The sequence below is a fragment of the Carettochelys insculpta genome, chromosome 32, assembly GCF_033958435.1.
Source record: "Carettochelys insculpta isolate YL-2023 chromosome 32, ASM3395843v1, whole genome shotgun sequence".
In the NCBI taxonomy this organism is placed as follows: domain Eukaryota; kingdom Metazoa; phylum Chordata; order Testudines; family Carettochelyidae; genus Carettochelys; species Carettochelys insculpta.
The window spans coordinates 897,636-969,043 of record NC_134168.1 but is presented as its reverse complement, the minus strand read 5'-3'; the positions used below and the strand labels follow the sequence as shown (position 1 = coordinate 969,043).

General features: G+C 48.3%; 3 protein-coding genes across 4 annotated transcripts; 1 reads left to right on the top strand and 2 right to left on the bottom strand.

Annotated features, from left to right (window-relative positions):
* Positions 1-23,147: 23,147 nt before the first annotated feature.
* LOC142004764 (olfactory receptor 5AP2-like) lies at positions 23,148-25,219 on the top strand. The gene is made up of 2 exons (XM_074982447.1): positions 23,148-24,060; positions 25,194-25,219. Exons 1-2 carry the CDS (start codon positions 23,148-23,150, stop codon positions 25,217-25,219), a joined length of 939 nt encoding a protein of 312 aa, XP_074838548.1.
* A 16,787-nt stretch (positions 25,220-42,006) lies between these two features.
* LOC142004694 (histo-blood group ABO system transferase 2-like) lies at positions 42,007-62,541 on the bottom strand. 2 transcript variants are annotated; one of them, XM_074982350.1, is made up of 5 exons: positions 62,484-62,541; positions 62,123-62,298; positions 61,560-61,634; positions 46,481-46,615; positions 42,007-42,933 (listed from the first exon to the last, which is right to left on the bottom strand). In XM_074982350.1, the coding sequence occupies exons 2-5, from the start codon at positions 62,140-62,142 to the stop codon at positions 42,249-42,251; spliced, it is 915 nt and encodes a 304-aa protein (XP_074838451.1). In that variant the 5' UTR covers positions 62,143-62,298; positions 62,484-62,541; the 3' UTR covers positions 42,007-42,248. The 2 variants fall into 2 exon arrangements, with proteins under 2 accessions (XP_074838451.1, XP_074838452.1); XM_074982351.1 differs by lacking the exons at positions 61,560-61,634; positions 62,123-62,298; positions 62,484-62,541 and adding exons at positions 47,395-47,430; positions 49,231-49,269; positions 52,751-52,786.
* On the bottom strand, positions 56,975-60,967 carry LOC142005077 (uncharacterized). Its single transcript, XM_074982751.1, has 3 exons — positions 60,954-60,967; positions 58,644-58,942; positions 56,975-57,793 (listed from the first exon to the last, which is right to left on the bottom strand). Exons 1-3 carry the CDS (start codon positions 60,965-60,967, stop codon positions 57,351-57,353), a joined length of 756 nt encoding a protein of 251 aa, XP_074838852.1. The 3' UTR covers positions 56,975-57,350.
* Positions 62,542-71,408: the final 8,867 nt, after the last annotated feature.

Below are 71,408 nucleotides of genomic sequence, written 5' to 3'. Positions count from 1 at the left end.
ATGTTGCGGGACGCGGATCATCTACACATGCCCTACTTCGACGTTCAGCTTCGAAGTAGGGCGCTATTCCCATCCCCTCATGGGGTTAGCGGCTTCGACGTCTCGCCGCCTAACGTCGATGTTAACATCGAAATAGCACCCAACACGTGTAGCCGTGACAGTTGAACATCGACGTTGCCAGCCCTGGAGGACGTGTAGACGTTATTCATCGAAATAGCCTATTTCAATGTTGCTACATCGAAATAAGCTATTTCGATGTAGGCTTCATGTGTAGATGTAGCCGCTGAGACAGTGACCACTACCCATTGGGCCTGTCCATCAAGCCATTTTTTATCCATCTTACAGTCCATGTATCCAATCAGTACTTCCTTAACTTATGGTCAAAAATGTTATGGAAAACTGTATCAACAGCTTTGCTAAAGTCAAGGTATATCACATCCATTGACTATCCCATGTCCACAGAGCCTCATCATAGAAACTCATCAGGCTGGTCAGGCACTACTTGCCCTTGCTGAATCTATGTTGACTACTCTTGATCACTTTCCCCTCTTTCAAGTGCTCCAAAATGGATTCCTTGAGGATTATTACCTCCATGATTTTTCCAGCGACTGAGGTGTGGCTGACCAGTCTATAGTTCCCTGGATTGTCCTTTTTTCTTTTTTTAAATACTGGTTCAGATGCATGCCTGGAGTAACCACCATGTAGACACAGGAGATACATCAGGGAACTCTTTTGACTATGGTACTGAAAACTCATTGCAACTTATCAGTAATATTTCAGGTGATACGACACAGTCAGTGCTCCTGTTAATTAAAACCAAAAGTACCGAATTGCAAGCCCCCTTTCCCAGGGCAATATATTAGTAAAGACACAGTTCAGAGTTCTCTGAGGAATTCTTTTGTTGTGTTCAAAAATTGGTCATTTAAATCCCTGTATTCTCCAGAGTCACAAAGAGGATAGTTCAAGAAGCTTGCAACAATCACCTGTGCTGTTCATTGATATAACTCCTGGGTTTTTGGTACTGTTTACGTGCTGGTAAATGGTGATGAAAATTTGGTCACTTTTGCTCACATCATTGTGAACACATCTCAAAACCCTGGTGACACCCCTAGTACGAGAATTTGCGTGACACCTAAGGGTGAAACTTTGAAGGCTTCTAATAGAGTTTGACCTGTTTATCATCATTAGTTGTTTATAATTCTGTACCTTAGATTGAGTAGGAGTGAATCGGCATACAATGGTTATGAAAATGTAAATTTATAGAATGACTAACCAGATAATTAACACCACCAAAATGGTGCCAGTTAAACTATAAACCATTTTATTGAGAATATACTCTTAAACTGATAATTTTTTTAATGGCTGAGATTTTCAAAGAACCAAAAGGCAATGAGTTGCTCATTTGCTATTGAAGTTCACTCATATCATGGCTTTACCCCCCATCAATCCCTTTAAAATACAAGAGTATTCTGATGGGTAAACATGTTGTCTGTTTCATGGAGTATGTCCAGATACCAAAGGTAATATTTTGCAAGACCTTCTAGTGTTATTTTGGTCTGGGTAGCATTATTTATCATTTGACAGCACACACAGTTACACTAAAAACTCCACAAAAATTGCTATTTCCTGCCAAATGAGTTTATTGTCCTGGTGAAGAGACCTCAGAACTTCAGTAATCATCTCACACACATAAGTGATAGAACCAGGCCTTACTCTAAGTAGAAGAGGTTTACACTGCCCTGAATCTACGTGATTCAATTGAATGATTTTTGTTTTGAATTACTCTATGGCAGAGAGGAGTTTGGACTACTGACTTGAGTGAACTTTTCATAGAATCAAACATTTGGATGGCCGGTAAGACCCTGAAGGTTATCTCATCTGTAGAATCTCAGCTGATGGTTCCAGACCATAAGCCAAGCAAGTTCAGCCAAACAGGAGGACACTTTGCAGAGATTTTCCAGCCATAATTCATATTTTCCAATAGCAGCAGGACCCATCCAGGTCATCTGGTTAACTCTCATGCAGACCACAGAGAAGAAAACTTCCCCATCCCCCCAAAAAATTCCTTTTGGACTACAGCAAACCTTGAAAAAACCAAAAACCAAAAACAATCTTGTTTTAATACCAGCCTCTGACGGAGAAACCACCACAATCCATAAGAAGTTGTTTCCATCGTTAATTATACATTTACAACTATGCCTTGTATCCAAGGTATGATTGTTATTGTTTATCCTTGACTTCAGTAAGAAGATAAACATAAGAATGGCCATACTGGGTCAGACCCAGTGGCCAATGTCAGGTTCCCCAGAAGGAGTGTACTGAACAGGTAATAATCTCTGTCCTTCCTTCCATCTCCAGCTTCTGACAAACAGAGGTTAAGGACACCATTCCTTAACCATCCTGGCTAGCAATCATTAATGGGCCTAACCTCCCTGAATTGATCTGTCTCTTTTTTAAACCCTGTTATAGTCCTAGCCTTCTTTAATCTCTCTTCATAGGGGACCCTGTTCATTTTAGTTGCCCTTTTCTGAACTTTTCTTGTGCCAACTATCCTTTTTGAGATGACATGACCACTTCTGTATGCCGTATTCAAGTTGTGGGCATACCATGGTTGTACATAAAGTGAATAAGTTATTCTCTGTCTTATTCTACATCCCTTTTTTAAGGATTCCTAACATCCTGTTGGCTTTTTTGACTGCTGCTGCACATTGTGTGATTGTTCTCAGAGAACTATCCACAATGACTCCAAGATCTCTTTCCTGAATAGTTGTAGTTAAATTAGCTCCCATCATATTGTATGGATAGTTGGAGGGTTTTTGTTTTTGTTTTTTTGTTTTTGTTTTGTTTTGTTTTGTTTTGTTTTGTTTTGTGTTTTTCAGTGTACATTATATTAATCCATATTAAATTTCTGGAGGATCATCTTCCAGAAGATCACATCTACACATTAAATGTCACAGGGTTAGGGTTAGGGTCAGGGTTAGGGTTTAGGGTTAGGCACAAGCTAGCAGGGTTGCCCTGACCTACAGGCTGGCTGTCCTCCTGGCCACCCTCCTTAGCCTCCTGTGGCTGTGGAGACCCAGGTCCATGGAACCCACCCCAACACCACCCCTGCTGCCCCTGCCCAGGCTGTGCAGCATGTCTGGACCCACACCACCAGCAGTGACTGGTGGGGCAGGGTAGTCATGGGTAAATGGGTCAACGAGTGCTGGCTACAGAATCTCCAAATGAAGAAAGATACCTTTATGGAGATCTGCAGTTGGCTTGCCCCCGTTCTCCAACATCAGGACACCTCGCTGAGGCGGCCGTCTCAGTGGAGAACTGTGTGACCATCACCATATGGAAACTGTCCACCCTGGACAGCTACTGGTCTATTGGGCAGCAATTTGGGGTGGGAACATCCACTGTAAAGGCCATTGCACGAGAGGTAAGCCCTGCACAATGCTCCATCCTGGCCAGAGGGAAAGGGAGGGGACTGGTGGGAATGGGGGACCTTCAGGGGCTGGGGAGGCCTTGACTGGGTCAGGTAGGCATTGCCCGAGGGACCAAGACATACCGGCTGCCAGAGGGGTGCCCCAGAGATGGGGGAGGGCAGAACCCTGTAGGCAGGGAGGAGACTCTGGGGAAGGGGGCAGGGGCACTTCTGTGCATTTCCACAAGTGTGCCCACTCTCATGACCCTGCAGGTTGTAGGAGCCATCAAGGACATGCTGTTGCAGTGGCTGGTGCGAATGGGGAACCTGGACATGCTTGTCAAGGGCTTCTCAAGGCTAGGGTTTCCCTAGTGCTATGGGGCAATTGACAGAATGCATATACATATCATGGTCCCAGACCAGAGCAGTGGCCACTATGTGAACCGCAAGAGGTACCACTCCATTGTGCTCCAGGCAGTGATGGACTCACGGGGGAGGTTCATGGACATTTACATTGGCCGGCCAGGCAGGGCGCATGATGTGTGCATCCCTTGGACCTCCATCCTGTTCCGCTGGATAGAAGCCGAAATATTCGTCCCCTGGCAGGAGCACGCCATTGATGAGGTCTCCATACCCCCATGCCTTGTGGGAGACCTGGACTACCCCGTGCAGCTCTGGTTGATGCATCCAAACATGCATCACCTCACACCCTCCCAGGAGCTGTTCAGCACTCGGTTCACATGGGCCCAGTAACCATTCAAGTGCGCTTTTGGATGCCTGAAGGTGAGGTTCAGATGTCTCCTCACACACCTCAATGCGGGGGTGGAGAATGTTCCGCAGGTTTAGCTGCCTGCTGCGCCCTCCACAACCTCATCAAGGCACACGAGGGGACCCTCCCCAAGGGCTGGATGGCAAAGCTGGCCCCCAGATACCAGCAGAGTTCTGCAGCCCCTGACAGGCAGCTCAACCATGATGGGGTCTGCATCCAGTAGACACTGAGGGAGGTGCTCTCCTGAGGGGAGTACTAACCCCCCCACTGTCCTACACAGATACCCCACCTTCCCCCACACTGTACCCCCCAAACCCCTACCCTTACCCACAATAGCCAGGGACATGAGGGGGGTGCAAACTGTAAAACCTGTATACAACCAACAACTTACACTGTAAAAAAAACTGTATATAACCTACACCATAGAACCATAGCAAAACATTGCACATAGTAATCATAGTTAGGAACCAACAAACATACAACATTGCAAAGCAGAATGTGTAACTACATACATGGGAGTCAGGGAATGGGGGAATGTCAACTTGGATGGAGCCTGGGACAGGGATGGAAGGGGACCCTAACGGAGGGACAGGGTGGAGGGCCATAAGCCCCAGAGCCCACAGGTGCCCCTCTTGCCCCAGGTGTGTGGTCCCCTGCAGGGCGCTGTTGGGGCCAGGAGTGCCAGGAGGTAAGGGCAGTCTGTCGCAGGCCTGGACTCAGCAGGGGACAATGTGGGGAAAGTGTTGTGGCTCAGAGAACGCTCCACAGGGCCTACTGTGGCCATGAGCCAGGCCATGAGGCTCCTGAGCGCACTCACTGGCAGGCCTGGAGGCAGTAGGGTGACCAGGGCCTTGGGGTCAAGGGCTGGGGGGACCAGAGCAACAGGAGGTGCTACAGCATCAGGGAGCACCAGAGGGCAGGGGAAGCAGGGGGTTGAGCCTCAGGGGAGACAAGGTGTTCAGCAGAGGGGCAGTGTCAGGAGCGGCAGGGGGGTGGGAGCAGTTAGGGGCTGGTCAGCCAGGGCTGGGCACAGTGTGTGGAGCATCCCCCCCGCACCTTCCTCCATGTGTCCCTCCACCAATTTAGTTCAAACTCATCCAGGGTCAGTTGCCTCTCTGCCAGGGCATTCTGAAGATGGAGGGCAGCTGTGCAGGACGTGGCCTTGTCCTCATGGCCCCAGTATGGAGGCTCTAGACCTGTGCCCACCATGCCATGGGAGCTGCGGCTGGTCTGGGCCTGGCTGCTGGGTTGCTGGGTCCTCTGGCTTGGATGGGGCTGGCGGGCCCTGGGCTCCGTGTCCGGCTCTCCAATGCCCTTAGATGGCACTGCTGTAAGACACAGGGTGGGGAGTGGAGGAGGTTCAGTGCCACACCCAGACCCTGTGTGCCATGACCCCGGCACCCCTGGGTGGCTACCCCCTCCCTGGACCCATTGGATGGCTACGTCCAAGGGGATGCCACAGTGTGAACTCCTGTGTGCCTGGCACACTGGCCCCTGGGGCACAATACCAGGGCGGTGTCGCTGTCCATGGATGCCCCCTATCCTAGGAATGGGCTGGTGGTCCATGTGGAGCTCAGACATGGGGGGGGTCCCTGCCTGGGGAGGGGATGGGCTGGGCATAGTCGGGCTGCCCAAGGAGCCCCCAGTGCACTCGTGGGGCTCTCCATGGAGAAGGGCACCAGACATCACCCACAGAACGTGGGCCCCATTCTGGAACAGGCCATCTGGGGTGGCGGCATTGTATTGGGGCCTGCGTGTGTTCCACCCCTGGGAATGTGCCATGGTATGCTCTTACCTGAGGTGGCCTCAAACATGTTAGGTGATGCCCTAGTGGTGGTGGCCTGGCTGCTGGTGGTGGAGGGCAGCTCTATGACCAAGGAGCCATTATAGAATCATAGAATCATAGAAGAGTAGGACTGGAAGGGACCTCGAGAGGCCATCGAGTCCAGCCCCCTGACCTCATGGCAGGACCAAGCACTTTCTAGACCATCCCTGAAAGCCATCTATCTAACCTGTTCTTAAATATCTCCAGTGATGGAGATTCTACCACCTCCCTTGGCAATTCGTTCGTGTTTGATCACCCTGACAGTTAGGAACTTTTTCCTAATGTCCAACCTGAACCTCCCCTGCTGCAGTTTAAGTCCATTGCCTCTTGTTCTATCCTCAGAGGCAAGGAAGAACAAGTTCCCTCCCTCTGCCTTATGACACCCTTTTAGATACCTGAAAACTGCTATCATGTCCCCCCTCAATCTTCTCCTTTCCAAACTAAACAAGCCCAATTCTTTCAGCCTTTCTTCACAGGTCATGTTCTCTACACCTTTGATCATTCTCGTTGCTCTCCTCTGGATCCTCTCCAATTTCTCCACATCCTTCCTGAGCTGTGGTGCCCAGAACTGGACACAATACTCCAGCTGAGGCCTAACCAGCGCAGAGGAGCGTGGGAGAATGACTTCTCGTGTCTTGTTCACAGCACACCTGTTAATGCATCCTAGAATCATGTTTGTTTTTTTTGCAACAGCACCACACTGTTGACTCATATTTAGCTTGTGGTCCACTATAACCCCTAGATCCCTTTCTGCTGGACTCATTCCTAGGCAGTCCTTTCCCATTCTGTATGTGTGACACTGATTGTTCCTTCCTAAGTGGAGCACTTTGCATTTGTCCTTATTAAACTTCATCCTGTTTACCTCAGCCCATTTCTCCAGTTTATCCAGATCCTTTTGAATTATGACTCTATCCGCCAAAGAAGTTGCAACCCCTCCCAGCTTGGTATCATCTGCAAACTTAATAAGTGTACTTTCTATGTCAATATCTAAATCATTAATGAAGATATTGAACAGAACCGGTCCTAAAACAAATGACTGCGGATCCCCACTAGTTATACTTTTCCAGCAGTATTGAAATGATTGGATGATTCCCCGCCAAACAGCATGGCCCTCCTCCCTCTCTGGTGTGGCAGAGAGCTCTGATCTGGCCATCTCAAAGGTGACCCGGGGTGGTGAGGCATCATTCCTTGCCAGGAGGTCCCGTAGCTCCCTGAAGAAGGAACAGGTGGCTGGGGCCTGGCTGGACCTGTGGGCGCAGTCCCATCCCCACATGTATCCCTGGCGCAGCTCCATGACTTTACATCAGACTCTTTTGGAAGAAGGGGTGGCTCTTTTGAGGTCCTATTTGATGTGTAGATGCACTCTTCCGGAAGAAGATCTTCCAGATGATCTTCTTCCGGAAAAAGTGCCATGTGTAGAAACAGCCTGTGACTTCTCTATTCCTCTCCACTCTTGGTTTCCAATCTATATAATACGAACCAGCAAATGCATCTGTCATGGCTCATGTGTGTAAGTCAAGTAGGGTTTTTCTTTTTTCAAAAACATGTATGGTTCATGGCAACGCTTATATTTTTGGGAAATGAGGGAGAAAAGAAGTTGCAGCAATCTATTGAGTTTCTCTGTATTATTCATCCTTGTTTGGTTGAAATGTTAGCATGGGGTTTGGTGTATGCGGCTGTGTGACCACCCACCCACTGCTAAAACCTCTGCTGTTACATCTCCATTCCCATCTCCTGCCCTGACTCCCCACCGACACACATCCACAACCAAACCCACAACTGTTATGTATTATACTTAAGGTTAAGCCTGCAAGATGACTTGAATTGAAAGGGTAACAGTGGGGTAAAAACAAAGCTACATGGATACCTTAAGAAACATCAAGTGATAGTTCCATGATGATGTGGATAAGGATGAAATGTCTGGCCTACAGGGGGCAGGTGCCTGACCTCGGGGGAGCAAGAATTGTAATTCCCACACCTGTATCTTAACCCTAAGACACTCAACCTTTGCTGAAAAACGTATGGAGGGTGTAATTCCATCTTGTCAGCCACTTGGTGGCACAAGATCGTACAGTCATAGAAACCTAGAGCAGGAAGATCAGAATCAGACCTGTATCTGTGCAGTTGTAAGGATCAGAGAGGGAGCCCAGTTAGTCTGTATCCTTGAGAACAACAAGAAGTCCTGTGGCACCTTATAGACTAACAGATATTTTGGAACAGAAGCTTTCGTAGGCAAAGACCCGCTTCATCAGATGATCCAAAATAACTGTTTGTCTATAAGGTGCCACAGGACTTCTTGTTGTTCATGCAGTTAGAGATGTTTTAATGTTGTCTTTATTCTGCACAGGTGTATGAAAAGACAGGCAATGTCACATGGAAGCATAGTTAAGACTACATACCCTCCACTGACAGCCACTTTTTGTTTACCCAGTTGCTTGTAATCTATTTTTCAGAGGCACAATTGAAATCAAAAGGTACTCATCAGTGGAAAATACAAGTAGCTGGACTCAGTGAGAGGACAAAAGAATGAGAACCACTCAGAAGACATAACATGTCTTGCAGAATTTGGCCATGAGGGTTCATTTGTGAATAAATGAAAAGGAGCACTTTACTGAAATGTGTATCTCAGCAAAAAAACCGCTTTTCAGAAAGTATGTCTCATAGGCTATGTGTACACTGCAGACCTCTTCTGGGATATTCGAGGTCTCCAGGAAAAGCTCCGCTGCATCCAAGGAATTTCATACACTGGGTGCATTCTTTCACCATCTCTGTAAAGCACATTCTTCATGGAAGAACGGATGGCTCAGAGGAGGAAGTTTCTGAAATTTGGCAAGGTGTTGATGCAACAAATTTTGAGAAAGCCTCTTTCAAAAGCACAGTGGAAAACAGTATGCAATTTTTTTCCCAACAGTTCTTTGAAGCCTAGACATACTCTTAGGCTGTGGCCACACTTGGCCAAAACTTCAAAGTGGCCATTCTAATGGCCAAATCGAAGAATACTAATGAGGCGCTGAACTGAATATTCAGCACCTTATTAGCATTAGCACACTTTTGGACGCGACGCTTCGAAAGTGCTGCTTTTGAACATCCATGGCTCAGCGCAGCCACATGGGGGTCCCTTTTGAAAGGACCTTGCAAATTTCAAAATCCCCTTATTTCCCCTTATTTTGAAATATGCAGGGTCCTTTCAAAAAGGATCCTCTTGTATCTGCATTGAAGTGCCATGGCTGGAAGCATGCTAATGCAGGTGCCTCATTGGTATTCTTCGATATGGCCATTAGCATGGCCATTTCAAAGTTCTGGCCAAGTGTGGCCACAGCCTTGCAGTATGTGGTTTTGTAAAAAGAAGGAAAGAAACCAATCAACCAACCACTTTAGTTATATAAGGGGTAACCTAGTTCTCAAAGATTCTGATGGACCATGCCTATGGGACTAGGTGCTAATGTTTGGTCTTTTCAGAATCCATGTCAGTTTCTCAAAGCAACCAGTTTGAACATCAAGTTTGTTAAGGAATCAATGACCTCCTTATTTCTCAGGCACTAGATGACAGGGTTGAGCAAGGAAGTCAGGACTGTGTAGCTGAGAGGGAAAATTTTGTGTAGGATCTTGGGAGTGTTGGAACCATGTAAAGGTGTAAGTCACGCACATGTACATAACTGCAAGTAAACTCAACTGAGAGGAGCAGGAGGAAAAGGCCTTTTTTCCTGCTGGTGATGGAAGGGATTCTCAGGATAGAGATGGTGATACAGACGTCAGATATCGGAAAAATCGTAAAAGACACAAGTCCCCCTGTGACAGAAATGATAGCAGTCAAGAGTTCCAGAAATCGAGTGTCAGTACAGGACAGTGGTATCATGGATGAAAAGTTACACAAGTAACGGTCAATTTCCTTGGAATCACGGAACATTAATTGCCACAAGAAACCATTTACTATGGTGCAGAGTACAAAACTGCCAATCCAGCACACAGCCACTAGCTGGCAGCAAACTCCGCCATTCATCCTGGAGAAGTCAGACTGTGAACAGGAGGCAGCCAGACAACTCTCCAACACCGCATTTTACAGACCTCTCTCTGCTGATCCCACTTTGGAATTCCAAAAGAAATTACAACGACTACTGAAGGAACTCCCTGCTGCTACTCGGGACCTCATTAACTCACACACACCATCTGAGCCGCAGCCTGGATTATTCTATTTACTTCCCAAAATCCACAAACCTGGAAACCCTGGATGCCCTATCATTTCAAGTATTGGCACCCTTACCACTGGACTATCCAGTTACGTGGACTCCCTCCTCAAACCCTATGCCACCAACGCTCCCAGCTATACCCGAGATACCATCAACTTCCTGAGGAAATTACAAAACATCGGAAAAGTTCCTGATAACACCATCATTTCCACAATGATGTAGAGGCTCTGTACACTAATATTCCACATAAAGACGGATTACAAGCAATCAGGAACACCATCCCTGATGTCACCACAGCCAATCTGGTGTCTGACCTCTGTAACTTTGTTCTCACACACTGTTATTTCTGATTTGGGGACAATTTATACCACAGCCAATCTGGTGTCTGACTTCTGTAACTTTGTTCTCTCACACAATTATTTCCGATATGGGGAAAATTTATACCTCCAGATTAGTGGAACTGCTATGGGCACCTGCATGGCCCCACAATATGCTAATATATTTATGGCTGACCTGGAACAACGATTCCTCAGCTCTCGTCCCCTATTACCCCTCCTCTACTTACGATACATTGATGACATCTTTATGATTTGGACCCAGGGTACAGAGGCTCTAGAAGAATTCCACAGAGACTTTAACAATCTGCACCCCACCGTCAATTTATGCCTCGATTACAACACGCAAGAGATGCATTTCCTGGACACTGCAGTACTAATCAAGGATGGCCTGATCAGTACCACACTGTACCGAAAACCTACTGATCGCTGTACTTATCTGCACCCTTCTAGTTTCCATCCTGCACACGTGACTAGATCCATTGTTTACAGTCAAGCTCTTCGATACAATTGCATTTGCTCTGATCCAACTGACAGAGACCAAAAACTACAAAAACTTTACCAAATATTCATAAACCTGAATTACCCACCAGGAGAAGTAAAAAAACAAATCAACAGGGCCAGACGCATACCCAGAGACCAGCTACTCCAAGATCAGCCCAAAAAAGCCAAGAACAGAACACCACTGGTCATCACCTACAGCCCCCAACTCAGACCACTGCAACGAATTATTAAAGACCTACAACCTATCCTTAATCAGGATGCCACACTCCAGAAGGCCCTGGATGACAGGCCTGTTCTCTCCTACAGACAAACTCCCAGCCTTATGAGGATCCTCACAAACAGCCACAGTCTATACCCCAGGAATACCAGTCCTGGAACCTTTCCTTGCAACAAAGCCCGCTGCCAGCTTTGTCCACATATCTTCTCTGCAAATACCATCACTGGACCTAACCAGGTTACTCACAGAATCATGGGCACTTTCTCATGTTCCTCAACTAACATCACATATGCCATCATGTGCCAACAATGCCCAGATGTTTTGTACATTGGACAGACTTCTAACAGCCTTAGACAAAGGGTTAATAGGCACAAAACAGACATCAAAACACTCCAGATCCACAAACCACTTTGTCAACCTTTTAATGGAATCGGGCATTCTATTAATGACCTAAAGGTATGTGTGTTCCTTTCAAAAGAGGAATGCGAGTGTAGACACACCCCGGGTGCTTTGACATAGTGTGCTAGTGTAGATGTAGCCCCTGAGTGTTTGATTTCTTTCTTCTGCTTTCTCCATCGTATGTCTTGAGAAAAAAAGAAACACATTCAGTACTGATGGAGTACATGCTGTAAGGCTGTGCAGCGCAGAATCCTAGCACTGAAAGGGTCCTCTGGCAGTCATCAAGTCCAGCCCTCTGCCTAAAGCAGGATCAACCCCAACTAAATCATCCCAACCAGGATTTTGTCAAGTCAGGGCTTAAAAACCTCTCGGAATGGAGATTGCTTCACCTCTCTAGGGCTATGTCTACAATAGCCCCAAACGTCGAAATGGCCATTTCAAAGTTTACTAATGAAGCGCTGAAATACGTATTCAGTGCCTCATTAGCATGAGGGTGGCCGCGGCACTTCGAAATTGACGCGGCTCGCTGAAGCATGGCTCGTCCTGACGGGGCTCCTTTTCGAAAGGACCCCGGTTACTTTGAAGTCCCCTTATTCCCATCTGCTCATAGGAATAAGGGGACTTCGAAGTAGGCGGGGTCCTTTCGAAAAGGAGCCCCGTCAGGACGAGCCGTGCGGCGGTGAGCCGTGTCAATTTCGAAGTGCCGTGGCTGCCCGCATACTAATGAGGCGCTGAATATGTATTTCAGCGCTTCATTAGTAACTTTGAAATGGCCATTTACATGGCCATTTCGAAGTTTGGGGCTAGCGTAGCACGGCCTAGGTAACGCATTCCAGTGCTTCACCACCCTCCTGGTGAAATAGTTTTTCTTAATATCCTACCTCCACTGCAACTTAAGACCATTGCTCCTTGTTCTGCCATCTGTCACTCCTGAGAACAGCCTCTCTCCATCCTCTTTAGAGACCCTCTTTAGGAAATTGAACACTGCTCTCAAATCATCCCTCACTTTTCTCTTTTACAAATGAAATAAGCCCAAGTCCCTCAGCCTCTTCTCATACGTCATGAGCTCCAGCCCCCTAATCATTTTTGTTGCTCTCTTCTGAATCAGCTCCAATGTATCTACCACCTTCCTATGCTGGGAGCCCAGAACTGGACACAATACTCCAGATGTGGCCTCACAAGTGACAAACAGAGGAAAATAACTTCTCCAGATCTGCTGGAATTACTGCTGCTAATGCACCCCAATATGCTGTTAGCCTTCTTGTCTGCAAGGGCACACTTTTGACTCATACGCAGCCTCTCATCCACTCTAATCCCTAGGTCCTTTTCTGCTGCACTGCTACTTAGCCAGTTGGTCCCCAGCCTGTAACAATGCTTGGGATTCATCCGGCCCAAGTGCAGGAGTATGCACTTCTCCTTGTTGAACTTCATCAAACTTACTTTGGCCCAATCCTCCCATTTAGCCAGGTGACTCTGAGACCTATCCCTCCCCTCCAATGTGTCTACTTCTCCCTCTAGGTTAGTGCCATCTGCAAATTTGTTGAGGGTGCAATTCATCCCCTCTTCCAGGTCATTAAGAAAGATATTGCACAATACCCATCCTAGAACTGATCCTTGGGGCTGTCCACTTGAAATTTACCACCAACCAGACATAGAGCCATTGATCGCTCCTGTCCATCAATCCACCTTTCTATCCATCTTACAATCCATGTATCCCAGCCATACTTCCTTCAATTATAGACAAAAATTTGGTGGGAAACTGTATCAAATGCTTTTCTATACTCAAGGTATATCACATGCATAGACTTCTCCATGTCCACAAGGCCAGTTACCTCATCATAGAAGCTAATTAGATTGATCATACATGACTTGCCCTTGGTGGATCCATGTTGACTACCCTTGATCACTTTCCCCTGTTCCAAGTGCTTCAAAATGGATTCCTTGAGGATTCCGCCCCCCCCCCCAGCATGATTTTTCCAGGGTCCGAGGGAAGGCTGAGGGGTCTATAATTCCATGGATTTTCCTTCTGTCTTTTTCCACTCATCTGGGACCTCTCCTGAGCTTCATAAGTTTTCAAAGATAACATCCAAAGGCTCTGCAATGACATCTGCCAAACCCCTCAGTTCACTTGGATGCATTAAATCTGGACCCATGGATTTTTGTGCATCTCGCTTTTCTAACTGCCTTTAACCTGTTCTTTCCCCACCGAGGGCTGCCCAGCTCCTTCTCATACTGTATCACCTAGTGATGTAATCTGGGAGCTGACCTTGTCAATTGAGACTAGCAAAAAAAACATCGAGTACTTCAGCCTTTCTGACATCATCTGTCACCAGGTTACCTTTCTCATCCAGTAACACCCTCCTTGATAACCCTCTTATTGCTAATATGCCTTTAGGAACCCTTCTTCTTGCCCTTCTCCTTCCTTGCTAGCTGCAGAAACTTGGTGTAGGTAACCTCAAATGGCCTCATCTTTCCACTGGAAAAAATGAAGTCCTCAATATATAAAGACTCATATTATTAAGAGGTTGAGGTTCCAAGATAGGTGAATCAAAAGCACTAAAACCTACTGAGACATAGATACATCCCTTCTAGCCCCCTTATGCCATCCTGCTCTTTAAGCAGATAACTCTTTTGGGCCATGGATATACATTTTCTTTAGTATATGTACTTGCCCTAATAATAATTCTAGAAGACATAAGAAAAATCATTGGATTAGAAATGAGAAATATTTTTAGTTTAACCGCAGAAGCATCTACCTAGAACCTGGGGGGTGTAGTTTCCAGCCTGGGTAGACCTATGTGCGATTGTCTTGATTGAGCAGGGCAAAATTTGCGGTGAGGTCATGCCAGCAGAGGCAGTGGTTTGGGACACAGATAGTCACATACCTTGGAATAGCCTCCTATGTACATACCTAAGAGCTCAGATGGGATTGTGTTTGGGACACTTGTCCATGTTGCCAAGGCAACACTCTTATTTGAACACAGTAGCTCAACCCAAGCCTCTGTGTGGTGGTCCCGTCTTCTGTTTATAGTCTTCAGTTACCTGAATCATAGTCTATTCCGGGAACAAAGTAGAGCCCAGATACACTATTTTAGCTACTCCTTTAGCATAGCTAGAATCAATGTATCAGGATCAACTTTGTTCTCTGATATAGATCAGGGCTTTTCAGGCTCGCACGGATGTTCCTTACTCCCCACAATAGCATGGAGTATCAGGGTCAACAGCGAAGCCCAGGGAGATCGATTTTGCCGCATTTTCAGACGTGCCAAAATCGACCTCCGTAAGATCAGTCGCTGCAACCTGTAAATTTATACATAACCTGAGCATCTTAAGGTGAGTATTCCTCCCTGAACAGTTGGATCCTACATCACTCCCTGCTGTATCTTGTTGTTATTCCCCAGCACAGAAATGTATATCTTTCCTGACTGGTGATTTCTCCTTTTTTTCCTTTCTCCTTCTGGGTTCCAACTTCAGGCTTGCCTTTTGATGTTGGTGGTTGGTTTTCTGAGGTATATCCAATCCATCCACCAATGGCCTATTCTGAAAGATGTAGGAGTGGAAGATGCTTCCCAGAGTCAAGGATAGCATCCAGGCCCCGAGCTCAGAGGAAGCTCATTCCAGCACCCAGCTGGGGCCACTTGGAGTAAGGCATGCAAAGTGAGGAGGAGGTGGATGGTCGCCTTTACCATCTGTGCCCAGAGGAGGCTCCATGCACAGCTCATTGCTACAGCAGCTGCCACCACCACAACACGACCACTCCTGAGAGGTCCACGCTCTTGGCACAGGCGCAGACTGCGAGAAGGATCCTGGGGGATGGGAATGGGGGACCTCATAGCAGGGAGCCAGCTGGGAGCAGAAAGCCTCACTGACAGCCCTGCAGCTGTGGAGACCCTGGGGGGGAGCCCCACAGACCCACAGTGGGAGCTGGTTGAACTCCCACCTTGTGCCACTGGAAAGATGGGGGTTGCCGACACTGATCTGAGGTGTTAGAGCAGTAGACCTACTTTGCTAGTAAAATAGGAATAAGAAGCAATGTCCATTCCATATCACAGGAGGAGAACTAAATGCTTCCAAGTTGGAAAAAAAAAACATGGGTAAAACTCCCACATCATTGTCGTTTCTGGACTTGGATCTTCAAATCCAGGCCCTAAGCTGCCACATGAACACAGTTGCAAAAACACTTCTTGAACTTGGCTGGCAATCATAAAAGAACCCAAGGGAATGAGGCACACAACCTTTCTATGCTCATGTTAATATCTGTCCTTTGAGACCCAATGGCCTGACTTACAACCATCCTTCCAAGCTTTGCTGGAAGAGCATGGGTCTCCTTCACCAACTGGGTGGGGAAATATGCTGGGCAGGGAGAGGTGTAGCTTGGATATTAGGAAAAAGAATTTCCCCAGGAGGGTGGTGAAGCACTGGAATGTGTTACCTAAAGAGGAGGTGGAATCTCCATCACTAGAGGTTTTTAAGTCCTGGCTTGACATAGTCCTGGCTGGGATGATTTAGTTGGAGTTTAACTGCTTTAAGCAGGGGGCAGGACTAGATGGCCTCCTGAGATGATTCTATGATCCTATGAAAGGTGGCGGCAGATTGCTGCATTGTAAAACGTGGCTGTGTTCTGCAAGTGCTTGTTGAGAGGGTGGGCTGGAAAGACAGGGATCCCAGCTTCTATCAGAGACAGAGAAATAACTCTTGCCTTCGCCCTGTGTGGGTCCTGAGATAAAAACCCTTGTCGTGAGTGACTGAGAGTTTTCCCCGTATCCCCCAATGCCTTTGGAGCTGATCCATGATTATCAGTTTTTGAGGGCTCATTTCTTATTCCTGGGCATTCAAACTGGACTTGTCAGCTTTAAAAATGTTGGCCAAAACTCTTAAAGTTCCATCTTATATATCTCTCCCTATGTCTACATTGCTATCACTATTAATAAAGATGCAGATGTTTTAATCAGCATTGCCATTTCTACTCAGGCCACTTTCTCCGAAAGTGGCATGCTAATAAATGGCCCAATATAGGCTAATGAGGCTCGGATGCAAATTCCCCATGCCTCATTAGCATAAGGTCACATGATTTGGAGTCCAGAAGACATGGAGAAGTGTGACCCCCGGCAGGGTCTTCCAGAAGAAGGGCTTTTTTGAAAAGTAGGAGAAAAAATTGTGGGAAGAAGGGGCCTCTGGAAGGAGGACTTCCTCCAGGAAGACCCCCCCAAGGGCCTATACATTTCTATACATTCTATCTCTATGTATATACGTTTCTATACATTGTTTTGGAGTCCAGAAGAGTGTCTTCCGGACTCCAAATCATATGACCTTATGCTAATGAGGTGTGGGAAATTTGCATCCAAGACTCATTAGCATATTTCTGGCCATTTATTAGCATGCCACTTTCAGAGAAAGTGACGTGTAGAAATGGCCTATATGAACAGTCAGAAAACTTAGACACATGGACTACTAGGGGCTGGAAGAGACCTCAGGAGGTCATTGAGTCCAGCCCCCTGCTCAAAGCAGGACCAGCCCCAACTAAATCTTCCCAGCCATGACCATGTCAAGCCCAGACTTAAAAAACCTCTAGGGATGAAGATTCCACCACCTCCCCGGGTAACACTTTCCAGTGCTTCACCACTATCCTGTTGAGTAGATTTTCCTATTATCAAACACCTCTCCCTCTGTGACTTCAGACCATTGCTCCTTTTCCTGCCATCCATCACCCTGAGAACAGCCTCTCTCCGTCCTCTTTAGAATTCTCTTTCATAAAACAAAACAGCAGTAATGCGGCACTGTAAAAACTACCAATGATTTATCAGATGATGAGCTTTTGTGGGACAGGCCCACTTCTCTCTGTTGGTGTTCACTTTCATAAAGTTGAAGTTTGCTATCAGATCGCCCCTTATTCTTCTCTTCTGCAAACTAAATAAGCCCAGATCCCTCAGCCTCTCCTCATAGGACATGTGCTCCAGCCCCTCAACATTTTGGTTACTCTCTGCTGGGTGCTGCATAATGTATTTGTCCCTATATCTATATCTATATCTATATCTATATCTATATCTATAGATAGATAGATAGATAGATATGGTGAATGGGGATAGATAGATAGATAGATAGATAGATTTGTCCCTATATCTATATTTATATAACTGTTGATAAAAACTTGGATATTTTAACATTGCCTTTACCCAATAAAGATATATGAACAAGCAGGAGGCTTCTAATGGCAGGACACAGTGAATCCAAAACCTCCACAGACATCTTTCAAAGATAATAACCAAAAACTCTGCAATGATATCTGCCTCAGTATCCTTGGAAGCTTTAAATCTGGACCCATGGATTTGTGTGTGTCTAGCTTTTTAAAATAGCTCTTAACCTGTTCTTTCCCAGTGAGGGCTGCCCATATCCTTCCCATACTGCACTGCCTAGTGCCATAGTCTGGGACCTGACTTTGATTATGAAAACTGAGGTGAAAAAAGCATTGAGTACTTCAGCCTTTCCCACATCATCTGTTACTAGGTTACCTGCCTCATCCAGAAATGGTCCCACACTCTCCCTGATAACCCTCTTATTGTTAACATGCCTGTAGAAACCCTTCTTGTTTCCTTTCACATTATTTGCTAGCTGCTGTTCCACCGTGTGTTTGCACAAAAATCTCTGGGTCCAGATTTAATGCATCCAAGGGTACTGAGGGAACCCATTGGGTAGCCAATCTGCTTAGCTTCTGTGATGAGGCAACTGGTTCTGTGGACATGGGGAAGTCAGTGGATGTGATTTACTTTGACTTTTGATACAGTCGCCTGCAACGTTTATGCCCATAATTTAAACAAGTATGTGGACTGTAAGATGGATAGAAAGCTGGGTTCATGGCCTGGCCCAATGCATAGTGATTAAACATAAAGAAATGGCCAAGCACAGACTCTCTGGACAACTGAAAATGTTATTCCAAAGATGAGAATTTATGCACATGGAGATTGAAAGCCTGAAAGAGATATCAGTGATGTAGAACTGCATGGAAAAATTTTGGTGGGAGCAGGGACACAGGATAACGAGAAGCTCAAAATGGAAGGAATATTGAGGCCCATAGAATCATAGCCTCATAGAACAATAGAGCTGGAAGAGACCTAAAAAAAGCCCCCTGCCCAAGGCAGGACCAAACCCATCAGATCTGCCCAGCCAGGGCTTTGTCGAGGCGAGACTTAAACACCTCTAGGGATGGAGACTCCATTACTTCCCTGGAGAGACCATTCCAATGCTTCACCACCCTCCTAGTGAAAAAGCTTTTCCTAGTGTTCAACCTGGACCTTCCCAACCGCAACTTGAGACCATTGTTCTGTGTTTTGCCATCCATGACCACTGTGAACAGCCTCTCTCCAGCCTCTTTGCAACCTCCCTTCAGTAAGTTGAAGGCTGTTATCAAGTCCCCCCCTCAGTCTTCTCTTCTACAGACTAAACAGTCCCAATTCCCTCAACGTTTCCTCATAGGTCATATGCTCCAGTCCCCTAATTATTTTGATCGTCCTCCGCTGGACGCTCTCCAGTATGTCCACATCCTTCCTATAATTGGGGGCCCAGAACTGGACACAGTACTCCAGCTGTGGCCTCACCAAAGCCAAATAAAGAGGAATAATCACTTCTCTGGATCTACTGGCAACGCTCCTCTTGATGCACCCTAATATGCCATTAGCCTTCTTGGCTACAACGACACACTGTTGACTCATGTCCATCTTCTCGTCCACTACAACTCCCAGACCCAACATGAGTAAAACAGCACCTGAAGAAAGTACAAGAAATATAAGTAATGTGTTGGCTGAGACCATGCATAGTGCAGGAGACACTAAGGATGAACTGGTGCTACTAAGCATGAAATATATAGACCAGCGAAGACTGGATGATATAATGTAAGCACATAATAAGTTGTTCAAGGCTTAAGCTTTCGAGGGTAGATGCCCACTTCATCAAACGCATAGAGTGGAAATTACAGAGGCGGGCATAAATATCCTAGCCCATGATAAGAAGGGAGAAGTGGCAGCTCAGTGGTTTAACATCTGAACATGTAAACCACTGAAAATCTCCATATATTCAATAACCTCCTTGGAAATGAAAGTTAAAGCAGAAGAGTAAGCTTTTACATTGAGAACAACAAGAAGACTTGTGGCACCTTATAGACAAACAGATATTTTGGGGCATAAGCTTTCGTGGGCAGAGACCCGCTTCATCAGATGCATGAGTTGGAGGGGGGTGGTTTCAGAGCGGTATTTAAAGAGTGGGGTCCCAGTAAAAGGGAGGGCCAGAGCTGACAAGGTTTATTCAGCAAGGTAGAAATGGCCCAGTATCAACAGCACATATCAAAAGAGGTTGTTGATACTGGATAAATAGGGAACTGGGGAATAGAACCTTGCAGTTTGTTTGGGCTCGGCTCTTGTTTTGATTTCAGATTGGCTTTAACTTTCCCTGATCAAGGTTGCAGGTGTCAGAGTCAAATTGAGGCCCCTGGGACTGACCTGAGACAATGTTTACCAATTGTCAACAAGGATTCTCTTGGGAGATGGCTCGGCCATAACTTCAGAGACCAGGGTCTGCCCAGATAGGCTTTTCCTCGCTGCTGGGCAGAGAGCTGAGGTTGGAGGTGTGGGGGACACAGAGGCGGGGAGATACTTGCTTCCCAAAGCTGTCATCAGGACAGGACAGCCACAGAGTTCCTAACAGAGAGAGGAAAGTGGGCAAGCTGATGAAGGTAATTTCTTCGACGAATGGGCTGAGCAACTGCGGTTTGAATCTCCTTCCACAGGACCACACTGGCTGGACAGGATCCTGTTAGCCGGTGGCCAGGTAATGCGCTGTGAGGTACTCCCCTGGGTCCTAAGCAACCCAGTTTTTTTACTGTTAGAGCAGGCAGCTCCTAGCACTCTCACCCACGGCCAGGCTGTAGTAACCAAACGGTTAAAGTTCTTTTTGTCGTGCCGGCTGTGTTGCAGTGACAAAAGGGTTAACAGCAGGGTCAGGCTCAGAGCTTAACTAGTTACAAGTTTATTAAGCTACAGTTATAAGCGTGTGGTTACAAAAGGCTATTGTTTACTTCTTATATGCTAGCAAAGTACAGGTGTTAACAAGTTACGTTACAATCCAATACAAAGATATCTGTTACCATCTAACACAATGATATCTTGACACAACGACGTCTAGTTACAGAGCTCTAATTCTTTAGCTGTGCACAAAAAAGTCGGAGACCTAGCATGGGTGTATCTTACCCTCTCTGCGTCTCTCGATACCAGCGCAGCCAAGCCGGATCGGTCACTCAATTCCGCGGAAAGACGAATACAAGGTTGGGTGTCCCCAGTTGTGGACCTCGGGAGGCAATCACCTGACCCGACCAGCAGGTAGTTGGTGGAGATGCACTCAAAGTTAGAGTTCTGCTGGACCCACCTTATATACCCCTTTGGGTTACGTATTCTCTTTCTTATCTATGGTGGCAGATCATACTGGTCTGTCTTTGTGACGCAAGTTTGTTACAAGGGCATTTCTTACTTAATTTGCACTTGTAAGACAGGAGATAAGCAATTTAGGAATACAGGACATTCTTTTTGTGTGGGCGGGGGACTTCCCCTTCTGGGGTGGTTGTGTGTGTGCATCATATCGATCAATGCCAGCTGGGGTGATTTCTTGAGGATCCCCCCCCTCTCGTGTTGATAGTTTGGCCTGTTAGCCTGCTATCTGTACTTTCTGCTTCTCAGGGTCACGATAAGCTAGAATATCTGGGCCTCAATGAGGGCATCAAAGACTGTGCTGTCAGCAGCCGTTTCCGTGCCCTGTGTGCTCCTCAGTGGGGGGGGGGGCAGCGAGCAAGCTGGCTTGTAAGGGGGAGACTTTGTCTGGCTACAGATCCTCAATCCATCTAGACTGGTATTCCTAGTTCTCTACTACTCTGGATCAAACCCTTGTCTATCTAGCCTGCTTTCTGCTCCCCTGTCTCTTCTACCCTACAACTGCCTCATTGGCCCATCCAGCTCACTTATCCCAGCTGGTCCTGTAGCCCCCCTAATATCTGCTGCACCAAAACAGACCCACAACCCATAAATCACAGCCGTTTTGCATGTCTGGGTCCCTGCTGGAGAGACAATTTACTCAGGTCCTGAGGCTGTCAGACAAAAGCAGTTCAACCTGTACTGAAAAGGAAGAAAAAAGACTGAAAAATGCAGAGAGAGAGAGAGAGTTATGCATGATTTGAAAGCTTGTCTCATTCTCAGCAACTGAAGTTGGCCCAAATAAAAAGTGTCATTTCATCCACCATGTCTTGTCAATGTCCTAGGACCCACACAGTACAGGAGAAAAAGTTAAAGCGTTTGGAAAGAAAACTATTAAACAGCTCTTTAATTGCAACTACCTCTCTTGTTTTTGGAGAGAGTTTCAGATGCAACACTGTCCTTGTCTGGCTGCCTCTTATATGGTATGAATGATGATAATAATTGTCCTGTAGGGGAAAAGTGAAATTTTTCCATTGCCAGCATCTAATCAATTTCGTTCCACCTCAGGTAGTAGATTGTATTCAACTCCAGCTGTTAGAGATGGGGTTGTTACCTTGCATCTCTCTCTCTGTCATGGTCACAGCTGCCCTGAATCAGAATGACAGAGGCGTGAGACCTACCAAGATGCTTTGAGTGGTGGCCAGGTTGAGTGAACCTCACTCCAGCAGACCCTGTCTGTTCTTCCTCATTTTTGCTTGAGCACATCTATTCTTTAAGGTTAAGTCTACACTAGAGGGTGTTGTCAACAGAACCCATGGAGCATCCAGATTCCCAAGGCATTCTTTTGACGTAAATTGACGGAATGTAGCACTTTTGTTGACAGCCTTATCCTGCTCCCTACAATGACTAGTGCCTCTGTTGACAGAGATCTCTCAACAGAAAGGCAGTCTGGACATTCTGGGAGGCCCTCTCTTCTCAGACAGGGCTTCTGGGACACCGGGCAGCCCTGTCTTCTGTGCTTCTGGTTGGCCATTTTGTTGAGAGAGCAGTCGAGGTCGGCTGCTCTCTGTTGACACACTGGATCACTCTTGCGATCTGCTTTACAGTTTGGCCACAATCTGTTGACAAGTTTGTCAGAAACCATCTTCCGACAAAAACTTCTGTTGATAAATCCCTGCAATCTAGGCATAGCCTAAAAGAGCCAGAAAGGAACCAATGGTGGGAATAGCCCATTTCCTCATAATTTGGTCCACCCACTTTCTAACACGTCATCCATTTCCAACCCAATGCTTTTCTTGTTTAACTGGGATAATCTTAACATGGTCCTTGAGGTCCACCAGGAGACATTCTATGCTGGACTAACTCAGTCTCTGCCTCTTGTTCATACCTTTTCCCATCAGCATTTGCGATTGTAGGTCATTGCAGTATCTTTTTTAGCTTTCACATACTTTTTTACAGATAAGCTCCTAATAAGCATAAATGGCTCACTCCAATTCTCACAGCATGTCCCTTCCTCTGCCTTCAGGGAATGGACCTCCTGGAGCCCACAGGGATGGAGAATGGCACCTCAGTGACCAAATTCATCCTCCTAGGCCTCTCCAGCCATCCAGCAGAGCAGCTGATCCTCTTTGGTGTCTTTACATCCATCTACCTGGTGGCCCTGGTGGGTAACATGCTCATCATTGTGCTGGCCAGCCTGGATTCCAGGCTCCACACGCCAATGTATTTCTTCCTGGGCAATCTCTCCATGGTGGACATCGGCTACACCAGCTCCACCGTGCCCAAGATGCTGGCGAATTACCTGTCCCAGGACATGTCCATCTCGTGGGCCGGCTGCCTCTGCCAGATGTTCTTCTTCATCGCCTTCGGGGGCGTCGAGTGCCTGCTGCTGGGGGTGATGGCCTACGACCGCTACGCGGCCATCTGCCACCCACTGCACTACGGCCTGCTCATGAGCCAGCGGGCATGCGCCCTGCTGGCAGCCACTGCCTGGGCCATGGGCTTGGCCAACTCAGCCGTGCACGCCTCCCTGATGTCCATCCTGTCCTTCTGCCAGGATAACGTCCTCCACCACTTCTTCTGTGATGTCCCACCACTCTTCCAGCTCTCCTGCTCTGACACCCAGGTCAACCAGGTTGTCACCTTTATCTTGGGTGGTGGCCTTGTCATGGGCTCTTTGCTAGGCACTCTGGTGTCCTACGTATACATTGTGCTGGCCATTCTTAGGATCCGCACCAGGGCCGGGCGCCACAAGGCCTTCTCCACCTGCGCTTCCCACCTGACTGTGGTCAGCCTGTACTTCGGCACCATCCTTTTCAACTACCTCCGCCCCAAGTCCTCCTACTCACAGGAGCAGGACCGGGCCCTGCCTGTGCTCTATGGTATTGTCATCCCCATGCTCAACCCCATCATCTACAGCCTGAGGAACAAAGACGTGAAAGGAGCACTCCAAAAAGCTATGGGCAGAAATTAAGCTGTTGAAGGGGAGGCGTTACCTTCAATTGTATAGAACACTGATTTAGGATCCAGTGCTCTTTGTGTGTGTCTGGGAGAGGCGTAAGGTCTAGTGGGTAGAGTAAAGGAGTGGGGGTCACAACTCCTGGTTTCTACATGCTTTTCAGGGAATAAGAGTGCGTGTGTGTGTGTGTGTGTGTGTGTGTGTGTGTGTGTGTGTGTGCGCGCGCGCAAGACCTTGTTATTCCAGTTGCCAAAGATTTCTCTGTTTTGGTCAGTTCATTGTTCCATCGTCTTTCAGCAATGCTGGGTTTAACATTTTCAAGCCTTCAAAACTTGGTTTTTTCTTTGCTGAAAAGCTTTAAAATGATTAAGATGTCCATTTTCAGTTTCTCGGCAAAGCATCAGCAATTTTCAAGAGTTAATTTCCCCCATGGGAAATGTAAATGGGTAGCACATACTCTCTTGTTCTTGCCTTGGTTGTTGGAATTCATGGGCTGAACACCTCTCCCAACGTGTTTCTCAGTGTCCCCCTTGTGATACATTAATATCTTATTTGTATCATATGCTGTTGTCACTGGTTTTTCTCACTGCAAAGACCTCACAGCTAGGTGAAAAAGGTCCTTTATTTTCACAGAAAATACATAAAACCCATAAATAAAAGTTTTCTTTCTTAGTTTAATTTTGCACAAACAAATTCCCAAAATCCTTTTTTCAAAAGATGTCTTTTTCTCTAAGCGTTGACATCCAGCGTATCCTTAAAAATATTCACTTCCGAAAAACATTTTGGGTAGAATGTGTCAGATTCTGATAAAATGTCCAGTATTCAGAAAGAAAGAAAGAAAGAAAAGCGTCAAAGGAATCAAAAATACATACCAGCTGCGAAGTACTTGGCACAGGTTTGCAGCAGAGATGGAACGATGTACTGTCTTGGTCTATTTCTGGAGTACAGTGATTTGTCGACAGACGTTTTTGTTGGAAGATATCTTCCGACAAAACTTTTGTCTACAGATCACAGCCACTCTATCGGCAAAACGGCAAACTAAGCACAGCAGACAAGGTAGCCCAGTGTCCCAGAAGCCCTGCCTGTTGACGGAAGACCTCCCCCAGGGTGCCCAGACTGGCTTTCTGTCAAGAAGTCTCTGTCGAAAGAGACATTATGCCTCGTAAGGAGCAGGATATGGCTGTTGACAAAAGAGCCGTGTTTTGTTGATTGACTATGGACAGAACACCTGGGAATCTGGATGCTCCACAGGTTTTTGTAGGCAAAAGCCTCTAATGTAGACACAGTCTCATAGAAAATCTCTGGAAAACATCCCCTGGTAGGATGGGTCTGCAGGTCTCTCAGGCTTCAGTTCACAGTAAAGATGATTAGGAGGTGAGGAGCTGGATTGAAAACAAATGTAAGAGCCCCTCTCCCAGGCTTGTTTTTGTTCCCACATGAAGGGACTCCCGTTGTTCCTTTTGGCCACATCTACACAAGAAGCATCTGTTGACAGAAGTCACTGCCAGAAGAGATGTCCCACCAGGTCCTCTGTTGAGCAATTGTGTATGCACATAAAGGTGGATGGAAAGAGAAAGCTGCTCTGCCAGAGACCCCCTAGAGTGCCCGGCCCTTTTGTGACAGAACAGCCAACCAGAAGCTCTGCAAACAGGACAGCCTGGGATCCAGATGCCCTGTCTGTTGTCGAAAGGGGACCCAGTTGTTTTCTCAACAGAACATTCTCAATAGAAACGTTATACCTGAACTGGAAGAGATGTAACACTGCCGGCAGATACAGTGGGTGTTGTCAACAAACTGTTGACAAAGAACATTTTGTGTGCAGACACTCTGTGGGTTTTTCTGACAAAAGCCCAGTTGCGCTGGAAAAAGCCTCTTGTGTCGACATGGCCGCTATGTAAAAGTATGCCCCAAGATGGAGTCTGTCAAATTAGAAAGTCCCCAATCCATGAGTGACTCGGTCCTTCTTACGCAGCAGGTAGTGTTCCCACGGTGGTGTGAAGATTCACAAGCAAGCTCATCAGATGTGCATTGCCATCCCCTGAGATACATTCTCAACCAAGTGTTTCTATGTACTTGACGAACAATTTTCTCGCTGAAGGCTGGCCACGCCTCTTGTTGAGCTCCCCCAGTGGCAAACATTTGAAATACAAGTTTGTAGCTAATTCTCCTCACTTCAGAGACCGATGTATACACATATAGACCAGTACAAACTGAAAAAGGAAATCATCAGCTCTTCACAGACACACTTACATTCATAAGAACATAAGAACGGCCATACTGGGTCAGACCAAAGGTCCATCTAGCCCAGTATCCTGTCTGCTGACAGTAGCCAATACCAGGTGCCCCAGAGGAGGTGAACCGAAGACAACAATCAAGTGATTTGTCTCCTGACATCCGTCTCCCGCCTTCGACAAAAGGCTAGGCACCATACCTTACCCCTTGCTAACAGCCATCTATGGACCAAACCTCCAAACATTTATCGAGCTCTTTTTTACTGTGTACAAGATTCTGTGTAAACGTTGTCGTGGAATACAACACGCTCTAATTTGAGGGTTCAGGTCGGATAGAAGCAGTCTTTATTCCCACAGCTATGGAGCGGGGGACACAGAGCGACAGATAGTCTGCCCTTGACAATACGAGCCCAGCCTCCCTGGCTCAAATGTCAGGGCTTATATACCTTTACAGAGGCAGTGTCTTGACACAGAATTTTGCGAGGAAGAAGAGGAAACAAAGCATTTGGCCCTTTTAAGTTATCTGGTAGTTCCTATTCTCTCAGAATTGCAAGCATTGAAAATTCTTGCTCACCTCGGTCAGGAGACTCGCTTCTCACACAGCACATAGCACGCATGGGCTTCGGCCTTGGCTTAGTTTCTGAGCCGGGGAAGGCCTACCTCTACGACACAGTGCTCCAGTGGTGATTTAAAGAGCCTCAGGTTGGAGACCTGACAATTGTTCCCCTTGCTGTTCTTTTCATGGGCAGACCAGCTTGTGGCATTTACTCCACATTATGTGAAACATTTTTGGCTTGGCTTCATTACTCCACAGGAACCTGAGTAGCATGTTCTGTCCGTTCGCTGTCCTCACTTGAAATATTCCTTACTTCACGTTTACATTTCCTGACCTTTATTTCAGTTAGTAGTAAAAGGTTCTCAGGGTATTCTCCTACTTACCTCAACTGGCTCAGACAGTTGACCTTGTTAGCCTATTGACCTAGTTATTTATTAAGAAAAGCATTCTCTTTTCAACCTAACGGTCTCTTTACATCCCTAATTCTAGATCTATACATGGTACCCTAGAATCATAGGGTTGAAAGAGACCTCAGGAGGCCATTGAGTCCAAACTCCATCAAAAGCAAAACAAGCCCCATCTAAATCATCCCATGCAGGGCTCTGTCAAGCCAGCACTTAAAGACCTCTTGGGAAGAAGAGTCTACCGCCTCCCTAGCTGACCCATTCCAGAGCTTCAACCCCCCTCCTAGTCTACTTTTACATAGCACCCTAAATTTAAAGGTTGTGCCTGTACGATCACTGTGGTTTTGAAAGAGTCAAGCAAATGAGGAAATTGAAAATGCAAATTAGGTGCAGATTTACATATCCGGAGCCTCATTTTCGTATTCTCCTTTTGAAAGAGTTGATCTTGAAAGAAACAGCAGTGGAGATGCGGATCTTCAGAAGGTAAACCCTGTTTTCAAAACAGACGCACCTACACTGCTTTTTTTTCTTTCGAACGAAGCTGGTTTGGAAGGAGAATTTGCAAATGAGGTGTCGGATATGTAAATCTGCACCTCATTTGCATTTTCAGTTTCCTCATTTGCATGCCTCTTTCGAAAGTGCAGTGCTTGTGTTGACACAGCCAAAATCAGATACACAATTTGCACAATGCACTTGGTGTATCCTTTTTCGAGTCCCTTTCAAAATAGGCTGTTTCACGATTTGGTGCCCTCTACACGGTGCCAAATGTCAAAATACTGCACTATTTTGAGGCCTCTCTTGCTCCTCCTGCAACGAGATGTAGAGGGATGCCGAAGTCCTGCTCTGGTTATTTCAAAACGATATTTCAAAACAATGGGAGCAGTTCAAAGATGCGGAGTAGCTATTGTGGGATATCACAGTCTCCCAAAATGGCTCTACAGCATAGACATTACCCTAGTGAAGCAGTTTTCGCTAGTTATATTTGACAGAGTTTGTGCATCTATCTGCTGTAAGTCTGTCTGTCTGCACATGCATTTGGCCAAGAACTCCACCTAAATGGTAAGTGGCAGGGAGAACAAATTTGTCCTGCGTCTCCTCTTACCCTAACTTAAAGCAAGGTCAGGGTTCGGTTGTGGCTGGAGAACAGGAAGTGCCTGGAATGGGAATGTTTTCCAGATCATGGTTAGGCAGTGGAGAGAGAGGAGGGATGCTATACTGCACAGTGGCCACTGGGGGGGAAGACACACCACCAGAACAGTGGCCAGCTGGGGACAGAGCTTCACATGGCCACTGGCCAACAAACTTGGTAAGCCACCCCCTATCCATTCTAGCTGCTGTCTGAGGGGCAGGGGGTGGCACCAGATTGTGGGGGAAGCAGGAATCAGGGAAGGGGGTTGGGAGGTGTGGTGGGGCTCAGGGCAGCAGTGCGGGTACAGGAGGGTTAGCTCAGTGTTTTGAGTACTGACCTGCTAAACCCAGGGTTGTGAGTTCCATCCTTGAGGAGGCCATTTAGGAGTCTGGGGCAAAATAGATGAAAGAAAAATCAGTCAGGGATGGTGCTTGGTCCTGCCAAGAGGGCAGGGGACAGGACTTGATGGCCTCCAAAGGTCCCTTCCAGTTCTATGGGATGTGTTTTTGTTTTTGTTTTCACAAAACACAGCCAACCTGTGGAATTCATTGCTGGGGATATTGTGAAAGCCCTCAGGAAAAATGGATTGCGAAAAAGAATTAGACCCATTTGACAGGTTGGATCACAGAGGTCCCCTTGAGGTTATCACCTGACATGTGAATCATACCCACTGGGCCAGAGACTCTGGTTTCCTCAGCCAAGGCAAAGAGTTGGAGTAAATCAGTGGGAAAGTTTTACACAGAGAAACCTCAGAGGTGTAGCTGTGCTAGTCTGTATCTTCACAAAACAAAGCAGCAGTCCTGTTGTACTAGAGAAAATGATTTATTAGATGATGAGCTTTCATGGGACAGACCCACTTCTTCAGAGCTGGAAAATTCTGTCCCACGAAAGCTCATCAGCTAATAAATCTTGTTAAAGTGCCATAAGGCTTCATTTTTGTTTTTTTACAGAGAAAGCTGTTTGCTGCATTTGTCAATAAAAAAGAGATATGCACAGCTGTGCCCCTCTCCCAGTAACAATTATTTATACTGGGTTTGTTCAGAAAGAAAAGTCTTTTATAAAGTATAAAAAGTGGGACTGAAGTGACTGCAAGTGAAAGATGGATCAGAACAATTTACCAAGTAAAAATGGGCAAAACATGCCAGTTAAGCCAAACATATCTACACTAGGAGATCTTTTGAAAGAGCCTCTTTTGAAAGAGTAACAGCAATGAGGGGTCCTGTGGCACCTTATACACTAACAGAAAAGTTTTGAGCATGAGCTTTCGTGAGCAGACTCACTTTATCAGATGCTGGTCTTGGAAATCTGCAGGGCCAGGTATGAATAAGCCAGAGCAAGGGGGGGATAACAAGGTTATCTCAATCAGCAAGGGTGAGGCTTACTACCAGCAGCTGATCTGGAGGTGTGAACACCAAGGGAGGGGAAGCTGCCTTTGTATTTAGCCAGCCATTCACAGTCTTTGTTTAAGCCTGAGCTGAGGGCATCGTATTTGCAGATGAATTGTAGCCCAGCAATTTCTCTTTGGAGTCTTGTCCTGAAATATTTTTGCTGTAGGATAGCTACTTTTAAGTCTGCTCCTGTGTGTGCAGCTTCCCCTCCCTTGGTGTTCACACCTCCAGATCAACTGCTGGTAGTAAGCCTCACCTGTGCTGACTGAGCTAACCTTGTTGTCCCCACCCTTGCTCTGGCTTATTAATACCTGGCCCTGCAGATTTCCAAGACCAGCATCTGATGAAGTGAGTCTATGCTCACGAAAGCTCATGCTCAAAACTTTTCTGTTAGTCTATAAGGTGCCCCAGGACTCTTTGTTGCTGTTACAGATCCAGACTAACATGGCTACCCCTCTGATACTTTTCGAAAGAGTGTGTCCACGCACCCAAAAGTGGATCAAAAGAGTGAGCCGCTCTTTTGAAAGAGAGCGCCCACACAGCTCCCAGTCTTTTGAAGGAACGGGCCAGGGATTGACAAATTCTGTGCCATGAGGAATACTCTTTCGAAAGAAGGGCCGGTGGAGCATCTACACACGTTTTCTTTCGAAAGAAGCTTTTGACAGAAGGCGCTCTTCCAGAAACGGGTGTGAGAAGGGCACTTTCAAAAGGAGCGCCGTGTTCTTTCAATTCTATTTCAAAAGATTGCTTTTTGCGGGTTGATGCTTCACAGGATCTTTCGAAAGCGCCCCCTTCTTTTGAGAATGCTTTCAAAAGAACTTGCTAGCATGGACGCAGCCTAAGGGTGTGTCTCCACAGTGAACTTATTTCGGAATAATGGCCATTATTCCAAAAGAACTCTGCATCTACTCAGCAAACTGCCCTTTGAAATCATTTTGGAAATAGTGGATGGCTTCCCAAATAACGTTGGTGTGTAAACATAGTATTTCAGACTGCAGTCATAATCCACAATAGGCTTTATTATGTGTGAACACTCTATTTTGGAATACGTTTTGCTTATTTTGTGGCTTTTCTGTAGTGTGGACATGTTATTCCAGAGTACCTTATTTTGGAATAACAACTCTGGGGTAAGTTCACAGAATCACAGAATCATAGGGCTGGAAGGGACCTCAGGAGGCCATCTAGTCCAGCCCCCTGCTTCAAGCAGGATCAACCCCTACTAAGTCATCCCAGCCAGGACCTTGTCAAGCCGGGACTTAAAAACCTGAAGGGATGGAGAATCCACCTCCTCTCTTGGCATTGCATTCCAATGCTTCACCGCCCATCTGGTGAAGTAGTTTTTCCTAATATCTAACCTACACCTCTCCCTCTTCAACTTCAGACCATTACTTCTTGTTCTGCCGTCTGACACCACTGAGAACAGTTTCCCACCCTCCTTTTTAGAGCTCCCCTTCAGGAAGTTGAAGGCTGCTATTAAATCACCTCTAAGTTTTCTCTTCTGTAAACTAAACAAGCCCAAATCCCTCAGCCTCTCCTCATAGGTCTTGTGCTCCAGACCCTTCATCATTTTTGTTGCCCTTCGCTGAACCTGCTCCAGCAAATCCACATGCTTTTTATACTGGGGGGCCCAAAACTGGACACAATATTCCAGATGTGGCCCCACCAGTGCCAAATAAAGAGGTATAACTACTTCCCTAGATCTGCTCGAAATGCTCCTCCTAATGCACCCAAGTATGCCATTAGCTTTCTTGGCTACAAGGGCACAGTGTTTACTCATATCCAGCCTTTCATCCACCATAACCTTTAGGTCACTTTACATCGTACTGCTGCTGAGCCAGTCGGTCCCCAGCCTGTAACAATGTTTGGGATTCTTCCTCCCCAGGTGCAGGACTCTACACTTCTTCTTGTTGAACTGCATCAGATTTCTTTTGGCCCAGTCCTCCAATTTATCCAGGTCCCTCTGGATTCTCTCTCTACCCTCCAACCTATCTACCTCTCCCCCTAGTTTTGTGTCATCCACAAAAAAGTTGTTCTGGAATAACTCTGTAGTGTAGACAGACCTGTTACAAATATATTGCTCACCCTTCTGCTTGTTCCAGATAAATTCCTTCAAGTCAGAACTGATCTTTTTCTGCGGCTGGGAGCTTCTTGAGTAGTCACTTAGGTTAGGTGGGTGGTTTTCAAAGCCACTGAAAATGACCTTGATTGCTTCCCATTTCTTAAATAGGATTTCCCCATGGTGGGAAGCCTGTGTTTATCACTCCCTGACAGATTTTTTTTTTTAAATCTATTTGCCCCAGATCCCTAAATGGCCCCCTCAAGGTTTGAACTCACAACCCTGCATTTAGCAGGGAAAATATCAGAATCCAGATGGATTCCAGCACCACCTGGCATGGTCATATTTCCTTATTGGACCAACTACAGTTTGGGCTTATAGGACAAAACAAAGTCATTGTCTGGATCATGGGGCCATTAAGCCCCTGAGTACCAGTAATGGCTCTCTACAAATTTTGGATTGATGAGCAGGTTTATGCTTCATATTGGGGTGCATTAGGAGGAGCATTTCAAGCAGATCTAGAGGAGTAGTTATTCCTCTTCATTCAGCACTGGTGAGGCCACATCTGGAATATTGTGTCCAGTTTTGGGCCCCCCAGTATAAAAAGCATGTGGATTTGCTGGAGCAGGTTCAGCGAAGGGCAACAAAAATGACTAAGGGTCTGGAGCACAAGACCTATGAGGAGAGGCTGAGGGATTTGGGCTTGTTTAGTTTACAGAAGAGAAGACTGAGGGGTGATTTAATAGCAGCCTTCAACTTCCTGAAGGGGAGCTCTAAAAAGGAGGGTGAGAAACTGTTCTCAGTGGTGTCAGATGGCAGAACAAGAAGTAATGGTCTGAAGTTGAAGAGGGAGAGGTGTAGGTTAGATATTAGGAAAAACTACTTCACCAGGAGGGTGGTGAAGCACTGGAATGCGTTGCTAGAGAGGTGGTGGATTCTCCATCCCTTGATGTTTTTAAGTCCTGGCTGGACAAGGTCCTGGCTGGTATGACTTAGTGGGGGGTTGATCCTGCTTGAAGCAGGGGACTGGCCTAGATGACCTCCTGAGGTCCCTTCCAGCCCTGTGATTCTCTGATTCTGTGGTATTTCTGACCTCAGGTACAAGAATGATTCATGCACACAAATAGAATGTACACGTTTAGGGGCTCAGCAGCTCTGGCGAGATAAGTTTTGTGGCCTGAGCTGCAAAAAGTATATTTGAGTTATGCATAGTCATATTCAAAATATACCTTCCTATCAAATGCAGAGGCAAAGAGGAATACACAAAAATGAGTTCATGGCGCACAGGGTCATCAATATCCATTATACAAGCTAGTCAGGGATTCAGTCCCATGGTCTGCCCTCTCGTTGTGGGCAGGTCCTCTAAACTATCTGACACTGGTCCCCCTGGGAAGACAGGTTGCTGGTCTTGGTGGGCCATTGGTTTGTCTCAGTATGGCCATTCTTATGTTCTTGTGTAAGCAGTAGGGTGACCATCTCTCCCCCGCTCAAATATGGGAGAAGGGGAATGATGTCGTCAAGGCCAAAATGGGACAGACCTGGGAGTGAGGAGGTGATGGCTGTCACCCCAGATTCCACCAGCTGGGGCACTGCCACTCTGGCTCCCAGCTCCCCCAGCTGGGGGAAACTGGGGAGCAGCTACGCCATGGTGGGGGAACTGGAGGAAGCTGGGGAACAGGCACGCTACTGCTCCCCAAGCTGGGGAGAAGTTGGGGGGCAGCCGCACCACCGTGGGGCAGCCAGGGGAAGCTGGGGTGCAGCCACCTGAAAATATGGAGCAATTAGCCCACTTGACAAAATAAATTGAGACGCCATCCTGGCAAACCAAATGCAGGACGGCCCCACAAAAACCGGTTTGTTTAAGTCTGTGGGAACTGCTTTTAGCTCAGTAGCAATAGGGCAGAAGGAATCTAACTGGTAATATAAAAGAACAGCTTGTTTACTGTGTGGACTTTAAGGGTTTTAAATTTTTTCCTGGATTTCCAGCAGTTGTCTCTGAGGCTGCAGACTGAAACCTTATGTGGCCAGAATGTGGTTTTGCTGAGGCTCCTTTTGGCTGCAACTTGTTCTTTCAAAGTGGATGTTAGCAAATTCCCTACCTATACAGTAAACTCTTTCAGAGGCCCAGTCTGCACTAGGAGATGAATTGAAAAATCTATCATGCGTTTTGGAAACTGACATGTGTTACTTGCACCTCCAGCTGCAGCAAATTTCCCAGTCAAAGCAGATGGGAACTGGAGCTGATAAGAGGCTTTTGGCAGGGCCAGAGTGCTTTGCTAAGGACAGCTGTGGCAGGAGGACAGATTTTAACAACAGTCCATCATGTGAATGATGCTTGACTCTGCAGACAGCTCTGGTTCCCTGTGTCTGATCACAGAGGAGAAGGGACACCTGCCCAGTACAAAAGGACGCTGGTCAATTGCATGTCTGTCCCTTTTAGGATAAAAATAACTTTTAAAATCCTGGCTGTGTTAGGTGTTCATTAAAACCATCCCTGTTAGCAACAGAGCTGCTAAAAAGAGACCTCTCCAATTAGCCGCAGATGTTATAACTTCACCTCTCTTAATCAGCACTCTGAGACGTGCTGCACTGATTTGAGACCCGGGCGTGCCTGGAGATTACTCAAACATTTCCAGCAATTAAGGGCTGGCGGCAGAAATAAAGTTTCTTATCTTTTTAATGGGGCCCGTGGGAGGCGGTTAGAAAGGGAACACAGTTGGGAAAGGCAGCTTGCAGGGAGCAGTCTCAGAGGACTGATTAGAAAGAAAAGTCAAAGCCATTGTTGGCAGTCAGACAACAGAAAGGGAGGGATTTTTGCTTTATGGTTTGGCAGGCAGCCCCTGATGTGGGGCGTGACGGTGGTCAGGCCAGTTCAGGCAGCTCCAGTGAAAGGTGACCCCATTTGCAAATTCCACCCGGGTCCCACCCAGTGAGGGAATGCCAGGGGAGGAGAAAGGGAGGTGAAAACCAGAGGTCCCTCAGCCCAGGCAGCAGCTGAGGGGCGTGAAGGAGAATGCCAGGAGTACAGGCCTCACTGACAGAGATCAGCCAGGGTACCTGAATTCTGACAACCTGCACCGTCCTGCCTGTGACCCCCAGTGCGGCACTAAGTCCTGCCCCACAGCCGCTACCCACAATGCACTTCCATCTCACCTCCTCAGTTCTGGCAGTGTCCCTCAGTCCTGACCCACAACCCCCCACAATGCACTTTTATTTCACCCCTCCAGCTCTGCCAGTGTCCCGCAGTCCTGACCCACAGGCCCTACCCAAAATACACTTCCATCTCACCCCCGCACTTCTGTCAGTGTCCCTCAGTCCTGACCCACAGCCCCTACCCACAATGCACTTCTATCTCAGCCCCTCAGTTCTGACAGTGTCCCTCAGTCCTGACCCACAGGCCCTACCCAAAATACACTTCTATCTCAGCCCCTCAGTTCTGACAGTGTCCCTCAGTCCTGACCCACAGCCCCTACCCACAATTCACTTCCATCTCACCCCTCCAGCTCTGCCAGTGTCCCGCAGTCCTGACCCACAGGCCCTACCCAAAATACACTTCTATCTCAGCCCCTCAGTTCTGACAGTGTCCCTCAGTCCTGACCCACAGCCCCTACCCACAATTCACTTCCATCTCACCCCTCCAGCTCTGCCAGTGTCCCGCAGTCCTGACCCACAGGCCCTACCCACAATGCACTTCTATCTCAGCCCCTCAGTTCTGACAGTGTCCCTCAGTCCTGACCCACAGCCCCTACCAACAACAAAAATCTATCGCACCCCATCAGATCTGTCAATGTCCCTCAGTCCTGACCCACAGCCCCCAACAATGCACTTTTATCTCACCCCTCCAGCTCTGCCAGTATCCCGCAGTCCTGACCCACAGGCCCTACCCAAAATACACTTTCATCTCACCCCCGCACTTCTGTCAGTGTCCCTCAGTCCTGACCCACAGCCCCTACCCACAATTCACTTCCATCTCACCCCCTCCAGTTATGCCAGTGTCATTAAGTCCTGACCCACAGCCCCAACCCACAGTGAACTTCCATCTCACCCCCACAGTTCAGCCAGTGTCCCTCAGTGCTACCCACAGCCCCAACCCACTGTACACTTCCATCTCACCCCCTCAGTTCTGCCAGTGTCCGTCACTCCTGACCCACAGTCCCTACTACAATGCACTTCCATCTCACCCCTCCAGCTCTGCCAGTGTCCATCAGTCCTGACCCACAGCTCGTACCCACAATGCACTTATATCTCACCCCCTCAGATCTGTCAGTGTCCCTCAGTCCTGACCCACAACCCACCACAATGAACTTCTATCTCACACCTCCAGCTCTGCCAGTGTCCTTAAGTCCTGACCCACAGCCCTTACCCACAATGCACTTCTATCTCACCCCTCCAGCTCTGCAAGTCTCCCTTAGCCCTGACCCACAGCCCATACCCACAATGCAGTTCCATCTCACCCCCTTAGTTCTGCCAGTGTCCCTCAGTGCTGACCCACAGCATCTACCCATAATACACTTCTATCTCACCCCCTTAGTTTTGCCAGTGTCTCTCAGACCTTACCCACAGCCCCTACCCAAAATTCACTTCTATCTCATGCCCTCACTTCTGTCAGTGTCCCTCAGTCCTGACCCACAGCCCCTCCCCACAATGCACTTCTATCTCACCCCTCCAACTCTGCAAGCGTCCCACAGTCCTGACACACAGGCCCAACCCACAATGCACTTCTGTCTCACCCCTCCAGCTCTGCCAGTGTCCCGCAGTCCTGACCCACAACCCCTACCCACAATGCACTTCTACCTCATCCCTCATTTCTGCCACTATCCTTCAGTCATGGCCCATCCCCCCCCCCACAATACACTTTATGTGAACCCCTCAGTTCTGCCAGTGTTCCTCAGTCGTGACCCACAATCTCTACCCACAATGCACTTCTGTCTCACCCCCTCAGTTCTACCAGTGTCCCTCAGTCCTGACCCACAGCCCCCCAACAATGCACTTCTATCTCAGCCCTCCAGTTCTGCTAGTGTCCCTCAGTCCTGATCCACAGTCCCAAAACACAATGCACTTCTACCTCACCCCCTCAGTTCTGCCAGTGTCCCTCAGTCCTGACCCACAATCCCTACCCACAATGCACTTCCATCTCACCCCTCCAGCTCTGCCAGTGTCCCTCAGTCCTGACCCACAGCCCCTATCCACAATACACTTCCTCGTCTGCCCCCCGCAAGATTTCTGCTAGTTCTCCTCAGTCCTCACTCACAATCGCTACCCACAATGCACTTCCATTTCACACACACACACACACACACACACACACACACACACACACACTTCAGCCCTTTCCCTAGACTCCCTGGCCTCATGGCCCTGCACTGCCTTATCCCACAGCGTTTCCTGCGCCCGCTCACCCCCACACACTGGCCTTCTGTAATCCCAGCTCTGTGATCCTCCTTCCCTGCAGACACTGCCAGTGTCCAATACTCCTTACGTTCAACCCCTGCTCTGCTGCTACATGTCCATCCCCTCCCAGAGACACCTGCTGTCCCATCCCGACCCCCATCCCGTGCCCTCCAACTCAGCCTGTGCCTGGCACTGAGCTGGGCAGTCAATGCCTTGGCCATGCTTTGCTTCCCTACAAAATAGATTCAAGAGACCAACTGAGCAACGCATTAGCTTGATTCCTACAGACCCATGTGATTAAGGTACCATGTGACACCACTGTCAGGGAAGCCATCTTGGGCGGGGCTGTTCCATTCACCCTCCCCACAAGCTGCGTTCTCTGAGGTGCACCCCCTAAACCGTCTTGCCATACCCAACCTGGCTGGAAGCACACAGTACCATGTCCGGCTTCTGAAACGGGATGTAAACCATTTTCTACCTTCGTCTCCTCACTGCTCAGTGTAGCCCAGCCTCTCTGTCCTGCCGACATGTATTTCGGGTACAAAGCTACCTCCTGGATGGGTGTTAGGCCTAAAATTATTGTTTGTGTTGCCTTCTTTCCAGGGTTTTTTTCAGGCCAGGCCTGTGAGAGTGACTGGCGCTCTGTGGCTCTCACAAAACCCTTCTGTGTGTTGATTTTAACAGCTGTCCCATTTCCTCACGTCAAAATGCAAAGGCCGTAGAACCGTGGCAATACTGGGGCTCAATGCTCTCTGAGCCTAATGTGCTAATAGAGGCATGATGCGACTAACGCAGGGTATAGCTCTTGTGTGTTTACGTCAGCTGCTGTGTACTAACCTATCGCCCTCACTGTGGTCCCCTTCCAATCTCCAATACAGCTCTCACGCCTGGGGCTCTGTTTCTTAGACAGCCTGATATGAAGCCGTGATAGGTCATCCTTGTGCCATCCCGCCAACACACCTCTGTCAGTACCCCCTAATCCTGCCCCCTGCTCCTGTGTTATCCCATCCCTGGGCTCCCCATCCCATGGCTCTGCTGGTGCCCCAGTAATCCTGTCCTCTTTGCCCATGTTTTACTCTAGTCCCTGGCTCCCAACTCCATAGAGCCACCAGTCCCCACTAGCTGCCCCGCTGTCCCCATGTTACCCAAACCCTGCGCCCCTGTAGCACTGCCAGTGCCCATTAACACATCCCCAGCACCCCTGTTTATCCCTGCCCTGGGATCCCGGCCCCAAAATCTATCAGCTCCTATTAATCTACCCCACAGCCTTCTGCGCTTCCACCTCTGGTCTCTCACAGAGATCTCTGCTGAGATACCTCCATCCCAACCTCTCTAACCCCCCTGTTTCAACCCCACACCCACCAGCACCTCCCAGTTCCATCAATGCCTGTTAACCCTGAGCTGCACACCTCTGCTATGGGATCTCGTTCTCAGATAGCTCTGCCCAGGGCCAAGAATTCCAGCCTGCCTCTGCCCACTGTTCCCACCCTGAGTCCTTCACAGGTCTGCTGATGTACATCAGACAAGGGAGCACTGTCAACAGGTCTGGCTGGTGATTATGCTCGTTTTTTCCTTACAGGAGAGGCCACATCTGGAACATGGTGTAGGTGGAGTTACTCTTCATCTGTGCTGCAACAGGAGAGGTGCCTCTGACTTTCTATGATGCCTGTAACATATGCACTTACATGGGCTGAAATCCAAGTCCAAACCCCTGCTCAAAGCAGGACCAAGCCCAACTAAATAACCCCAGCAGGGGCTTTGGCAAGCCGGGACTTAAAAACCTCTAGGCATGGAAATTCCACCACCTATGTCAGTAACACACTCCAGTGGTTCACCGCCCTCATTTCCATTTCTAGGAAAGCTGACTTGCTTTCAACCTCAGGTCTCTTCACCCAGCCTTTCCCAGTTTCCCCCTTAGTAGTGCATTATTATTTAATCCACATCTTTAAAATCCACATGTTGAACATGTCAAGGACGTGGCATATACTTTCATTACTATCACTCACTTTTATTTCAACTCTGTTATTTCCCTGTTATTCCCATTATTTTGAAGTTCATTTTTAACATATCACAAAGAATTAAAATCTCTCTCCTTTAATTCTATTCAGGCCTGCCAAAAAGGAGGTGAAGGGGAATTTGCCCCATATTCCAGCATTTCATAGACTCCTAGGGCTGGAAGAGACCTTAGGAGGTCATCTAGTCCAGCCCCCTGCTTCAAATAGGATCATTCCCAATTAAATGATCCCAGCCAGAACCTTGTCAAGCCGGGACATAAAAACCTCTTGGGATGGAGAATCCACCACCTCTCTAGGCAACGCATTCCAATGCTTCACCACTCACCTGGTGAAATAGTTTTTTCCTAATATCTAACCTACACCTCTCCCTCTTTAACTGCAGGCCATTACTCCTTGTTCTGCCACCTAACACCACTGAGACAGTTTCTCACCCTCCTTTTTAGAGCTCCTCTTCAGGAAGTTGAAGGCTGCTATTAGATCACCCCTCACTCTTCTCTTCCGCAAACTAAATAAGCCCAAATCCCTTAGACTATGCTCATAGATCACGTGCTCCAGCCCACTAATCATTTTTGTTGCCCTCCGCTGAACCTGCTCCAGCAAATCCACATCCTTTTTATACTGGGGAGCTCAAAACTGGACACAATATTCCAGATGTGGCCTCACCAGTGCCGAATAGAGGGAAATAACCACTTCTCTAGACCTGCTCAAAATGCTTCTCCTAATGTACCCCGATATGCCATTAGCCTTCTTGGCTACAAGGGCACACTGTATACTCATATCCAGCCTTTCATCCGCCATAACCCCTAGGTCCCTTTCTGCTGTTCTGCTTCTTAGCCAGTTGGTTCCCAGCCTATAACAATGCTTGAGATTCTTCCATCCCAAGTGAGGGACTCTACACTTCTCTTTGTTGAACCACATAAGATTTCTTTTGACCCAGTTCTCCAATTTATCCAGGTCACTCTGGATCCTATCTCTACCATCCAAAGTATCTACCTCTCCCCCTAGTTTTGTGTCATCCACAAACTTCCTGAGGGTGCAATCCAGTCCCTCATCCAGGTCACTAATAAAGGTGTTGAAAAACACTAGCCCCAGAACTGAGCCTTGGGGCACTCTATTTAAAACCAACCACCAACCACACATTGAGCCACAGACCACTACCCATTGGGCCTGATGACCAAGCCAGCTTTCTGTCGATCTTATAGTCCAATTATGGCCTAGAATTTTGTGGGAGACTTTATAAAAAGCTTTGCTGAAGTCAAGGTATATCACATCCACTGACTTCCTAGGCCCACATATTTGACCAATGCAACTCACACATCACTAGTACAGCTCCCACCCTGCATTTTTTTCTACCTCTTTCCTCCCCTTCCCCTTTCTCCCTAGACTGAGGAAGGATCACCCATTAAGAGAACAAGACCACTGCCTGTCCTCTTCCATGGAGGGCCAGGTTTCCCCTCATCTACTTCCCAGAGTCATCCCCACCTCTCCCACCCTAGAGAATCCAGGCCAGAGATACCATTTTCCTCTCTCTTCTGGTGGCCTTGGGCTACTTGACAACACTAAGAAGGTCAAGACCTAGAGAGGGACTAAGCTTCCCCCCAGAGAGTAACCCTATATTCACTCACCCCCAGACCCAAAGAAGTCAATAATATAGGGCATGCTGTGGGGCACACAGCTACCCCAACCACATGATTTCAAAGGGGCCCAGAACTCCACCCACCTCCAGGGCGACCTCAGCTGCATCAGTGGCTGGAACTGCTGACCCCTTTGAAGGGCTGCTCTGGATGGGTCTGAGTGAGGGGAGGGGAGGTCCAGTACTGCCTGGGTCCTTCCCCTTCTGCCCTTGACCCCACCCCTTCTGGGGTCATGGAGCTGGGCCCTGCTCCCACCTTGCGCTGGGCTTGCAGTGATGGCCGGCACCACTTATTCTCTGAACTTTCTTACTGATAATGCTTTGGGGAAGATACATAGATCCTCCGGTGGTGTAAAGCAGCATAGCTCCCCCTACACACATGCAACCATTAAGATTCACAAAAATTCAGGGACGGGCCTTCTGTTGGCTTCTCTATATGGAGCGAAACCAATGCATTTAGGATGCTGCTATGGTGATGGAGGCAATGATTTAAATTGGTCTGTGGTACTTAGGGAAGAATATCATTTTTAGGTCACCAGAGGCCATGATCCTCCTATGATTTCAACATTCTTACCTCTGCAATTATTGTGAGCTATAGTTCTTTTCCTTCCTCAAATGGCCTTAAATATGTTGGCCTCAGCAGCACTATGCAGATGGTTTCAGCATGAGGAGTTCCAACAATTGGGAAACCAGTCTGAATTGTTCAAATCGTAGCCCCAAGTTTGGCAAGTATCATCTTCAACTCCAGTGCCTCTGTCTTTGTTACCCTGACAGATGACCTATTTTGAGATCCTGGCATGAACCAGACCCTCTCCGATGTGATCATGTGGGTGGGGTTTTTGTACTTTAGCAAGCTGTAACCCCCCTTTTTTTTTTTGGTCTTTCTGATCACCTACTTGGTCACCTGGATAGACAACCTGCTCATTATCCTCCTGATAAAGCTGAACCCCTCTCTCCACCCTCCCCTGTATCTCTTCTGATATTGGCCTCATGTAATAGATAACCCAGGTCACAAAAGCTCATACATGTCGTAGGGGATCTTAGCTGCACGAGGCTATGCAGGGGAAGGTGGGAGGGTGCCAGATTTTGTGGAAAAGCCATCAGTGAAGGAATGTACATAATGATATGTAATTTAAAGAAACAACTTGCAGAATAACATGTAAAATGAAGAAAACAAAACCGAAAAGGAAACATATTCAGTTGCAGAGGAGTGAGAATTCTAACATGTGGGGAAGGCAGCTGTATAATTATGTAGTCAACATCTATCCATCCACTGCTGAAAGTTACAAGAGTATTGCATTTAACCCAAAATACTCCAAAAACTTGAAGATTGCCTTATTGTCACAGCATCTATCCAGCTGTCAATCCATCCATCTCTTTCTCTCCTTTCCTTCAAAACCTGACTTCTTTCAGATTTTTGTGCACTGAGGACAATCTCTTAACCCTGACAATGGGAGGTTGCTCTAGTTCCTCGTCCCAGTAATACTCTGGGGACAGCAGGCGTGTGGGCTTATGGTACAGAAGGTATTTATTCAGGTGGCTTTCCTCATGCCACTTGGCTTCAATACCATTGGCTCTGTCCTCTGTGACCCCTTTGAAGCAAGCTGTGGTCAGCTTGTAGACCTCAGACACACTCCCTCCGTAGAAGCTGGCTGCATAGTAGAAATCCCCTTCCCCACTGGGGATGGCAGCTTGAGACTCCGGACGCGTCTCATAGGAGTTGTTCCCACGGGGTTTGGTGTATTGCCAGGAACTGATGGTCCCAACAAGAGTGTCAATGATCTCCACCCCAATGTGCTCAAACATCTCCATGTCAATATCCATGGAGTAAAGATAGTCTACTTCATAGCGCCAGTGGCTGCGGATGTGGCTGCTGATGATGTCCATGCGGTTCATGCTAATGTCTTGCCACCGGGAGTAGTTCTGGACAGGGATGATGAAGAGACGCTTTTCGGGGACCAGCTTCATAGATGGGACCTGCTCCGGGTGGTCCGTGAAAAGGTAGAAGTTGACCCTGTGACCAGACAGGAAGAATTTGTTGGCAGAGCGAAGAAACCCTTGTATGAACCGGACGTATCTGAAAGGCAAATGAGCACAATAGTGAACAAGGTGACATAGCGCAGATTTAGATGTCAATATCTTTGTAAACAGGGTTATTGACAGTGGCTTTTGTTCACCCCTACTTCAATGTCCTGGAAATCTAATTTGCACAATCTGGAGCTCTTTGTTTCTGATACAGGTTGAGCATCTCTTGGCAGCACCTTCAGGACCTGACTGGTGCCAGACAAGAGAATTTGCTACACTATGGAGGGTCAATATTTTCTAGACACATTACCGACACTTCCACAGCTTTCTGGGCTTTTAGAATACATTTAGGGGTACATTAGAGGTAAATAGCAGCACAGAACACTGAGAGCCAGGACTGGTGGCTATAAACAAACTTATGGGATCATGGGAAAGTTGGCCACACCCATCATGATAAGTGGTCATATGGCTAACTAAAATCATACCAGATTACGGATGTTGCCAATTGAGAGAGTTCCAGTTTAGAGAGGTTTCAATCTCTCTAAGAGAGGAGACAAATTGGAGATGGTCTAGAGAAGAGCCACAAGAATGATTAAAGGTCTAGAGAACATGAGCTAAGACAGATGACTGAAAGAACTGGGCTAGTTTAGTTTTGAAAAGAGAAGAGTTAGAGGAGACGATAGCAGTTTTCAACTGTCTAAAAGAGGGTTACAAGGAGGAGAGAGAAAAATTGTTCTGCTTGGCCTCTGAAGATAGAACAAGAAGCAATGGGCTTAAACAGCAGCAAGGGAGGTTTAGGTTGGACATTAGGAAAAACTTCCCTCATGTCCAGGTGGATAAACACTGGAATAAATTTCCTGGGGGGCTGTGGAATTTCCATACCTGGAGCTATTTCAGAGCAGGTTAGATAGACATCTATCAGGAATGGTCTAGACCTGCAGAGTCCAACACATATTGTCGTAAATGCAGCTTGGTGGACTGGTGCAGCATCTTGGGGGCTCACACAGCGGGTCTGTGTGCACCGTGTGCTGGTGGCAGCTCAGGGACTCAGGCGCTGTGAGGCTCTCGGTGCTGTGTGGCTTGGGGCAGGGCGGCTCCGGTGCCATGGCTCTCGGTCTGTGTTGCTCCAGTGAATGCTCCAGTGAATCACTTGAGGTAGCAGGATAGGGTGCTTGGTTGCGGGAAAAGGGGGTAAGGGCAGGTGCCGGGTGGCGGGGGGGCAGCACCTGGCAGGGGGTGCATGTGGTGATTGGGTGTCTTGCTTTTGGACATCACTGGACTAGATAGTGCTTAATCCTGCTGTGGAGGCAGGGGACTGGACTCAATGACCCCTCGAGGTTCCTTCCAGTTCTAGTGTTCTACGATTCTATGTTCCGTGATTCTATGATTTTATGAACCTGAACTGCCAAACCAAGGTCCTTGTAAGAACTTCCTTCTTTCCTCTGAAACATAGGTGAGCTCAGTTTTAAAGCTCAGGCCCCCAGACCGAACTGGTCAAAACTTTTCAGCTCCTGGATTCTTCTGGAGTCAGGAATAAGACACACAGGGCTCCTTGACAATGGGCCTTTGGCGTTAGGTGAGTCTCTGGAGCAGTGGGACTCGGTTTTGTGTTTCCCTCTTCTCAGGTGAGTCCTTTAATTTGATGGATACACAAAAATAAACCAGCAATGATTATGGTCCTTTCTTGTGACCCCCTCTTCTTCTGCTGCCCGGCAAAGGAGGCACCAACAACCTGTGGCAGCATCCTCCGCTCAGCACCCCATCCCTAATCCTGACCCAAAGGAGGCCAAGGTAGGGCAGGGATGGTTTGAACACTGAACTTGAGTAGGCCCAACTCCCTGCTATGGCTGTTGCAACATGGCACATGAGGTGGCAAAGACACTCAGGTTTGGCTTGGATGCCTTGCTGTCACATGGGGTTAATGTAGGTAGGATCTGTCGCTAACCTTTCTCCCTCTCCTCTGGGGCCTCCATTCACATCCAGCTCAGAAAAGAATGGCTTAGGGAGCCATTAATTAGGGCCTGGTGATATCCCATCCTGGCCCATTTAGGAATTATGACTCTAGCCAACATTATATAGACTCATTCTTGTGCTTGGTCTCTCTCTCTCTCCCCCTAATTAACTCACAGTGGAACAGCCTCAACAAGGCACATTAAGGCACCTTCACATCAATACAGACTGAGGCCTAGTGGTTTGGGCATGTGCCAGAAAGGTGACAAATTTCTGTTGAAATCCTTTCTCCTCCTAATGACAAGAGGAAATTTGATTCATTGGGTCTCCCACAGTGTTGGTGCAGCTGGTTCCAGATCAGGAAGGGGGCTCCCATGATATTAATTGCCTTCTAATTTGATCTGACTGTGTTTTAATTCCCTTTGGTCCAGATTATCCAAGTTATTTAGGCCCCTAACTCCCACTGAAACTACTTGGGACTAGGTGCCTAAATACCTGGAAAAATCTGGCCCTTAAAACCTTGCAAAAGCCCTTGGCTAATATTCACAGGTTTATATATACACCTCTAGTTGTGAAGGCCAAGATTAGCCAAAGGCTATTAGCCAGGATAGATAGGAATTGTGTTCCTAACCTCTGTCAAGAGGCTGGAAATGGATGACGGAGGGCAGATCACTTGATGATTACCTGTTCTGTTTACTCCTGCTGGGGCATCGGGTCCTGGCCACAGTTGAAAGACAGGATCCTGGGTTAGATGGACCTTTGGTCTGACCCAGTATGACCATTCTTCCATTCTTATGTTTATGGGTATAACAGGGCTCAAACCAGAGATAACGAAATTCATGGAGGTTAGGCCCATCAAGGACTACTAGCTAGAATGAGCAGGGATATTGCGCCTAGCCTCTGTTTGCCAGAAGCTGGTCATGGGAGAAAGGGAATGGGTCACTCGGTAATTGCATGGTGTGTTTATTCCCTGTGAAGCACTTGGCATTGGCCACTATCAGCAGCCATGATTGTAGGTGGCATGTACCAGTGGCCTCACCCTGTATGGATGTTCTTTTGTTCCTTTCATCAATGGAATTTGAGCCGAATTATTTAAATGTGAATATGGGACCCTCGCCTCCCTTTTATCTTGGGCCTTTAGATGTTCCACACATCTCAGTTTGTGGCCTAAGCTTTGTTGAGATAAGTCAGTGAGGCTGGTGCTATGCGATAGCGGGTAGCTGAATCCCAGTTCCCGAATCTCAGCATCGCTACACTTTAGTCTCCGCTCACTCCAGACTCAGACCAGGTCTACACTAGACGTTCACGTTGATTGTAGATACTCAATTCTACCAACAGGAATTGTGTAGGGGAAGGTCAAAAGGAGAAATTCTTCCTTACTTCTTGTGATATTGAGGAGAACAGTGGTCAACGACCAATCCCAGATAGTTTGATTTCACACGTCCCTACTAGGTGCACAAAATCAAAACCTGGAAGATCGACCCTGACTGTGTCAATCTTCTGCGTCATGTAGACATACCCTCAGCATGTGGCAGAGCAGAGCTAGTGACATTACAGGCCTTTGCAAGGCTGGCTGTCATGTTCCATTGCACAGCAGACCTAGGCACAGGATTACGGGGCTTGCATTGTGGAAGGAAAGTCATTCATACCTTTTAACTGCAAATGTGGCCACCCCGACGACAAGATTTTTCTGTCTGTACTGGGCATTCAGGATGTCTCTGTTGAATGTTCCTTCCCACACAATGGGAGCCAGCCAGGGGGAGAGCAGCAACACATCCGTTCTCCTGGAGGGAATGAGGGAGAAAACTCAGTAGAGGCCAGACCATCAGGACCAATATCCCCTCCGGGTCAGTAACCCACGTTAGATGCTTCCAAAGGATGTGCCAGTGATCCTCTTATGGGGAATTATGGAGCAACTTATCCATAAGTGACAACAGTATTTACTGCAGAGAATCCACAGGCTGGAAATGACCTAAGGTCATGGAGTCCAGCCCCCTCCCCAAAGCAAGACCAACCCTCCCAGACAACCAATCCTTCTACATTTTCTCCTTTAGAGCTGAGCTCACAAGATAATATTGAGCCAATAGTCAGAAATTTCCTGACCTTTCGCATAAAGGTGTTCACAGTTTCACTCCAATATATTTTGTCACTCAGAAACCATGTTTAATTTGCACAATGGTGGAATTTTCAAAGGAAAAGAGGGAAGTGAAACTTCTGAATCGTATTAAAGCATGGTGGTTAGACCGCATAGTGTCTCTTGAAAATCCAAACAAAATGACTTTTTCTGTGCATTGAAACAAGTGGAAACATTCTGGCTGTTTCTACACATGCCACTTTTTCTCCAAAAGTGGCATGATAATAAATAGACCCCAATATGCTAATGAGGAACATATGTAAATTCCTGCTGCCTCATTAGCATAAGGTCATGTGATTTGGAGTCAAGAATACGCTCTTCCAGACTTCAAAACAGCATGTAGCAGTGTGGCCCCCGGGGAAGTCTTCCGGAAGGAAGTCCTCCTTCCGGAGGCCCCTTCTTCCTGAAATGTCTGAAGGAGAGACTTACTGAGGCTTGTCCACAAATGGCTGGGGATATGACATTCTGTGGAAAGAAGATACAAATTACTGGCATATAGCCTTATATATTTAGTATCTGTAATATCCCATAATAGCTGATAAGAATGAACGAGAAATACTCTAGAAAAATTAATATAGCAGAGTTGTATTCTATGAAGACTGATTATGTGAGTAATTTCCTTTCAAAGTTATGATTAAAGACACGTGAGCCACCATAAGCCACCATCAACATGAAGGCACCAGTAGGGAAGTATCTCAGGGAAGAATCACCTTTGATTTTATCAAGACAGTGTCCAGGTTGGTTTTCCATTTTGTTATCACTAGTGTAGCTGACAAAGATAGATTTTGCATTTATTTTATTTAGGACCAATGCAAGGAACCTAGAGGTATCTTGTGAGACATTGGCCGTGTCTACACTAGCCCCAAACTTCAAAATGGCCATGCAAATGGCCATTTCGAAGTTTGCTAATGAAGCGCTGAAATGCATATTCAGCGCTTCATTAGCATGCGGGCAGCCGCAGCACTTCGAAATTGACGCGCCTCGCCGCCGCGCAGCTCATCCCAACGGGGCTCCTTTTCGAAAGGACCCTGACTACTTCGAAGTCCCCTTATTCCCATGAGCTGATGGGGCTAGCGTAGACATAGCCATTGATACCTTTACCTTATTTGTATCCCGGCAAGTGGGCAGGACAGAGAGATGTAGCCCATTACTGGTACTGGGATGATGGTTACTGGTGGGTGATGGTGGTCAGGAAGAAAATGGCAAACATTTCCAATGGTTCTGAAAGGGACTGTGTGCGGATGTGGTGGTAGATGACAGAACAAGGAGCAATGGGGAAGGTCTTGGTTGGGTACTAGGAAAGAAAACTACTTCACAAGCAGGTTGGTGAACCAGTGGAATAGGTTGCCTAAGGAGCTGATGGAATCTCCATCCTTAGACATTTTAGATCACAGTTTGACAAAGCCCTGACTGGGATGATTTAGTTGGGATTGGACCTGCTTTGAGCAGAGGGTTGAACTAGCTGATCTTCTGTGGTCTCTTGTAACACTAACCTTCTATGATTCTATGTTCAGCTAGGCCTTGGCTGTGTCTACACGTGCCCCAAACTTCGAAATGGCCATGCAAATGGCCATTTCGAAGTTTACTAATGAAGCGCTGAAATGCATATTCAGCGCTTCATTAGCATGCGGGCGGCAGCGGCGCTTCAAAATTGACGCGCCTCCTTTTCGAAAGCACGCCACCTAGTTCGAAGTCCCCTTATTCCCGTGAGCTCATGGGAATAAGGGGACTTCGAAGAAGGTGGCGTCCTTTCGAAAAGGAGCCCCGTCTGGACGCGCCGCGCGGCGGCAAGGCTCGTCAATTTCGAAGCGCCGCTGCCGCCCGCATGCTAATGAAGCGCTGAATATGCATTTCAGCGCTTCATTAGTAAACTTCGAAATGGCCATTTGCATGGCCATTTCGAAGTTTGGGGCACGTGTAGACGTAGCCCTTGTGTGTTATCTGTAGCTACCTTGAGGTGTTAGAGTGCTGGTGAGGTTGCTAAATACCGTAATAAATAATTCAAAATACAGAAGGGTTCCTAAAGTGGGCCTGTTGCAACTGTGAACATCAGGGTTCCCAACTGACAAATTTCAGTTCAATCACAGGCCTGATTTTCATACCAGAACCTTTTCAACCTGCGAATAATAACAGCTATTTTTAAAAGAATCGACATAATAAATACACAATTCATAAATGTTCATCATTCTTCTTCATTTTGCCATAATCACAATCTCAGCTGTTTATTTTGCTATATATTAATGAATGAAGGACACCCAACCTTACCGTGGAAGCACCGAGAAGGTTTCTTCCAGGTCAGCTTGTCTAGGAATAAGAAAGAAACCCGAGATGTTTCATTTACTGAAGGCACAGGAACAAACCATCCCACTGCATAGTAAGAAATGCAGACATGGTAGGTAACCAGCTTAACTTAACAGTGAAATCCTTAGTCATCTTAAACTCAAGAAGGATGGGTACAAGAAATGGAAAAGTGGACAGTTGACAAAGAAGGAGTATAAACAAACAGCTGGAGAATGCCGGGGAGTAATCAGGAAAGTGAAAGCACAATTGGAACTGCAGCTGGCAAAAGATGTGAAGAGTAACAAGAAGGGTTTCTACAGGCATGTTAACAATAAATGGGTTTTCAGAGAAGGTGTGGGGCCGTTACTGCATGAGGGAGGTAACCTACTGACAGATGATGTAGGAAAAAGTGAATTCAATGTTTTTTTTGCCTCAGTCTTCACAAAGTCAACTCCCACACAATAGTCCTAGATAATGCAGTATGGGAAGGTGGAGGGCAGCCATCTGTGGGGAAGGAATAAGTTCTGAGCTATCTAGAAAAACTATATGTACACAAATCCATGGGTCTAGATTTAATGAACCCAAGGGTACTGATGGAAGTGGCAGACCTCACTCCTGAACCTTTGGACATTATCTTTCAAGACTCTTGGAGATCGGGAGACATCCTGGATGACTGGAAAAAGGCAAACATAGTGCCCATATTTAAAAAAGGAAGGAAGGACAAGCCAGGGAACTATAGACCCGTCAGCCTTACCTCAATCTCTGGGAAAACAATGGAGGGGATCCTCAAGGAATCCATTTTGGAGTACTTGGAAGAGGGGAAAGTAATCAAAAGTAGCCAACATGGATTCACCAGGGGCAAGTCCTGCCTGACCAATCTGATTAGCTTATATGAAGAGGTAACAGGCTCTGTGGACATGGGGAAGTCGGTGGATGTGATGTACCTTGACTTCAGCAAAGCTTTTGATATGGTCTCCCACAACATTCTTGCCCATAAATTAAGGAAATATGGATTGGATCCTTGGATTATAAGATGAATATAAAGCTGGCTTGACAGTCAGGCCCAAAGGGTAGTGATCAATGGATCAATATCTGGATGGGGGTCAGTTTCAAGTGGAGTGCCGCAAGGCTCGGTTCTGGGGCTGGAGTTGTTCAACATCTTTATGAATGATCTGGATGAGGGACTGGATTGCACCGTCAGCAAGTTTGCAGATGACACAAAACTAGGGGGAGACGAAGATACGTTGAAGGGTAGAGAGACAATCCAGAGGGACCTGGATAAATTGGACGACTGGGCCAAAAGAAATCTGATGCGGTTCAACAAGGAGAAGTGTAGAGTCCTGCACTTGGGACGGGGGAATCCCAAGCATTGTTATAGGATGGGGACTGACTGGCTCAGCAGCAGTACAATGGAAAGGGATCTGGGTTTATGGTGGATGAAAGGCTGGACATGAGTAGACAGTGTGCCCTTGTAGCCAAGAAGGCTAGGGGCATACCATGGTGCATTAGGAGGAATATTTCAAGCAGATATAGAGAAGTGGTTGTTCCCCTCTATTTGGCACTGGTGAGGCCACATCTGGAATATTGTGTCCAGTTTTGCGCCCCCCCCCAGTATAAAAAGCATGTGGATGTAGTGGAGCAGGTTCAGTGGAGGGCAACAAAAATGATTAAGGGTCTGGAGCACAAGACCTATGAGGATAGGCTGAGGGATTTGGGCTTGTTTAGTTTACAGAAGAGAAGACTGAGGGGTGATTTAATAGCAGCCTTCAACTTCCTGAAGGGGAGCTCTAAAGAGGAGGGTGAGAAACTGTTCTCAGTGGTGTCAGATGGCAGAACAAGGAGCAATGGTCTGAAGTTGAAAAGGGAGAGGTGTAGGTTAGATATTAGGAAAAGCTACTTCACCAGGAGGGTGGTGAAGCACTGGAATGCGTTGCCTAGAGAGGTGGTGGATTCTCCATCCCTCAAGGTTTTTAAGTCCTGTCTGGACAAGGTCCTGGCTGGGATGACTTAGTGGGGGGTGATCCTGCTTGAAGCAGGGGGCTGGAATAGATGACCTCCTGAGATCCCTTCCAGCCCTGGGATTCTATGATTCTATGATTAGCCTCTTAGCATCAAAGAAACAATGCATCAGGTGTGAATCAGTGCCAACCTATCCACACCTCATGATCTACACTGACTGAGGGCCTGGCCCGATAAGACCAAACTTTTCAAAAACACATTGTGATGACATGATCTATTATTTTCTGGATGCTTTGATTTTAAGAATTCAAGAATTTTAATTTTTAAAGCCATGTGTGCTTGTATTTAACCTGTTTATTGCAGAAATGTCTAAGAGCCAGACAAGAGCAGGGCACAAATGTTGCAAGCTATTCTTTCATTGTTTTCAGCAAGAATTGTGTTGGTCCAACTCTCTTGATCAGCTTTGAAAATTGTAGCACGTATATTGGAGTGCGTTCAAAGACCAACATTCCATAGCACGAGAGGCAGACAGAGCTCCCATTTCTAACCAGATCAGGTATGTAGGTCCAGGAGACAACTCTGAAAACAGAACTTAACTGCTTGTAAAGGGTGAAAAACACACACAGCTCTCATTAACCACATTTTCTCTGTTGGGATACTCAGCTCATTTTAAACTTATATCCAAGTTATTTAATTCAAGCCCTGAAATCAGAAGCCATTGACATTAAAGTCAACTTTAGACAACTAAGACCAAAATCAAAACTTCAGGCAGCGCTAGTCTACTTATATATAACATCTGCATCCACCTAGCTACCTGGCTTAGGGTTCTGAAAAATTTCACATCTGGTGCAATATATGTAAGCTGGTCAAACACCCGGTGCAGACATGACTCTGTTAATGGAAGAATTCTTCGTTCAACCAAACCATCACCTGTCAGAGAGGTGGATTAATGATGACAAAACCTATTTGTTAACTTAAGAAATACCTACACTAGAGTGTTAAAATGGCATGGTTTTACTTGTGCTACTATAGCCATGATAGTGAAGACATATCCTCACTGGTAGACAGGAGATTTATCTTCCTGAAATGATTAGCCAACCTGGTAGGATTTGTCTGAACAGGAACCAAGCTCCTAGGAGCGAATTTGGGTTTGATGGAGAACTCCAGTAAGACATAACGGAAAGGCTGCTTAGTGTTCCACAAACCAACATGAAATGTTTCCCTTTCAAGAAGCTCAAGATGTTTTCTTTCAACAGAAAAAAGTTAAATTGAAATGTTTGGAGATTTGCAAATTAATTTCATTTGTAAATTGGTGTTCTGTACAAAGTTTTAAACATTCCCTCCACCTTTGGGATAAAAATAAAAGTTGGAATGTAGGAATCCTCCGTGGGACAGGAATGACACATTTCACTCTGCTCTCGTGATTATGTAACATGCTTGAGGTTAGAAAAATCAGAGCCTGAGTTAAGTCCCCATCCAAAGGTGGTGAAGATAAACACAGAACTGAGTGACAGGAGAGCTGGATTGAAGGAAAAGATGTCCTTACCGTTCCAACTGGCATGAGGACCAGCTGCTGTATGGCATGCTGGGGGAACAGAAGAGCAGGTTAATATAAATTGAATGATCCTCTTAGGATGAGGTATTTAGGGTGCTGTTTACATCAGTAAAAATCCAGAGTGACCCAATAGGCCCTCAGGGCAGTACTTCCCCCCAACTCACCTGCTACCTGCACAAATTTACACAACTCTAGCAGCACAACAGAACTGTAGAATAATAAATTAGGGTTGGAAGAGACCTCAGGGTTCATCTAGTCCAACCCCCTGCTCAATGCAGGACCAACTCCTGCTAAATCATCCCATCAAGGGCTTTGTCAAGTCAGCACTTAAAAACCTCCAGGGATGGAGATTCTACCACCCCTCTAGGTAACCCATTCTCATGCTTCATCACCCTCCTGGGGAAACAGAATCCCCATGCACCAACAAATGCACCACATAAAATAACCCCACACCTCACCCTGAAACACAGCATACCCAATGAGTCATAGTCAAGTGATATAAACAGGTACAGAAATGGTGGAGGGCCTTTTGTTCAGAAGACCACTGGGTCTGATGCTGTCCAATTTTTCTGTCCTCGGCCATTTTTGGCTTTTCACATGCATTACTTTACAAATTACATAAGAACATCCATGGGGGTCAGACCAAAGGTGCATCAGGCCCAGTATCTTGTCTTCCGACAGTGGCCAATGCCAGTGGGGGAATGAACAGAACAGGTAATCATCAAGTGATCCAGTTCCTGTCACTCATAACAGGGTTGGAAGAGACCTCAGGAAGTCATTGAGTCCAACCCACTGCTCCAAGCAAGATGAAATCCGGCTGAATCAACCCAGCCAGAGCTTTCTCAAACCTGGAGATGGACCTGGAGGTAACCATGCTTCACCCTAGTAACAAAGAGGAAGCCGTGCTAGTCTATACACTATCAAAACAAAAAGCAGTCACGTAGCACTTTAAAGACTAGCAAAATGGTTTATTAGGTGAGCTTTCGTGGGACAGACTTCTGTCCCACAAAAGCTCACCTAATAAACCATTTTGCTAGTCTTTAAAGTGCTACCTGACTGCTTTTTGTTTTGATCATGCTTCACCCTGTTATTGAAACAGTTTTTTACCTAATATCCAACCCAGACCCCCCCACCTGCAACCTCAGACTATTGCTCCTCATTCTGTCATCTGTCACCACTGAGAACGACCTTTCTGCATCCTCTTTGGAACCCTACTTCATAACATTAAAGGCTGATATCAAATCCCCACTCCCTCTTCTCTTTTTCTTCTACAAACTAAATAATCGAAACTCCTACAGCCTATGCTCAGAAGTCTTAAGACTAGTAGCTGAAAACTTGTGTTGTTTCCTTGGTGTAAGGGTTGGTAGTGGGCTTGAGGATTTCAATATAATTGAAGACACACATCTCCTAGCACTGGAAGGGACCTTGAGAGGTCATCTAGTCCAGTCCCCTGCCCCCTTGGCAGGATCAAGCACCATCCCTGACACTTATTTGCCCCAATCCCTAGATGGCCTTCTCAAGGATTGAGCTCTTAATCCTGGGTTTTGAAGGCCAATGCTCAAACCACTGAGCTATTCCTCCCAACTTAAGGATGGCCAATGGATGAGCAGCTGGATATGAGCCAACAGTGTGCCCTTGTAGCCAAGAAGGGTAACATCATAGCGGGGTTCCTTAGGATCATTGACAGCAGATCCAGGGAGGTGATTATTCCTCTGTATTCATCACTGGTGAAGCCCCAACTGGACTACTGCGTCTAGTTCTGGGGCCCCCGTTACAGAATGGATGAGGACCCATTGGAGACAGCAGCACCAGCAGATGGCAACAAAATGATTAGAACATGACTTATGAGGCATATCGGTCTGGGATTGACAATGTCCTGGCTGGGTTGATTTAATTGGGGTTAGTCCTGCTTTGCACTGGACCCGATGACCACCTGAGGTTTCTTACAGACCTTGGATTCTAGGATTCTACAATATATTCTGGCGAGAGGAGACAGATAGACAGATAGATAGATAGGCGTAATAATTAACAGATGATAAATAGATGTAGAATAGTTAATGGTGATGGAAATAGATAAATTCAGAAAGATTCAGGTAGATTATGATGATAGATTCAAGTAGAATATGGTACGATAGATAGATAGATCGATACGGTGTGTGGGGATAGATAAATAGATAGATACAGTATATAGGTATAGATAGATAGATAGATACGGTATATGGGGATGGCTAGCTAGCTAGCTAGCTAGCTAGATATCTTGCCAGGATTTCAATTTTGCCTAAAAAAATTCAAAGCCATAACTACAGTTCCAACTGGCTTGGTATTATTCGACACCAGGGCTACATCTACACGTGAAGCCTACATCGAAGTAGCCTATTTCGATGTGGCGACATCGAAATAGGCTATTTCGACGAATAGCGTCTACACATCCTCCAGGGCCGGCAACGTCGGTGTTCAACTTCGACGTTGCGCAGCCCAACATCGAAATAGGTGCAGCAAGGAAACGTCTACACGCCCAAGTAGCACACATCGAAATAGGGATGCCAGGCACAGCTGCACACAGGGTCACCGGGCGGACTAGCGCTTCCAGGGCAACAGCTAGCCGCTCCCTTAAAGGGCCCCTCCCAGACACACTCAGCCTGCCCAGCACGCGGTCTGAGGAGCCATAGGCACACAGACCCCGGGCGCTGCAGTCATGGACCCCCAGCAGCAGCAGCAGCAGCAGCAGCAGCAGCAGCTAGAGGTCCACCCAGCCCTCCCGGCAGGAGCAGGGCTTGCCCTGCTCCATGCCATGCAGGAGGCAGCTGAGCACCTCCTTGCCCCAGAGGAGGAGATGCTCCCAGGGCAGCAGAGCTCAACCCCTACCCCTGCAGCACCCTGCCCCCTACCCGCCTCACACGCCGGCGGCTGTGGAGCTACCCCACCAGCACCGACTGGTGGGAGCGGCTGGTGCTTGGGGAGTGGGACGACGACCGCTGGCTCAGGAACTTCAGGATGAGCCGGCAGACATTTCTGGAGCTGTGCCAGTGGCTCACCCCCGCACTCAGGCACCAGGACACTGCCATGCGGCGTGCCCTCACGGTGCAGAAACAGGTCGGCATCGCTGTCTGGAAGCTGGCCACTCCAGACAGCTACCGATCCATGGGACAGCAGTTTGGTGTCGGCAAGGCCACCATCGGGGCTGTCTTCATGGAGGTAAGAGAACCCACGGGGGGAGGGCAGGGCAGGGCAGGGGGGCCAGGGCAGGGCAGGGCAGGGCAGGGCCATGCACACCCTGCTCACCCCTCATTGGTGCTGTCCCATGTGCTTTCTCTGCAGGTTGTGCGTGCCATCAACGCCATGCTCCTGCACAGGCTCGTGAGGCTGGGGGACCCACATGCCACCATCGCCGCCTTTGCCACCCTGGGCTTCCCCAACTGCTTCGGGGCTCTGGATGGGACTCACATCTCCATCCGCGCCCCGCATCACAGTGGAGGCCGATACGTCAATCGGAAGGGCTACCATTCTGTCATCCTCCAGGCCTTGGTGGACAGCCGGGGACGTTTCCAGGACATTTACGTGGGCTGGCCTGGAAGCACCCACGACGCCCGGGTTTTCCGGAACTCGGGCCTGTGCCGCCGGCTGGAGGCGGGGACCTACATCCCCCAGCGGGAGATCCCTCTGGGGGACACCACCATGCCCTTCTGCGTCATCGCAGATGCGGCATACCCCCTCCGGCCGTGGCTCATGCACCCCTACACGGGCCATCTCTCCGCTAGCCAGGAGCGCTTCAACGAGTGCCTGAACCACGCGCGCCAGGTGGTGGAGCGCACATTTGGCCGCCTGAAGGGACGCTGGAGATGTCTCCTGACCCGCCTGGATGCAGGCCCCAACAACATCCCCCAGATTGTGGGTGCCTGCTGCACCCTGAACAATTTGGTAGAGAGCAAGGGGGAGACCTTTCTCCAGGGCTGGGCTGCGGAGGCCGGCAGGGCAGACGTCCAGCCACCTGCTGCCCCCAGTCGGCAGGTGGACCCAGAGGGGACCCGGGTCCGGGAGGCCCTGCGGGCCCACTTTGATGAACAGGCCGCGGGGTGAACTCTGCCCAGGCCCCCTACTGCCCGCCCCTTCCTCCCCCACAATCCTGCCCCAACGCCTACACCATGGAGCACCCCACCGCACCCCCCTCCCACTTGTCCTGGACAAATGACAGCACGCACTTGTGGCTGAGCGTAAACTTTTTTTTTTCTTTCCGAACCTTTTTTTTTTAACTGTAAATAAATATTTGAATCACAAACCAAAAACTATGTACAAACGTTGAACAAAAGCAATATGTACAAAAATAAAACAATACAAAGAAACAAGTGTCCTCAATAATAAAAAGAAAACCAGGGAGGATAAAGGGGAGAACTATTTACATGGGGGGGACGGGGCAAACTGGGGGCCGAAAACAACAGGGTCCAACTATATACAAGGGGGGGCCACGTCCCGGGCCCCTCGCCCCTATAGCCCGGCACCGGGAGTTGGAAGCCGGGAGCCCCGCCGCGGTCGCAGCCTGGTCCGTGGCTGGGTGGGAGCGGGCTGGACTGGAAGGTATGGTGGCCGGCGAGTGTCAGGTGACTCCAGGGGTCCCTCGGCGCTCCGGCCCTCGCTGGTGGGTGGCGGGGCGACGGCGGACAGGACGGCGACGGGCGGAGCAGCTGGTGGTGGGGCTGCAGGAGCAGGCAGGGCAGGCGATGTTGCGGCCGGCACGGCATGGGGGGGCCAGGTAGTCCACCAAGCAGTTAAATGTCTCCATGTAGGCCCCCCATGCCTCCTGGCGCCAGGCCAGTGCCTGCTTCTGCAGCTGGAGGTGCTGCTCCGCGACCTCCAGCTGCCGACGGTGGATGGCCAGCAGATGGGGGTCCGTCGCCGTCGGCGGTTGGAGGCGCGGGGTCCGCCGTCTAGCCCGCCGTGGGGCCGGTTGGTCCTCGGCCGAGGGGCTGCCCTGGAGCGATGGTCCCGGAGGGCTCTCCGGGACGACTGACACCTCGCCGGCGCTCTCTTCCGGTCCTTCTGATGGTGCAGGTGCAGGACACAGGAGAGGAGGGGGGAAGAAGAATGGAGACAGGCGTTAGTGTGGGCCCCGAGCCGTGGCCTTTGTCCCCCCAGCCCTGTGCTGCAGGTTCCCCGTCCCCGTCCCCGGGAGATGCTGCTGTGATGGATGGGGTTCAGGTGTCCCCCTGCCCTGCACCCCGTCCCCTGGTGGGAGCGACTCTCACTTCACCCCGCAGGGTCTGATAGCAGGAGAGGTTTCTTAGGCCACAGATGCCCAGTTTCTCCCAGGAGTGACAGCACCAGCTGTCGGAAGAGACAGTCCTTCCAACCCGTCGTGGGGAGAAGACCCCAAGGGGTGCCCCTAGGGGATGCAGCTTTCCCCCTCCTCAGGCTGGCTGCCTTCCAGCTCTCCCTTCCCCTAGCCTCTATCTGTGGCCCCCACCCTCCCCCCCAAGTCCAAGCCAGCTCGTCTCCTCCCTCCTGTTTGTTCAGGGCAGAGGTGTCACCTGCCAGCTGTAGCCCCAGGATCCTCCTTTGCCCCTGGGAGCTATTCGGCTCTTGTTGCTCATATGTAGCCTGAGTCTCCCTTTGGCACTCCCCCTACTCCATCACATGCTGCTGCTGCAGGGTGTCCCACCCCCTCCTCCCGGGAGCCCCTCGAGGTTCCGCTCCCCCCTGCCCCGGGGATGGGGCATGGCACTGTCATGCAGGGTGGCGGGGGGCAGGGGCTGATGGCTGCAGTTCTGTGAGGGCCATGGCCCTGGTGTCCTTGGGGCCATGGCCATGTGAGAATGTGGGGGGCCCTGGACACATATCTCTTACCCCCGCCCCTCAAGCCCAGGGGTGTACACCAGAGGGGGGTACCTACCTGTCGGTCCGCTCCCACGGTCTGGAGATCCCCGGGGGGCGGAGGCCCTGCTGCTGCTCCGGGATGGCAGGAGGAGGATTTGCAGGCTGGATTCTGCGGAGGAGGAGCCCCCCGCCTCCTCCTCCTCCTCCTCCTGCCGCGATGTCCCGGGGGTGGCCTCCGGGGGGTGCCCCGAGGGTGCGAGACTTGCCTCCGGGGTGGACTCCGGCTGCAGGGCCTGCTGGGGCTCATCGACCGAGGTGTCAAGGGTGGCCGGAGGGGAGGAGGTGTGCTGGGAGCCCAGGATGTCCCTGAGCTCCCTGTAAAAGGGGCAAGTGACAGGGACGAGCCCAGATCGGCTGGCCGCATCCCGGGCCCGGGCGTAACCCTGCCGCAGCTCCTTCACCTTACTCCTGACGTGGTCAGGAGTGCAGGCAGGGTGACCCCGGGCAGCCAGGCCGTCGGCCAGCCGAGCGAACGCATCCGCGTTCCGCCTCTTGCTCCCCATTACCTGGAGCACCTCCTCCTCGCTCCAGAGCCCCAGCAGGTCCCGCAGCTCGGCCTCCGTCCAGGAGGGGCCCCGCTGCTGCTTGCCAGCCTGGCTGCCCTGGCTCCCCTGGGGGGGCTGCCGGGCAGCCATTGCAGGTCTGTGGGGCTGAGGGTGGTGCAGGCTGGCCGCGTGTGCAGGCTGAAGCCTGCACGTTCCCTCAGCTTCCTGCAGAGGAAGGGAGGGGGAGGGGACCTTTAAGGGGCCGCTCCACGTGGCCACCAGTGAGCTGAGGGGCTGGAGAGAGCGTCTCTCAACCCCCCAGCTGATGGCCACCATGGAGGACCCGGCAATTTCGACGTTGTGGGACGCGGATCGTCTACAAGGTCCCTACTTCGACGTTGAACGTGGAAGTAGGGCGCTATTCCGATCCCCTCATGAGGTTAGTGACTTAGACGTCTCGCTGCCTAACGTTGAAGTTAACTTCGAAATAGCGCCCGACGCGTGTAGCTGCTACGGGCGCTATTTTGAAGTTAGTGCCGCTACTTAGAAGTAGCGTGCACGTGTAGACACAGCTCAGCTGGGGTTATGCTTATAGCTGTGATGTTTTTCAAAAAAAACAAAAACAAAAAAACAACAAAAAAAACAACAAAAACAAACAAATCCCCCCCTAAAATCCTGGCATGTATTCTGCCATTCCTTCTGAATTCTCTCACAGCTGAACCACTCCAGCTAACCCTACCCCCGCCTTTAAATTCTTATTCTGGCTCCTCGTGGTTTCACAGGAATTATTCTGTGTATACTGAGAATTAACTGGTAACCATTTATACAGGCACCAGTTAATGGAAATGTCATAATAATAAGAAACAAATGAATTCCACAGGAAGGATGAAACTTTGGATACTTTTTTTTTATTTTACAGGGTTTTCTTAAAAATAATGATTTTTTGCTGTTTATTGGAACACCTTTTCATGCATATTTGCTTTTAAAAGCTTTTGAAAAGATTTAATGTCTGTTTGGGTTTCTTCTTTGCCCCCTTTCTTCCCCTCTTCAGCCTTTTCTCACCCTTTCCCTTTTATTTCTGAACAAGTGGGGAAAGAGGACAAAATGACCGAAAAATGAACTACCGCCTCAAGAAATTCTCCTAAAATCCAAAGCAAAAAACCTTCTAAAGTCCCAAAGACAAATACATGCACAACCAAAAAAATAACAGAATCCTAGGGCTGGAAGGGACCTCAGGAGGTCGTTGATTCCAGCCCCCTGTCCAAAGCAGGATCAACCCCTACTAAATCATCCCAGCCAGGACTTTGTCAAGCCAGGACTTAACAACCTCTAGAGATGGAGATTCCACCACCTCTCTTGGCAACGCATTCCAGTGCTTCACCACCCTCCTGGTGAAATAGTTTTTCCGAATATCCAACCTACACCTCCCCCTCGGTAACTTCAGGCCATTGCTCCTTGTTCTGACATCCAACAGTAGTGAAAACAGCTTCTCTCCAGACTCTTTAGAGCTGCCCTTCAGGAAACTGAAGGCTATTATCAAATTGCTCCTCACTGTTCTCTTCTGTAAACTAAACAAGCCCAAATCCCTCAGCCTCTCCTCATAGGCCATGGGCTCCAGCCCCCTATTCATTTTTGTTGCCCTCCGCTGAACCCTCTCCAATGTGTCTACATCCTTTTCACAGTGGGGAGCCCCAAAACTGGACACAATACTCCAGATGTGGCCTGACCAGTGCCAAATAGAGGGGAATAATAACTTCTCTCGAGCTGCTGGAAATTCCCCTCCTAATGCACCCCAATATGCCGTTAGCCTTCTTGGCTACAAGGGCACACTGTTGACTCACATCCAACCTCTCATCGTGTGTAATCCCCAGGTTCTTTTCTGCCGTTACTTAGCCAGTCAGTCCCCAGCCTGTAATAATGTATGGGATTCTTTCATCCCAAGTGCAGGACTCTGCAGTTGTCCTTGTTGAACCTCATCAGATTTTGTTCGGCCCAATTCTCCAGTTTATCAACAACCTACCTCACCCATTTCCTAATTTTATTAAGGAAGAGAATGGAGGGAGGGATCACTCAATGGTTTGAGAATTGGACTTCTAAACCCTGAGCTCAATCCTTGAGGGGGCCATTTAAGGATCTGGTGCAAATAGATTTAAAAAAAGGATGGTGCTCGGTCATGCCAAAAAGGCAGGGGACTGGACTCAATGACCTCCAAAGGTCCCATACAGCTCTGAGACGTGTGTGTATCTCCATCTTCCTGAATATTTACTGTGGAGATTAATCTATTTCAAAACAAATAGTTTTGAGTGACAAAATTATGAATGAAAACCTAAGTTCCCACCTGCTCGACTGAATCTATTCTCGCCCTTTGCTGATGTCTAACTTCTTGACAGCATAAATGGATCAATGCCTCCTGAGGATCAGGCTTACAGCTTTACAGAAATGCTTACCTGAAGTACACAACGATCCCAGCCGCCAGTGTCATGCTCAGCAGATGCACTTTTCTGATCCGCAGGTGTTTGGCTCTGTAATGAGAAAGTCGACATGCAGAAGGCTGCTAATGTCCTGAGAGCGCAACTGGGAGCAGCTCGCAGCTTACAAAGGCAGTTTCTCTGCTTTGGGTGCTTCGGGGCAACGAAATGAATAGGGCGCTGGAGCCCCTTAGACGCTGACGAAGGCTCACATCCCCCTCTCTGATCTGACTTGTTTTCTCCACTTTTGATAAGTGCTGTCGATACTGGGCCATTTCCACCTTGCTGAATAGACCTTGTCAGCTCTGGTCCTCCCTCTTACGGGGACCCCACTCTTTAAATACCCCTCTGAAACCACCCCCCCACTCATGCATCTGATGAAGCGGGTCTTTGCCCATGAAAGCTCATGCTCCAAAATATCTGTTAGTCTATAAGGTGCCACAAGACTTCTTGTTGTTCTCGAAGCCACAGACTAACACTGCTCCCTCTCTGAGACTTATTGACAACGTTTCGTGCAGCCTTACCCACTCCAGATCCCCTACCTGAATTTCAGCCCCTTCATTGAAGAGCTGTAAGTCAGCGGCAGAGCCTGTTTCTTCCTCTCCCGGGGCTGTTTTAATCCAGACAGCAACGGGAGTCACGATCTCTTCTGTGGGGATCTGTCTCCGCCTGCGTGAAGTCAGCAAAAAGATCCTTCTGGCACCAGGCTGAGCTCTTTCTGCGAAGAAAGGATCCTTTCACCTCTGGGGAGACGATATGAGAAAGTTCCATAGGCCAGCGCCCCCCATCCCATGCAGCAGCCCCCAGGCTGACTCTCTCCTTTCCCCGTTGCCACTACCTGCCAGGGACCATACAAAGGAACAGGACAGAAGCCATAAAACCGGCCAGCTGGAGGAGACCTACCGGCTTCCTGAGCTCAGACAAAGAAGGCAGCAGGGATCTAGGACCGGCTGCCTCTTCCCAGCCCCAGGCTCCAAAGGGAAACGGCAAAGTTGCAGCAGCAGCTTCCTGGTTGGAAGCCACACCTCCAGCCAGGTGAGCCTGAGCCTGAGCCTGGCCCAGTCAGCCACACCTCCAGCCAGGTGAGCCTGAGCCTGAGCCTGGCCCAGTCAGCCACACCTCCAGCCAGGTGAGCCTGAGCCTGAGCCTGGCCCAGTCAGCTGTGTCCCAGGGAGGGATGAAGGAAGGGGAGGCAGCGGAGGGCACCTGGCAGGGAGAGGGGGGAGCTGCCTTTGATGGGGGGCTCAGGAGGGAGGGGACAGGTGTGTTCCTGGTTGGCCGAGTTAGCCATTCCCTGCAGGCTGGGGCGTTTGGTAAGCCTGCAGCCCACACCCGCCAGTCCTAGGCAGCCTGGGGGGGCTGGGCCCTCCGAGAGTGGGCTGGGGAGTGTTTTACTAACACACACACTGAGCTGTCTGTGTTCCCTCAAGCAGGGGTAACACACACACACACACACACACACACACACACACACACACAGAGCTGTTTCCAGTCTCTCTAGCAGGGGTAACACACAATCACGCACACACACTGAGCTGTCTGTGTTCCCTCCAGCAGGGGTAACACACACACACACACACACACACACACACACACACACACACACACACAGAGCTGTTTCCAGTCTCTCTAGCAGGGGTAACACACAATCACGCACACACACTGAGCTGTGTTCGTTTCCTCCAGCAGGGGTAACACACACACACACACACACACTGAGCTGTGTTCATTTCCTCCAGCAGGGGTAACACACACACACACACACACACACACACACACACAGAGCTGTTTCCAGTCTCTCTAGCAGGGGTAACACACAATCACGCACACACACTGAGCTGTGTTCGTTTCCTCCAGCAGGGGTAACACACACACACACACACACACACACTGAGCTGTGTTCGTTTCCTCCAGCAGGGGTAACACACACACACACACACACACACACACACACTGAGCTGTGTTCGTTTCCTCCAGCAGGGTTCTCCCTCTCTCTCTCTCTCTCTCTCTCACACACACACACACACACAGAGCTGTTTTCAGTCCCTCCAGCAAGGGGTGATACACACACAGCTGTTTCCAGTGTCTTTACCAGGGATAACACACAATCATGCACACACACACTGAGCTGTCTTTGTTTGCTGCAGCAGGGGCCTCTCTCTCTCTCTCTCTCTCTCTCTCTCTCTCTCACACACACACACACACACACACACACATACACACACACACAGATGTTTTCAGACCCTCCAGCAGAGGTAACACACTCACACATATGAACAAACACACACACACACATACACACAGCTGTTTTCAGTCCATCTGGTGGGGAATAACACAAAACACACATGCACAAACACATACACAGAGCTGTTTTCAGTCCATCCAGCGGGGAATAACACACACACACGCACACATACACACAGCTGTTTTCAGTCCATCCGGTGGGGAATAACACAAAACACACATGCACAAACACATACACAGAGCTGTTTTCAGTCCATCCAGCGGGGAATAACACACACACACGCACACATACACACAGCTGTTTTCAGTCCATCCGGTGGGGAATAACACAAAACACACATGCACAAACACACACACACACAGCTTTTTCAGTCCCTCCAGCAGGGGTAACACACACACACACACACAGAGCTGTTTTCAGTCCATCCAGCGGGGAATAACACACAAACACACACACGCACAAACAAACATACACACGTACACACAGCTGTTTTCAGTCCCTCCAGGAGGGGTAACACACACACATGCACACCGATTCCATACATGGTGAGCCACCATTGTTCCCCCCAGCAGGAGACCACACGCACACACACACACAGAGTCATCATCTTTCTTTCCAGCAGACAGCAACACACAAACACAAAGCCATTACCTTTCCCTGGGGCAAGGACTAGCACACACACACACACACACCCCTGTATTATCGTCTCTTACACACACACACACACACACACACTCTCTGAGTCTTCCTCACTCCTTCCAGCGGGGGAGGCACTACATACACAGACAGAGACCCAGACGCACCCACGGCTTGTCTACAGTAGCTCCTGAGGGGTAAAAGGCCTTCGGGGCACCCCGGGCACTTCGGAGTACCGGCGGGTGAGCTGTGGCTGGACGCGAGCGGCACTTTGAAGTTTAACACTTCGAAGTTGCTGCGGGAGAGAATTAGGTTAATGAAGTGCTGAGATTCTGGGGAAGAAGCGCCACATTCCCATAGCCCTTCCAAAAGAAGGGGCGAGGGTGAACACGACCAGTGTCTCTGCTGGTTCTATTTCAACATGGGCCCTGCACGTGAAGATGCCGGACGTCGAAATAGCTTCGTGCTCTTGTAAAATGCATTTTGGCCTCCCTTCCCAAACAACCCCCTTTTCAAAAGAACCCTTCTTCCGGAAAAATCTGAGCAGGAAGGGTGCTTTCAAAAGTGGCCTTTCCTTTCAAATGAACCCCATCTACGCTGCAGGTCTTTTGCTGAAAACAGCACTCCTGGAAAAGTGAGCAGCTGCTGTTTTGCAAATGAGGCGTACAATATGTAAATCAGCACCTCGTTTGTATGGCCAATCAGCCACATTTGCAGTCCTGTGTGTGTGTAAACCAGCACTTCATTTTCATGTTCAATCAGCCACATTTGCATTCCCGTGTGTGTGTGTTTGTGTGTGTGTTCATATTATCCCCTGCAGGACGGACTGAAAATGTGTGTGTGTGTGTGTGCGTGTGTGTGTGTGTGTGTTGTTCCCAACTGGATGGACTGAAAACAGCTGTGTGTGTGTGTGAGAGACCCCTGCTGGAGGAAACGAATACAGCCCAATGTGTGTGTGTGTGTGTGTGTGTGTGGGTGGGTGTTATCCCTGCTGGAGGAAGGTTCCGCTACGTTCCAACAGGGGAAGGTCGTGTAGCTGCAGCCTTTGGCCAAGTCTGCAGATGTCCCCGCCGATAACAAGGCAGTTCAGAAGATGTTAATGAGGAGCTGACATGAACATGCAGCGCCTCATTAGCACAATGGCGGCCGCAAATGATTCAAAGGCGCCGCTCTTGGAACGCCTTTGGCCGTTTCTACACAGGCCACTTCCTGCCTTCGGCAGTGGCATGCTAATACACGGAGTGAAAGATGCTAACGAGGGGCGCATGCAAATTAGCATAACGGCGCATGATTTGGAGTCCAGAAGACCGTTTCTGGACTCCAAAACACCGAGTAGAAGCACCTCATTAGCATGTTACGGGCCACGTGGTCTTCAAACCCGCTGGCTGCGAAACGCATACCCTCCATGGGGCTGGAAACCTTTCCAAATGACCCCCCTGATTTCAAAAGCCCCTTTGGTGCAAAACCAGATGGGAAGAAGGGGCTTTTGCAAACAGCACGCAGTTGCCATTTTGCTAATGTGAATTAGCAAATTCTGGAGTGCCCCGTCACTATAGCCCTTCCAAAAGGAGGGGGTAGTGTGGGCTGGGCCACTGTGGCTTATTTCAAAATAGGCGCTATGCCGCAAAGTTTACCAATTTTGAAACGAGGCAACCGCTATTTGGAAATTATTTCAAAACAGCGTTTGCGTTGTAGAGAGGCGAGGATAGTTATTTCGAAATAACTTTGTTGTGTAGCCCTACCCTGAGCCTTCCTTATTCCTTTCAGCAGGTGGTTACACACACACGTGTGCAAGAATCCATCTCGAGAGCAGAAGAATGCGACATTGACCCTACAATTAAAGCTAACATATGAATCAATGCTACCTCCTTACTTCTGCTTCCTTCCTCTGTCCCCAAGTGCATAAGTTTTGGGGAATAAGTTACTCATCTAAATACGTTCATCCACCTCTACTCAGCACTCATCTGCCAATGGGGATTTGGTACCTAACTCCCTTAGTCTCCTTTGAAAAATTCTTCCCACAAAGTCCAGGGGTAGGGTTCAGCAACTAAAATATCAAGAGTTAGTTGGTTAAAGCCTCTTCAGCCCACTGGCGTCTAGGGCAGAAACAAAAGTCCTCCACTTCTGTCTGTCTTGGGCCATTTTCTCCATTCTCTCCATTTGAATTTCAAATTCGGCACATTAACACATGGCTTAAATCGTGATGGGAACTTTCTGAGTCACTACAGGGGCTTGTCTGCATACTTGTCTCAATCTAATTCTTGATCTTCCCCCCCACCCCTCCACTCTCTGACTTGCTCACCTTGATTATCTTTTTCTGATTTGTCCTCCTTGCTTACTGTTTTTGATTCTCTGTGCCTTAAATATTGAGTCTGTTCTGGTCTGGCTCTGGTCTGAAGGAGTGGGTCTGTCCCACGAAAGCTCACCTAATAAACCATTTTGCTAGTCTTTAAAGTGCTACTTGACTGCTTTTTGTTTTGATAGTGTATAGACTAGCACGGCTTCCTCTCTGTTACAATAACTTGTGATGTGATACACATTTACTGCAGGACGTTCACAAACTTTTTTACATATTCTATTTCCTCCCCCTTCCCATGTGTGTGTTTGCTCCATTATCTTCCTGATTTTCATGCCTACCTACTTTAATTATGCCAATGGAGCCTCCTGTTTAATTTGAGTTCTCTTTCTTAAAATGTGTGTTGCCCTTCACAGCAGGAATGTCACAAGCTCACTTTTCCTTTTCAGAATCAAAACTTTATATTGGTAACATAATCAAAACAGAGCTAAGGTAACATCTCCTACAATACACTGCAGATACTAAAGGGGAGTTATGGGATGTTTTGAGATGACACATTGTTTGGTATTCAGATCGGAGTTGTTCATTGTTGGGCTTTTAGATGTTCATCACTTATCAAGAATAATCAGCAGGATTTTTTTTTTTGTACTTTGAAATTATAGGACTGGGCGCCACAAAGCTGCATGCAGGTCTGGAGCTGCAGACTGCAAAACCCTGTCCTGGGGCATCATTTCGGAAAAAACTCAGAGGTGGGAGCAAAGTTGGGTCAGCATTCCGGTTTCTGCTGAGGGTGCTGAGGCCCCTATGGGATAGCAAGGCTGCTCTAATACTGGAATGGGGTGTGACAGAGTCGTCCTACCACAGGGAATAAGAGAGGCGGTGGGCCAAGGTGGAAATCAACACCCTGGTTGCTTCATGCTCAGATGCAGCCTAAGCAACCTCTCCATCTAGCAGGGAGAATTGGGAGCAGCAACAGAGCCGTTCAATAAGATCTGCTGCCACTGCTACTCAGATGTGTTGGGCAGGGGTTCTCAAACCTTTTGGTCCATGGCCCACCGCACTCATCACAAACCTTTCCATGGACCTCCAGCCAACCACCTGTGGCATTATTGGATTCGAAACCTTTATTGTAATCTCTGTACTAAATTGGCACCAAATCTTGCGCTAAGGGGGTGAAGTGAGGTGTCTGATAAAAGCTGGTGATTCACTGCATCAGTTTATGCTGCTTACATGTCTGTCTCATTTTGTTAAGTAAAATTACAAGCTTGGATCTGGACTTGAAGTGAGTTCGGGAAGGGCACCACAGAAGGCAGAGCAAGCTCGTGTGAAATAATTCCTAGCCAGGTAAAGCAGAATGGGTTCTAATCTACATCACGGGAATTTAGCTGGGACATGATTATTAAATGTTTTAGTGACAGGTTCAAAGGGCTCAACCTACTTATTTTGACATAGAGAAAGTGAAGAGATAACTTGATGACAATTCACAAATATTGCAGCCAAACTTCACCCGCGCCCCATGGGTTCTGCACTTCTGCTTGGTTATGGTAGGCCTCAGAGGCTCACTGTGACCCTCAACTCTACCTCTCATCTTTTTCTAGAGGCCGGAATCACAGTTCACTGAGCCATCCTCATCACTGACATAGTCAAAGAACTGAGATGAAACCACTCTACAGAATTGTTCCCCACTTTCCAAAGAGCAAAATGTTTGTGGTGTGGGTAGAATCCAGGCGGGGGGGGACCCAGGCCTGGCCACTACTCTGGGTTCTGGTCCAGGGATCCTACATAGCAGCAAATGATGGGGTTTTACCCCAATCCCAATGCAGCAACCTCATCATAGAATCATAGAAGCCTAGGTCTAGAAGGGACCTCAGGAGGTCATCAAGTCCAACCCCCTGCCCAAAGCAGGAGGAACCCCAACTAAATCATCCCAGCAGGACTTTGTCAAGCCAGGATTTAAAAACTTCTAAGGAATGAGATTCCACCACCTCTCTAAGTAGCCCAGTCCAGCGCTTCACCACCTGCCTGGTGTAAGAGTTTTAACTAATATCCAACCTAGACTTCTCCCTCTGTGTCTTGAGACCATTGCTCCTCATTCTGTCATCTGTCATTACTGAGAACATCCTCTCTTCCTCTTCTTTGTAATCCCCCTTCAGTAAAGTGGAAGCTGCTCTAAATCCCACCTCACTCCTTTCTTCTGTATATTAAAAAAGATTAAATCCTTCAGAATCCCCTCCTGAGTTATGTGGATCATTTTTGCTGTCCTCTGCTAGATTTCCTCCAATGCATCCACATTCTTTTTGTAATGGGGGGCCAACAGTTGGACACAACATTCCAGAAGAGGTCTCACCAGCAACGAGCAGAGTGGAATAATAACTTCTCTTGAACTGCTAGATCTCTAGAAAATGCTCCTCTTAGTGACCCCAATATGCCATTACCCTTCTTAGCTATAAGGGCACACTGTTAACTCATGTCCTTCTTCTCATCCACCGTAATCCCCAGGTCCTTTTCTGCAGAACTGTTGGTTAGCGAGTCAGTTCCCATTCTGTAGCTGCGTTTGGGATTCTTATGGCCCAAGTGCAGGACTCTGCACTTGTCCTTGTTAAATGTCATTATATTTCTCTCCACCAAATACTCCAATTGTTCTTGGTCACTCTGGGCCTTATCTCTACATGTCAACACATCTACCTCTCCCTCTAGCTTGTTCCTGGGCCACATCCCCAAAACACCTAATAACATCTCCCCAGTACCTGAGTGAATCTTTCTTTCTTCAGTACAGGCACTTTGTCCCTTTTCAGGCATCAGTTCTCCAGCAGTGCAGTAACACGTCCTCCTCTCAGTCCTTCACTCTTATCCCTTACCTGAGGAGAAACCTTTAAAGGTAACCCAACAGGTCTTAATTGGCTGCAGACGCCTTATTAGCCTGATGCTAGGGGTAAATTCTTAATTCACCTCACATGCCTACCTGCCTTGCTTACATGGCAGCCGTCTCTGGCACGTCATTCAGCAGATGGAAAACCATTCACCTCCTTCCCGGTATGTCTGATCACCACCACAACGTTGTAGACAGCTGCCCTGGGTCTCTCAGAATACCTAAATGGGGAAGAAATATTCAATAAATGATTCTTCAGGCTATCAGACAGAGGTCTAACACGCTCCACAGGCTGGACAGTAAATCCAGATGAATTTAGACTGGAAGTGAGGTGTTTGTTTTTAACAGTAGATATAATTAAACAAAGGGACAGTTTACTACAGTTCATCATTCTCCACCACTGATAACCTGTAAATGAAAGTGGACTACCCACCCCATCAAAAAAGATCTCCTCTCTGAGGGTGTGTCTGCAGAACAAAGTTATTTTGAAATAATGGCTGCTATTTTGAAATAACTCTGAGAGCGTCTACACAACGTAAGTGCTATTTTGAAATAATTTCAAAACAGGGATTAGCTGACTTCAGAATTGAAAAACCTCATTCCAGAAGGGCAGTGGCCACATTATGGCAGAATTTCACAAGGTGACACTTCGAAATCCGCACTTTGAAAGTTCGCCGTTCGAAAGAGAGCAATCACACCCAGTAAGCGCATCGAGGGCTTGATCACCCCCTCGGAAAGAGAACAACGACACAGCGCCAGGCGCCCTTTTGAAATAAAGGAGCAGGAAATGGTGTGGATGGGGGTCACATGGCTGACAAGCCCTTCCGGGAGCCCCGGCCAGCCACTCCCTTAAGGGGCCCATCCCAAACACCCTCCTAATGCACACGCTGAGCACACAGGCTGGCTGCAGAATGTTCCAACAGACGCACCTGCTAAGCTCCGTTTCGCTGTGCCACCATGGATGCCCAGCAGCTCCTGGATGGCGAACACCTTGTGGCTGTGGCCAGCCTGCTGGCTACACCATTTCTGACTGTCCAGCAGTGGCTCAGGACAGCTAGCCACATCTCTGCCTCCCTGTGTGTCCTCCCGCCTGGTGCAGATTGTATACCCCCTTCCCTGGGTCCGACAGCACCTCTGAAGCTATCCCACCAGCAGCGAGTAGTGGGACCATCTTGTAATGCGGAAGTGGGACGGAAATCACTGGCTGCATGACCAATGCCACGTTCATGGAATTCGGCCATTGGCTTGTGCCTGCCCTCCAGCACCAGGACACAAGGATACGTCCTGTGGTCCCCTGGAAAACAGGGTGGCCATTGCTCTGTGGAAGTTAACCATCCCAAACGGTAACCGTTCGGTCACCCAACACTTTGGGGTGGGCAAGGCCATTGTCAGGACTGTCCTCCTGGAGATAAGTCAGCCTGAGTCATGCCCCCACCCGACCACAGGAAGAGAAGAGGTGTGCCGGGGACAGGACAGGGGAGAGTCCTTGGGAGGGGAAAGGGGAGGAGATAGGGGGGTCCTGAGGAGGGGACATGGGGAGACTACAGGGTATCCCCAAGCACCCCACCACATTCTCATGGGCACTTTTGCCCTCCCATCCATGCAGGTTATTGTGGTGATCAACAACGTCCTCCTGAGCCCAGCTGTTTGCAGACGGGACCTGGATGCCGCCATGGCAGGCTTCACCAAGATGGCGTTCCCCATCTGTTTTGGTGCATTGGATACCACCCACACCGTCATCTGGGCCTCGCCACACAGCACCACCAACGACATCTACTGGAA

Coding starts and splice junctions, on each gene's coding strand:
- LOC142005077 (XM_074982751.1), bottom strand. Junction 57,794..58,643: donor CCGTGGGAGCGGACCGACAG/GTAGGTACCCCC, acceptor CTGCACCATCAG/AAGGACCGGAAGAGAGCGCC.
- LOC142004764 (XM_074982447.1), top strand. CDS start 23,148: ATGGAGAATGGCACCTCAGTGACCAAATTCATCCTCCTAGGCCTCTCC. Junction 24,061..25,193: donor ACTCCAAAAAGCTATGGGCA/GAAATTAAGCTG, acceptor CAAGAAGTCTCT/GTCGAAAGAGACATTATGCC.
- LOC142004694 (XM_074982350.1), bottom strand. CDS start 62,142: ATGAAGGGGCTGAAATTCAG. Junction 46,616..61,559: donor GGGATCGTTGTGTACTTCAG/GTAAGCATTTCT, acceptor CATTCCCTCCAG/GAGAACGGATGTGTTGCTGC. Junction 42,934..46,480: donor GCCACATTTGCAGTTAAAAG/GTATGAATGACT, acceptor TTTGCCTTTCAG/ATACGTCCGGTTCATACAAG.